This window comes from Pseudochaenichthys georgianus, chromosome 10 (assembly GCF_902827115.2).
Source record: "Pseudochaenichthys georgianus chromosome 10, fPseGeo1.2, whole genome shotgun sequence".
NCBI lineage: Eukaryota > Metazoa > Chordata > Actinopteri > Perciformes > Channichthyidae > Pseudochaenichthys > Pseudochaenichthys georgianus.
This window is the reverse complement of record NC_047512.1, coordinates 23,249,797-23,321,885: the sequence shown is the minus strand read 5'-3', so window position 1 is coordinate 23,321,885 and position 72,089 is coordinate 23,249,797. Positions and strand designations below refer to the sequence as shown.

At 41.0% G+C, this 72,089-nt stretch overlaps 3 protein-coding genes across 3 annotated transcripts; 1 reads left to right on the top strand and 2 right to left on the bottom strand.

Moving 5' to 3' along the window:
- The first annotated feature begins 31,471 nt into the window (after positions 1-31,471).
- LOC117453936 (rho GTPase-activating protein 24) lies at positions 31,472-34,291 on the top strand. The gene is made up of 2 exons (XM_034092969.2): positions 31,472-32,537; positions 33,402-34,291. The coding sequence occupies exons 1-2, from the start codon at positions 31,504-31,506 to the stop codon at positions 33,637-33,639; spliced, it is 1,272 nt and encodes a 423-aa protein (XP_033948860.1). The 5' UTR covers positions 31,472-31,503; the 3' UTR covers positions 33,640-34,291.
- A 121-nt stretch (positions 34,292-34,412) lies between these two features.
- Positions 34,413-50,796, bottom strand: mapk9 (mitogen-activated protein kinase 9). Its single transcript, XM_034092462.2, has 12 exons — positions 50,578-50,796; positions 45,099-45,245; positions 44,105-44,234; positions 43,349-43,407; positions 42,932-43,070; positions 42,160-42,325; positions 38,841-38,912; positions 37,662-37,844; positions 37,118-37,242; positions 36,793-36,856; positions 36,153-36,224; positions 34,413-36,000 (listed from the first exon to the last, which is right to left on the bottom strand). Exons 2-12 carry the CDS (start codon positions 45,212-45,214, stop codon positions 35,864-35,866), a joined length of 1,263 nt encoding a protein of 420 aa, XP_033948353.1. The 5' UTR covers positions 45,215-45,245; positions 50,578-50,796; the 3' UTR covers positions 34,413-35,863.
- A 1,949-nt stretch (positions 50,797-52,745) lies between these two features.
- Positions 52,746-70,593, bottom strand: gfpt2 (glutamine-fructose-6-phosphate transaminase 2). The gene is made up of 19 exons (XM_034092829.2): positions 70,450-70,593; positions 68,257-68,364; positions 66,914-67,021; positions 66,567-66,692; positions 66,047-66,105; positions 64,209-64,343; positions 62,892-62,953; positions 60,874-60,953; positions 59,028-59,145; positions 58,667-58,830; positions 57,990-58,085; positions 57,655-57,752; positions 57,426-57,546; positions 57,081-57,238; positions 56,794-56,908; positions 55,844-55,971; positions 55,133-55,300; positions 54,840-55,001; positions 52,746-52,872 (listed from the first exon to the last, which is right to left on the bottom strand). The coding sequence occupies exons 1-19, from the start codon at positions 70,454-70,456 to the stop codon at positions 52,828-52,830; spliced, it is 2,058 nt and encodes a 685-aa protein (XP_033948720.1). The 5' UTR covers positions 70,457-70,593; the 3' UTR covers positions 52,746-52,827.
- Between the last annotated feature and the right edge of the window lie 1,496 nt (positions 70,594-72,089).

Here is a 72,089-nt window from a genome sequence, read left to right as displayed (position 1 = left end):
ATTGTTTTAAGTGTCGGACCCCAGGAAGAGTAGCTTTTGTCGAGAGCAAAAGATAATTGGGATCCTTAATAAACATAAACATAAACACCAGCATAAACACTTTCGGCGCTCTCGACCAGCATCTGCCAGACGACATTCCAATTAATACGGTTTAATCATTTAATAAATACTACCTCAATAATTAGTATAAATTATGTAAAAATGTGCAAAGCCAAACTGTACTGTGCAATCACGCTAATAAAGTGCAAACTGTTCACTAAAGTGCTGAGTGACATTTCTGAGCAAAAGGGAAGTTGTTTCATAAAGTGCAAACCCACATGTGCTATATTACAAGGCCCGAAGCCGTCAGTCCATAGTAACAAAGTTACCTTCGTTACAATCCTCATGGCTGATTGCACTGAATTAAATGGTATGTCAAAAATGTTATGATTATAAAAGATTGAATGTCAATGAATATGGGTTTTATTGCTTCTTTTTTTAACGTGGTATCATTGAACCACATTGGTAAAGAATAAATGTCTGGTCTCATGTCACCCTCGAAGATAATTCTGAAAGTATTTCGCCTCCTCACAAAATTAAAATGTTCTCTTGATTTTCATGTCTTGTTCATAACCGCATCAACTGTATGTTGTTTCTTAGAGGTTGTTGTTGTGCACCTGGACCCCTTTTTTGCATAATTATCCTCCCCCAGTTTTCTTTGGTGCCCTCTATGTGGCTAACTTGATATCTGTGTATTGCTAATTGAGACCTCCCTGTTGGAAGCCAGACATGTGATGTGAGCAGACAAGAGATCAAGGCGAGAGGCTGGGCCGTCTGCAGTGATAATGAAGGGAGAACCAGGTGGACAAGTGTGACTGTCAGATTAGTCACGAGGGGCTGGATAATTGTACACACTCCGTCTCTTTTTGGCATGTACATGCACACACAAATACCCTCACACACATGCACAGCTGCACCCTGTCACATTTGACAGCAGTCCACCTATGTTGTTCCGCAGGTATGTGACATGTTTAATTATGGGTTGATAATGAACATTATTTCAGAAGCTCAGAAATAGCGAATGTTACAGCGTGAGGAGGACGCTTCACTGGTTTCACTCCCTACATCATCCTCCATAAAGAGTGCATCGCACAAACAAAAACACACACAGTATGCCTTCAAGCTACGGCTGACTATCAGGAGCCACAAATACATGAGAAATTTGGTGAGACACGATTTAAATCATTACAAAACGTTTGGTAGCACTTTCTATGAAGCCTATATTCACTATAAAGCATTATAATATGCTTATAGCATTTCACCTTATTGGTAATTATAGAAGATAATACAATTATTTTCATGTTTTTACATATTATGCCAATTAACATAATCATTTAGAAATGTATTAATTTTACGGCATTATAAAAAGATCCTAATGTGTTACAACCATGGAAATTATAAAACACAACGAGCCTTGCAATAAAATAAAAATCAGTGAGTGACCAGCAATTATGATGTTTTATGCTACAATATATGTCATGTCAAAATGCTTTCCAATGTGCAATGATTACAATTATAAAGGACTACGACTATATTTGAGTGTCTATAATTATATATAGTGTTAAAACTCATGTTTAAAAGTATGTTTATTATAATCCATTATAGACCTGGGTGTCACATGTACTGCTTTGAATGTACACAAAAACACAGTAGTGCTGCAGCCAAACCCGTAGAATAAAAATTGCTACTGTCACATTTATAAGATATTTTGAAAAAAAATAGAAGGCAGCACCACAATGTTCCTGTAATATTTCACCAGTAAAGCTGCTGCCCTGGAGGGGGTTTTTAGGGATTCAACAGTGACAGTAAAATAAAACACATTGTCAAAGGTGAGGGATTGTGGGTAATATTTTGAACATGAAATTCACCACAGAAAGCACATTTCTGGCTGCGCACATCCTGGAAGCCATCCTGATAGTTTCTAGTCAGCAGCATATGGATCACTAATTCTGACAGCAGGAGAAAAGCAGAAATGTGCACTCTGCGGGGGAAACACCTCAGCGTTTCAGAGTCACATCCATACAGATCCTACCTACACATGGAGGAGGGGAACAGGCATGGGGCCTGACAGCGGAAATCCAAATGCAGTATTGATTTAAATTCCTGCAATTTTGACAATGTTCATGTCCATACAAGCAAAAAAAATACTGCCCATTAAAGCCATTACTTCAGCAAAAGGATGTAGAAAGAGCCACTTATGTTGGTTATAGCTTGTCAACCATGACATGTGTGGCTGCCTTTACATTACCAGAGTATACGTAATCTGTGGATTATTATATAAAACTGGCTGCTGCTGCATGAAGATCACTGTCGCAGCGCTCCAAGTCATGGACAGCTGCGGAGAAATCTTCAGGGGCATCGAGTGGGAGTACGACTGTGATCCTTTGAGTACTGAACATTATGCAAAGCAAGAAACGATGAGAGCGCTGCACAGTATGACTCACAGACAGTGCTGTCTGAGTTCTGTGTGTATTCTTGAATGAATGTGTGTGTCATCTCCACCATGCCCCAACACATGCCCGCTACCCTGCTGTTCTTTTAGCTACAGGTGCACTCAAACTTTTCCAAAACACAACTTTAAGGTATTGTGTAAAGCTGCATTAGTTAGTCGATCAAAGCTGTTTGCAGCCATGGCCGTATCCACCATTGAGGTCACCGAGCTGTGTATTTAACAAAACTTGTGAAATAATTGCACTAAACGGGGTATTTTGTAATACTTCCATTTACTGCCGATGGGGGCGCCGCATAACTACGTAGCCTCGATTAAAGCAAACAGAAGAAGACGACACGTATCAACCATAGACTGTATATACAAACAAAGGTATCAACAAAGGAGTGATGAGGTATCTCGAGATCTGAGTCCAGCGGGCTGCTTGTGCTTCTGTTCTCCAGGGAGGAGAGCTCCAGAGGCTAAACTTTGGTTTAAATTGCGTGAATAAACTAGCTAGAGAGCTAAAGTTAATTACATTCATCCAATGTCAGAAGGATTACCTTTTAACACACGTTATAATTCTTTTCTTTCATTTCAATTTGAGTAAAACATTGAAGATATAACATTATTGTTTTCTTTTTACACTGACTCAGATATAATAACTTCAAAGCTCAGCGTTGGTAAGGAAGAGACAGGACAGGCAGAGAGAGAAAGTGATGGAAGTCAGGGAGGAAAGTTAGAGTCACACAAAAGAATGTACGCTTAATAACCATAACCCCATCTATCTATCTATAACTTAGTCTTCATTTACAATATAGACAATAGGCATACTTTTTAAACAACATACATATATTGCAGTTATGATGTCATAATAACATACAATTGTATAAAACACAATTTGCTTACATCTTTGTTCTCTTTTGAGAATCAAACAAAACAGATTAAAAAAAAGAAAATGCAAACAAACAAGTGAAATGAACTAAATTGCTGAATTGCTTTTAATTCACTGGCAGGAGCGACAAGTGAGGAGGAGCAAACAGTGAACAACGAGGGAGAGATTGAACAAAGAGAAAGAGTAGAGGACAGAGAGAGTAATGAACAGGAAGAAGACAGAGAGACTAAAGAAGATGGAAGAGAGGGTGCAGGTTATGGAAAGGAGAGAGACATGGAAAATGAATGTTGACAATGTTTGTGATCATTTTAGCCTCTTCTGCATGTCCAGATCATTAATAGTAACAATCAACTGATTCTTATGTATTACACTTTCAAAAATTATTTATGCTGACATTGTCAGCCCACTGACTTGGTTTGAAATCAATATATTATCCAATTTGTGACCCCCCACAGGACTTAAAAAGCACCTAACTAGATCATGAAAATCCCAAGAATCTCGGGGGGTATACCCCGAACCCCCCTAACATGTTTGGACCTCTGTATTGAGGAAATCCTGGATACGGCCCTGTTTGCAGCCTATCAAATAACTCTGGATTGGTGACAGATGAAAGGAGACTTTAAAAGACATCACGTTGGACTTTGAGAAAACTTGGATTTTTTTTTTTTCATGTTTTCTGACCGTTTTCCTGAATGTTTTATGGACCAAATGACCATTTCAACAAGTGAAGAATCGGCTTCAATTCAATGGAATTGTGAACATATTTTTTCATTGCAGCTGTTGTCTAATGTAGTGTCGCTGCTGCAGATCGAGTGAATCATACCCTTATTATAGCATAATTTATTCAAGGAGACAATTTCGGAGTATTTGAATCGCTCCCTCACCTCCTGCTCTCTATCTTGCCCTCACTCTTGAGTCTTCTGAGCACAGCCAGGCGCCATCCAGGCCTGCAGGACATTTCACTCCACACCCCTGGGGGTAATTCACAAAGACAGAATAATCATCAATTAGCAAATCCAATGTATACCAATTAGTGCAAGTTGGAGAGAGAGGGCAAATACAGGAGCAGCGCAAATAGTCTGATAGAGAGAGAGAGGTGGTGAGATAAGAGGAAGGGCAACAGGGGGGAGACAGCGGAGGGATTGAAAAGTGTGTGAGAAAGACTCATCTCATTATGTGTGATAATTAACCCACGTATGCCCTCTGCTCTATAATTACCAACATCCTTACTGGGATGAAAACATAGGCACCATGGACAATGCCACTGACAACGCTCAACACAAAGAAAGCACAACATGCGTCAGACACTATTCTGGGCTTCTTCCCATTTTCCTTGCTTTTCATAAGGCTTACTGCAATGAATGCACTCCAGATTGCATTAAGTAACAGCCCGTACATGATGCATTTAATACTATCTTGTAGCCCCAGAAACCTAATTCCTATCTGTGGGGAAAGCCATTCACGCAGTCGGCTCTCTTTCACCTTCCACACATTAAGAGTCTGTATTTGCCAGCCTCTCTTTCAGTGATGTCTCCTATGATTGCAGAAATGTGTTATCAGGCCGACTTGTTTTTGATAGTCCTTCCACGGGCCCTCTGCTGGGTTTCCTAGCAACAGGTTTTTGTGAGGGGCTGGCACAAGGGGGGATAGCAGTGTCCCCATCCTGATTACCCTCTAATTACTTTAATGGAAGTGAGGATCTCTGAGTATGAGCCTCCCACCAGCTCATAGGCTTTTTTGGATGCCCGTAAATTGGCAGCTATCAAAGAGGACGCCCATTAGCCATCTACTCTGTATCTTCCGCCCTGATTTAATGCAGCAGGGGCCACTTCAGCTGCCTTCTTTTCTGTATGCTTTTTTTCCTTTGTCAAATACAGCTGTGCAGTGAGATTGCATAATGGAGGCTCTATTCAAATAGTGGACAGTAACTAATTACGTTTACTGTAGTCCTGTACAATTTTGAGATAGATTTTGCACTGTTGTTTTTTTATGGTGTGCTACTTTATACTTCTGCGTCATTTTATAATGACATATTTTACCATTTACTTACTGCATTTATATGAAATTATTACAACAGGAGATTCACCCTTTAAAACATACACTGATATAGTGAATTTAGGAAAATACAATGTACTGAACATTTTATATGCAAGTGAAATAGTTTTTAGTTCGACTAAAATATTATGCTACATATGGTAAATTGTCCGAACTATACTGTATTTCAAACATATTATACTTTTGAAGGGGAAATCAATTTATTACTAACATTATTTAATGTGAACACATGATTTAAGTCTGAATTTCTGAATTAATTGAAGGAACACATTTTGAGATGTACACATGAAAAACACAACTAGTGTGTATGTGCTTGTGAAGGACAGCAGTGCATTCCTTCATAAGCACATACACACAACATATTCAGTCTGCTGTTGTGGGTCATATTGACGTTATTTATCTGACTTGTGTCTTAATGAGAAGACCTGGGATTCTTAGAAGGCACAAAATAAAAAGCATTGTTGTGAAGTGAGGAATATAAAAATAAACTGAAAAGATGGAGGAAGAAGACAAGGAGCAGAGGAGGATGAAAAAATAAGATTTTTTGCCAGGTACAAAGAGGTCCCAGAGAGGTTTAAAAACTGCATTTCTAAACGTGGGATGTGGGATGGATGTGTGTCTTTGTGTGTATATGGTTGTGTTTTCATACACATGTACAGTACTCCACCCGGTATTGTGTGGGCGAAGATGTGGAATACGCTGGAACAAGTTGTACAGCTATAAAAGATGTTCCTTCAGGCTAAATATTCACCTCACCCGCCCCACGCTCACTGTTTACTGCGGTGATAAAAACCCATCTCATATAAAAAGATTTTAACATAATGAAGCAGTGACATCCAAATAAATCACCTTCAGAGTGCCCAAGCATTTCCCTCTCAATGAATCGTTTTAATTTAGCATCTACATTTTGATCGGTTCATTAACATATTTTGTCATTGGACAAGATGGACCCAGTGATTGTGCTGCACATTGCTGGACCTTTCTAATGTCCGATGTCTGACAATCCCACCGTATAGCAGAATATATATAACCTTTATTTAACCAGGAAGTAGCATTGAGATTAAAACATTATAATTCAGACCTAGCCAAGACAGCATCAAACAAATTAACAAAGCAGCAGTATTCAGAAGTGTTTGTTAGTTAACGGCAGCTAGCAGTGACCGCTTCCTTTATTCTAAATCTAAAATGATATAAATAGTATCACGTTTAAGCCTGGCCTGCTGATCGTAAGAAAACCAATGACCAGAGTGGAACAGGCTTGTTTTGCCAGCCTTTGTACTAAGGAAGCCAATTTAAACTTAATTTGTGCAACCTAAGATTATGATTGCTTTGCAAAAATAAAATAAACTTCCGTGAGAAGTAAGCATACACACTTACTATTAAAATGGACATACCCTAAGGACATGGTTTGTAATGCAGATTAACTTATAGAAAAGGAAATTCCACTAAAAGTCTATGATCCTTCTTAGTTCACTGCATTGGTTCGTGTCATTTACTCAGCCTCCAGCGTTCACCCACCTCTCTGCAGTGAACACTACAACGAAAAGCAATGTGACATTCTCTTTTACAACTTTCCCTATTTGCCAGTAATTGCTGAGAACATCGCCGGTTACTTCCACGAACAGCATGTTTTAAAAGTTACAAAAAAGAGGAAAAGAAACATGCCACTTAAATGCTAAAGCTTCCTCTGATGGAGAATGAGCGTCGGGCTGTTGGTGAGTCAGAGTGTGTAGGCCGAGTGCAGGAGGAACAGAAAGGGGCGTCTATGTATAGAGCGTGTCTTTGCAGCCAGCTGAAGTCTCTGACAGCTTCAATACACACATGATTACACAACAGCATAGCTTTCATAGTTCTATAGAACATGTATATGTACGTGGATGAAACACAAAGGGTGATACTCCTCGCTCCGGGGATTTGTTTTCATGCCCACCTCATCACGGAACAATGAGTCTTTGAAGATGTTCTGACTGTTACCCACACACCCACACCAATCAGTCAGGGGGGCTTATCCAAAATACTATTTAAATACACTCATGCTGGCATGCCTGCGCTTTGAGAGTGGGGGATGGGGTGGTTGTGGAGTGGATTGCTGCCAAACTAAGTTTTGTTGTCTTTAACATTTAGCAATTACACTGAAGCATCTTATCTTTTGAGAGGGCTGATGGCTTTGTCTTCACACCACCCGACATTCACTGTATGTGCATGTATGAGCGAGCATGCGAGCACATATGTGAGCAAATATGTGAATATTTGTATCTGTGTGTTTGTCATTCCCAGCATCCTCCAGCTTTGTCTCAGTGCATCTCTCAGTGTGTAGAGAGAGTGTAAGAAGCGAGGTGTCAGATTCTCCAATGTTCCAGCCACACTTCTCTGATGATTGTTCACCACTTCCCCGGCTAACTGGGAGACAAATTGTTTTTTTTGTGGTGTTCACTGTGGCAGCGACTCAATTCGATTTGAGGCTGGAAAGACAGAGCTGGGGGATTACTCGCAGGAAATGTGTGTGTGTGTGTGCTAGCTGGTGTTTAAGTGTGTGTGTAGCCACTGAATCCCGTAGAGTGTGAACTAAGCAGTATCCTCTTGCTTACATTAATGAGTCAGCAGATTCACGTCTCTCGAAGGTCCCTCAGGTGAAAGGGGCAGAGGGAGCATTCCAAAAGGGCATCTTCCTATTTGACATTCAATTTATTGCATAACTACCTAACCTTCTGTGTCATTCGTGTTTTTCCTCTGGGAGATCAAACACCAGCGAGGAGGCGGATAATCTCTCCCTGCCTTATTAAGGAAATAAGACGATAATAAATGGGGATTATTTTTCAAACAACATTTTACTGGACAATTAGGTGCCTTTCTTTTTCTTTTCTTTTGATGCAAGTTTTTCTTTTGTCAACCAGATATACCAATATAATTAATTAGATCAATACTTAACTAGTAATGAAATGTGTTGTTAATGAGTGAGCCTGGTAAAGTGTCACCAGCGGCACCTCACATGTACCCAGATGGCCTGTGTGAATCTTTGCCAAGGCCTCAGCCTGCATTTATAAAAGAGCTTAGAGCAACAATCAGACTCATTATAATTCAAGTGCATTACGTTGCATTTACAAGGAGGATTATAGGGTTTGATAGTGGTGAGAGAGACTGATAAAAGATCCTCGCTGTGCTTAAGCAGGCAGCATGATCATACAGACCACAATGTCATTATTAAATCACGTTTTACTCCTTGTATGAATCGGCAAAATAAAAGGATGATGATTACGGATGATGTTGACTCAACCTGTGCAAAAACCATCATGAGGTAGAGACAGTGTGTGTGTGCCACCACTAAAGAAAGAGTTAAGGGGATAGTTATTACAATTTGTCCTGTGTTTGACATGCCTGCTTAAAGTAATCCCAAACTATAATGTAAACTCGTGGGTAGCGCTAGATTTAAAGCCTCTGGGAATAATTGAATGAAGGGGGCTGTATCGAATCATTTGAAGCTCTCTTTTCCCTGCATGTCTATTCTGTTTAATTTGTAGATAAAGATAACAAATATGATTATTGATATGTATTGTGTGATGTTAACATTTCCAATGACTGCAGAGCGCTGTAGTAAGTAAAATATAATTAAAAGTTTGTTTTATTGGAGAGATTTGATTCAATAGAAAAAATACTTAGTTAATTCAACCAAATGAATCACTGCATTCAAATGTATGATTCTGTCATAAGATATGATTAGACATTAGAAGTTTCATTTGAACATATCAAAAATGATTTACATTTACGTTAAAAATAATATTTGGTTCAGCATTCGAAATTAGTGGCCAATCCATCAGTCAGATATTTTACTAAATTAATGACACCACTGCTGCCGGTAGGCTACTAGAGAAATAATCAGCAGAATACCAAAAACAGCAAACTAAGCCCTCTGGGGACCATGCATGTCTGTAAAAGATGTCGTGAAACCCATTTGACAACACACTCTCACTCCATAATCGTCCAGGAGCGACGTTTGGTCAGTGTCCGTGGCGGGCAGTTGTGACTAGGGCTGTGGCGATACACTAATCTCACGATACGATACACGATATTCAGCCAACGATACGATATATATCACGATATTCAGCCAACGATACGATTCGATACGATTCGATATAATTCGATACACTTATATCATTTTCTGAAAGATTTTAAAGGGACAGTGGGATTTTGGTGACATCTTGTGAGTGTTCCATTGTCTTGGATTGAATTAATTCAACTGAAAACTGAAAGCATCAATTATACAATGTATGGCTCTGACAGAGCGTCTCCAGCTTGCAGACCCGTTCAAATCCAGTTTTGGACAGTCTGCCGTGGTTCCATCCCATTTCAAGTGCTGTTCGAGGCTCGGCGTAACCCTCGGAGCACACTCTCCAATCACAGAGCTTGAGGACTATCACGGGGTTTGTCAAACAGAGCACATGATGGTGTAGTCCAAACGATAGCTGGGGATTCTGGGTAGTGTAGTGTCTTCTGCCATCCTTTACTCCGAAAAAATATTTGTTTCTCCGAATCGAAGGGGAAAAATACAAAAGCATTGCACACAATTTAAACCAATCAATGTTGTGTAATTAACAAGGATAATCTGGTGTTTTTTAGTCGATGAGTAGTGCAGATATCACTGTAAAATCAATCGACAGTAAGGGGAATACTTACTTCCGGGTGTACAATTCTCCGTTATCCAATGAGAATGGACGTTCTCATTGCCTTTAAGGGCAGCCGACACAAACGAATGCCGTGCTTCCATGAGCGTCAAATCCCGCCGCAGATGGGAATACATTGCAATCAGTTGAAAGCTATTTGCGTCCCTTTATGAAGCTGAAGGAGCCTAGGAGCGTCACAACTGCACGCCACGGACACTGACCAAACGTCGCTCCTGGACGATTATGGAGTGAGAGTGTGTTGCATTTGAATATTGTTAAAATAGTCTGGAGTGACCTATGAAGTGAATACCATTGCCAGAGCCACACCAGGGCATATACCACACTTAGTTTTAATCTATGCTTTAGAGAGGATTTCCAAAGAGAACAAACTGTTGCTTACTGTAACTTACGTTTTTGTGATTTTACCAGAAGTCATTATGTTGCTTTATCTGCTACCTTGAATAGTTTAAGCTACATGAATAGTTGTCTCTATCTTGTCTCTCTCGGCCCCGACTGTGCACAGAGAAAGCCCGGGGGAAATGGCCTGTGAAAACAGCACGGCTCGCTCCGCTCTATCGCCGCTCTTCAGCTTGAACACACTCACACACTCTATCTCTCACTCGTTGTTTCGCTCCCTCTCTCTCTCTTACACAAGCAAATGAATTCCCGCTCCGGCGCTCCCACTGATCATAGCCATTCAGCTTCATCTGTCTTCATTGCAGGGGCTAGGGACGCAGAGTGGTGCTGTATTAGGGTGAGAGATGGCTCTGCGCTGTATTCAGCTCCCTACACGAGGTCCCACATCAGCAAAGTGGATAACTAGCCCCTGTCCCCTTGCTCTTCTGCTCAATCATGAAACCATTCCCATAAGTGGGTTCTAATTCACATGAAAAACAATGCTCATGTACAGCAGGATCCTCGGACAGACAGGCTTCCTTCTTAACGGACTAGACATTTGAGGAACAAGGCAAATAGTAACATCTTCACATTTGTGCACAGAAAAAACACATTATGGAGGAGTTGTTGCACACAAACTATTCATGTCCTCCTCCAACAATCTGGTTGAAGGAGGAAGTAAAGACACTTGTTATGGAGTGGAGGAGGCTTCATGCTCCACCAGCTTCACAAAAAACCTCCTGTTTGTTTGAGAGGGAGAGATTTATGGTCTGTGTTTTAGGCTGACTGTGCTCCTGTGTGATTTATAACATGGTCCCATGTAGAAGGGAGGAGAGAAGGAGAGAGAGAGAGAGAGAGAGAGAGAGAGAGAGAGAGAGAGAGAGAGAGAGAGAGAGAGAGAACAGGGTCAGCAGGTGACCACAGTCTGGCCAACGAAACAGGACGGCACTAATATAATCATGGCTAGCCAAAGAGAGAGGAAGTGCGAAGTGAAAACTGAGACTTCACTTTACTCTCATTTCCTCTGAACACATTAGAAACAGATTAGAAACTTATCTGCCAAACAATATTGCTGAGGTCCCCACATTTCCTGCACTATCACAAACTCGGAAAGTAGAATATTTGATGGCAAGAAAATGTAACAGACTGCAGACTTAGCAGGACACTTTGTTACAAACTGCAGAAAGTTACAGTGAGAGAAAGTAACAAACTCCAAATACATAGTGTAGAAACTGTACTGTATGTTTTTATAATTGTCTATACAGTACAGTAAGAAAATATTTCAAAAATGTTGTCTATAAAGTGTCTGATACTAATTTATTTATGTATTAATTGTCAATAAAAACATTTCCAACGTGATGTTTTTAAATGCCTTGTATTGTAATTCCAATACCCAAGAGATCTCTAGCGAGGCTGAAAACAGTTTTTCCTGGGATCTTTGCATAACAACATTTATTTAAGGATAAACTAATTATAAAAATAGTTGTCAATCTGCTAATCAATTCATATTTAAAGCTTATACCATATGCTATTTGCATCAAATTAGATAACAGACAATTCACATATTATATTCCTTCGTGTATATATCTCCTGAATAATAGTAAGGAATATGTATACTGTTTATGTTCCTCCTCTGCACCATTTGTCATCATCAGACTGTACTTCATTATGTTGACATATCCGGTGGGTGGGCAAACACGCATTCATGCACACATGGACCAAGATGCACTGCTGCAAATGACATAATCGCGATGACCATAACAATGAAATAGAATTAAATCAAATTACTTTTATTTGAGTCAACTATTGCATCATTGGGCCGCTGGATAGCTCAGTGGTTAGAGCTGGTGATGTCATCTACTGCATCTCCCCCTTTTTAACTTAAAATAAAAATAAAAACTATTGCATCATAAGTGGTCTTCAACTTGGACTTTGTCTTTTCTTCTTCTCTTCATCATATATATTTCAGGCTATTCTGTCTTATTTGTCAGAGCATTTTTTACCATGTCCTTCTACACTTGACTCGCTGAGCTTACATTTCTCACAGCATGGGGATCATTGTTTGTTATTCTCTGCCTATGTTTTTTGTGAGTGTTTATTATCTATATTTATTTATGTATTCAAACTGGAGTCTTTTTATTAACTAACTTCTGAGATGCCAGAGGTTTTACACATAAAGTCAGTCTACGGTGCAATACTACTCAGCCTGAACATTTGTATAATTTTCTCTGAGGGAATAAAGGAAAAATGTGCACGCATAATAAAAGGACGCCTGATAAATTGATGATGTTTTTTAAGCTTCTGCTGCAAACTCGGGGAAGGGAGTTAACATGGCATAGAGGAAGAGATGAAGACACAAAGATTAAGTCTTGTTATTCCCCAAAATGTATGTGGAGAATCATGGATATACTCCATGAGGGCTTAAATAAAGGGCCTTAAATATCCACTTAAGAAAGAGAAAAAGTGCAAAAATGTAATATGCCAAGCAAAGTGTTCAGACTATCTAAGAAAGAAATACATTTTCAAACTGATAGAGATACGAACAAACACAAACCATTACACCTCGTACACTATACTCTTCTATTGCTGGGGTGAATGTGTATTTCACACTAAATGTGTTCTGAACTAGTTAGACAGACCTTTAGTCAATTAGCCAGCTTTTAGAGTGGGAAGCTAAAAGTGCTTTGCCTGCAGGGAACAGCCTCTTTAGTCTTGTCATATAAATGAGAGGCAGCTTGGATCCGCCTCATTTATTCTCCATCAATGGAGTTTGGGCTTTTTAATTGAGCTGCTACAGCAATGCAGTGTCTGTCTAGTGTAGCATTACTATAGGGATGCTTGAGCTGACCAAAATAAAATGCCAATCCAATCTCAATCCATGACATTAGCATTATAAAAGCTAGCTGCAGGGGGGCCAGGCTATGGAAGTGCCAGTGTGACAGTTGGTGAATTAGGCCCCATTTACACGGGAACGCAAACGCAAGCGAAACGCAAACGAACCGAATTCGATATAAAAAAAGTCTTCCGTTCACACGGATACGGCTCAATAAACGTGTCCATTCACACGAGACCGCTCGACCCGCTGGAGACGCTCTAGTACATATGCCGGGCCTGTAAGTGGCGCTGTACTTCCGCCACAAAATACACCAAAAGCAGCGAAGAAGACCCCCGAGCATTGTTGCCATGGTTGCCTGGTTGCCCTTCTGTTTATTCTCCGTGGTGGATTTAGCAACATGTAGTTCATGTAATTCTCCATGTCCACTTGTTACAGATGGTTGTGGTAGAGGAGCTGTAGATTTTGCACTACAATCTGTAGCATGGTCAGTAGCAGTAGCGGTAGCTACTGACAGTAGCTACTGACCATGCTACAGCAGTGAGCAGCAGAGGTGGGGAGAGGCGGGGCTATAGCTTCATCGTTATCAGGAAATGATTGTATAGGGAGTACACACTGAGCCGTTTGGCCCCCCAGAGCGTTCTGTCCGCAGATCTATCCACCTTGGGACCCGTTATCGTTTTAGGGGTCCGTTTACGCGGTTCCGTTACGGCCTCGTGTGAACGAACGGGCTATACGAAAGAGAAAAGTAGCAGATACAACCCGTTTCATTTCCGTGTCATTGTGTGACATGTAGGTGTAAACAGCCCCAAAGTCAACACATCAGACACAACTTATAAACATGTTGTATGGTCCTCCAGTCAGGTGGATCCAATTAAAAATCTAGTTTTCTAAAAGCAACAGGCATTTATCAGAGAGGCTGCTTTGACTGATATGGCTGTATGCTATGGTGGTTGTACCAAATGGCCTCCAGAAGGTCTTACAAAAGGAATATACAATGACTTGGAAGATAAATGTAACTTAATGGTGCTGGGCAATATATCTTATTGCGCAATAATCTTATTATTGCGCAAGTGTTTTCCCACTTTTAAAGGCTGTCTTAAAGGTCTCCTATTATGCAATTTGTAGGCGTATATACTATGGGTCTCAGATATATAAAAATAGATCAAAAACATGTCTATGATGTGTTTTGCTCAAAAATACCAAACAGATCATGCATTTTAGACATCCCTCATATCCCTTTATTCCAGCCCTGTTTGAGAATGGCTGATTCTGGGTCCTTAGCTTGAAAAAAAAAAAGGGGAGGGGGAGCTTGTGCCTGCTCAGAATTCTACGAGATACAGCTAAATGCTGCCGTGATTAAATGCCATATCATGTTCCAAACCACATCAAGGATTATTTCTGAAACAGTATGGATCTCAAATGCTTTTTCTCTTGCGGGTTTACCACAAGGTGAGTTCCTTTTTTTATTTCCTGCTTTTTTACACATACTCTCTCCAGTACAGGTTAGCTCTGAGTGTTAGCGATGCTTGCTAATGTAAACAAAGACCATATTACGTCCAAAACAGGCATTGTTTCTGATAGGGCCGTGGGTCCACATCTCCAATAATACATCATATCGGCCTCAATTCTGGATCAGCTCCGTTGTACCCCCGTTTTTAGAGATTTGGGTACGGAGGAAAAGAAAGATATTTTTTCCCTGAAACACCGGGGACATACATTTATGTATAAAATACATCACAAAGTGCATTTTGCATGATAGGAGACCTTTAAAGTTGTATTTCCGAACCTTACCCGAGATATTCATAAAATATCTCACTGTGTTAATATTCTGTGAAAAGACTAATAGCCAACCCGACAATGTCATCGCAATATTGATTTAAGGTATTTGATCAAACATATTGTGACATCTGGTTCTCTCCATATATAGCTCAGCCCTGCGTCAAGTAATTTTTACGTATTCATCAGATTTCTTTTAGGGATAATCTTAACACACTGCCAGATTTATTTAAAGTGAATGATCCTTATATATTGCAACATATGTGGCCATTTATTCCTTCTCTACAACTGTTAGCCAATTAAAAAGTCAGTTGGTTGAATTACCAGACAGGAGCTCAGGCCAAGCCTCTCGTGTAAAAGTCAAAAGCTGTCTCCTACACTTCGTCCTCTCACACCTCCTCTGTGGGAACATCACAGTGCTTTACTTCACTTGTACTGAATGTTAAACATACATTCAATTTCCAAATAATTTTTTTAGCAATTCAGTTGTCTATGTTTGAGACGAGGGATACATCTTCAGATATGTGATTGTCGGGAAAGTTGTAGTGGTGATTAATGCTTCCCTGGCAGGGAGGGGGTGTGGGCGTGAAGACCGCTCGGGAGGAAGGAGAAGGGAAAATGGTAAAATGTGGGCGTACGGAAATACATCTGTGTAGAAAGACCCAAGAGGCCCTGTTACAGAGCCGGTCGATATCTTTAAGCATTACATTTTGATTGTGCTGCAAACACAGACAGATACAGGGTCGATACATGATGGACAGACACACACACACGCACGCACGCACGCACGCACGCACGCACGCACGCACGCACGCACGCACGCACGCACGCACGCACGCACGCACACACCACACACACACACACACACACACACACACACACACACACACACACACACACACACACACACACACACACACACACACACACACACACACACACACACACACACACCAGACAGCTTGAACCCATCGCTGTGGGTTAATTTACCCTGTTGCTGCTCATTATGCATTCATACCCACTTAATGGACGATTTGAAAGCATGTAACTTTTCCATAATCAATGTGTTATTATGTTGTTGTTTTTAAAGTAGGGTTTTCAAGACTTCAGACCGCCAATAAGCTTTACCAGAGGAAATGTTTTAAAGGTTATTGAGGGAAAATAGACAAAAACTCTAAGGAGAACTAAACGCATTTTGCTCCTCGCTTACCTCAGTCTGGGAGGTTAAAGGAGGCTGAGCGCGCTGAGGGCCAGAGAGACTGTGTCTGGGGGCTGAACCCAGATCCACATCTAGATCCAGGCCATTCCCACCCGTCTGGCTCTGGCTGTCCACCAGCACAAGTCAACGGCCCAGATACTGCTGGATGTGGTCTCATAGTTAAATAGCAAAAAGAAGAATCAATTTCTACAGTATCAAACTTTGTGTTGAGGCACAGTGTGATGCTCATATGTGGTGATATTTTAAATAGTGTACACACGGGGAAACGTTCACGTGCGTTTGTGTGTGTGTGTGTCTGTCTGACTTCCGCTAGGTATTGAAACTCGGCTGTGTCTCAGGGGTTACAGCAGATTGAGCCGTGAAGATTACCCAGAGAGCTGTGCGATGTGGTGTGCATGCGTCCCAGTTTCTGATGCATGAGTGCATACATTCACACTACGCTTTTGGGAGAGAGTTTTTGTTGTATTTATACCATGAACTGAGTGCCCCCTGACAAGTGCATTACACAAAACATTTAGGCTCACATATATATAGCCTATGTATATAATCACATCAAGAACCAGGCAAGTGAGGGAAACTAACAAAGGCATCTCTGCATATTGTGGAAACCTTCTCACAAGATGACAGAGCAACACGAGCCAAGCACAAAGTTTCACCAAACGTGACACAAGATATACCCAAGTACCTTGGGTACTTAATGTTGTGCCTTCAACTTTAAATGTATTTGTTCAAGAAGTTCATAACAATTACGTTTTCACACAAAACAGGTCACAAATAGTGTCATCAACATCTAGGAATATTAATTTTGTGTGCTTTAAGTTGGTTGCCGTTTATCAGGGTCTTACAAGTCCCTTAGTTCCAATTAGGTGGATCTTAATCTTGTGTCAGTCCAAGTTGAAGGTTTGAGGTAGGCTCATTCCTGTTTTTACACAACAGTTTCTCCTTGCACAAAGCAGTGTCAATAAAGAAATGGTTAAATGTGGGTGTAATTGTTTCTGAATTTGAGCAAATCCCCTTATCAATGATTAAAACATTGTGGAAATATTGCCTTGAACAGTGGAGACACTTGTAGGAAGATCTTTATGTCCAGCAATCCCAAATGGGTGTAAAGTGTGCGTAATTTCTTCCGGTGTCCACATAACTATGAGAATCACATACAGTTACGCAGCGTCCACATGGCGGCGTGCTTTGAAGCTTGCCGGCGGGCAATCACATGAATCTCCCGCCCCGGACACACAAGCACACGGTTTGATTGGCTACAGAGCTTGTACTGGCATATGATTTGATTGGCTGACGCTTCTGTCGAAGCTTCAAAAGTAGAACATTGCTCTACTTTTGAAGCGAGCAACGCGAAGCAACGGAACCACAATGCAGTTCGGCAAAGCATGACGTCACCTCATTCAAAGTGAATGGGCAGAAGCTTTGAAGCTTCAACGCACGCCGCCATGTGGATGGGCCGTTACAGTAATACAGTAGATTCTGGCTTAGCTTTTACCACTATCTTTTGTTTCTCAATGTAGAGGATTTCATTCATTGCTTCTTCTAACATCCTGAAAAAAAGACTGGCCATCCTTAGATTTAATTAAATAAGTAATCACTGCTATAGTCGTAAAGCTTATTATTTATCCAAGATAAGACAGTCATTATTTGTATTGGCATTCGACATATTACAGCTGAGCCTCAGCCATAGAAAAGCTGCCAGAGCTCATCCAAAGTGCAGATTATGAATGCTGAAATGAGAACTATGGCTATATCTTGGTTAAAATGATAAGGTAATAAACCTTCCATGCACTGTTGCTAATACCAATTGAGCTCAAAATGTGATTATAAAAAAGCCTTCACTACCATGTTGCAGTTTTCCAGAAAAACTAATAAAGAATCTCTCCATAAAAGAAATACCTGGGTCAGGATGAAGCCAATGACACAGATAGTTTGAAAAGGGGGGAGGACTTCATTTCTATATAATAATGCCATTGAGGTCTTCTGTGGGATAGTGCTCAGATAGTGCAGTACTCCATGCTCTGACTGATGGCCGATCTCATGCATACTGAATACGATTCTATACAGAGAGTTAACGAGTGACCGGCAACAGGGAAATAGCCAAGAGGAACGTAATGACTGACATGTTCGGAAGTAGGTCAGGAGATATTTTCTACATCGTGTTTTCACGCAGCTGAGTGCCATCTATCCACCTCCTCCTGTTCCTTTCCAATCTGCAGCTTTTAAAGCCATCTCTTCCTCCCCCATCTCTCCCACTCCCTCACCGTTTCCTTCACTGCCAGTTCATTGTTACCTAACTCTCCCTGCCTCCATGTCCTTCCATCTCTCAGAAAATCCCTTTAACAGAGTGAGGACCTTTTCCTCTCCTCCTCCAGGCATCTATTTGGTGCAGTTAATGGATAGTTCAGAAATGACTACCGGCAGCGGGGGGAGAGAGAGGAAGGAGGAGGGCCTGCGTGGGCTCCTCTTTTGTCTGTAAAATACTATGGATAGGAGACAGGCCAAATCACATCACAGCCCTTTAGAAAAGCTCTGGACACATTTTCATACTGCGCACATACCGAGATATGCTCTATTGAATTTGGTTCATTGAATATAAGAGCTATGAATCTTGGTTTAAGAAGCCTCGGAGTCTAAAATGATCGCTCATTCAAGCAAGGTTTACCTTTAGAGAGGAGGCACTAGCCTTTCTAATGTGACAGGAACCTTTAGAGGGACCTGGCCCACATACTGCTTTCCACTCTTTCTGGCCTTCTTCAATAGGCCAATTTAGATTATTATTTTTCAGACTTTGTAGCCTTTCTCCCCTCTGCCCCTCTTCCTCCTCTTTCTCTCTTCCATCATTACTTTGTCTGCGCTATCATGGTTGGCTTGTTGCACCCTCAACTCCTTGCCTGACTCGATGTGGATCTAATGGATAAATAATGACTACACATCTCATCTTTAACTGCTGGCTGATCAGGCTAAGAAGTCTGTGTAATCTTTCTCTGGATCCTAATTGATTTCCCGAATAAAAGGCCTAATAAGATCCAGGGGAATAGTCATTAGGGTGTGTGAGACTGGGTGTCCGTGCCTCTCCTGTAATGAGGCCTCTTACGAAACAGTGAAAGAAATGTCATTAACCAAGGTAAGAAGATACCTCTGCGAACATGTGACAAAACAGGCCGAGCTGGTGTTGTGCAGAAAGAAAGAATGTGGGAAACAATGAGAAGCTCAAGTTCAAATGACGCCTAAAGCTAATACAGCAATCACTGTTTGCTCTGACAGACATGTTCAAGGATAAAAAGGAACGGCTCAGTGCCTTTAGAAAGTCGCAAGAATAAAACACACTAAGTACATATTATATGATGAGTAATAATACATTTATCATAACAGAATCCATGTGAATTTATTATTTTAAAAAGCTTCAGATATTTAATCTTTTAGCCAGCAAAAGGTGGGATTGACTTGGTGATTACCATTACTCCATTACTCCAGTAGAAGGGTAAATTGAGGGGTGGAAAAAAGAAAAATCCGAATGAGATGGAAAAAAGATCGAAAACAACTACTGCTCAAAACACTAAATCCAAACCCACTCACTCCTCCGGCACAGAAACCATCTGTGTGTGCATAGAGAAGGTAACTCTGAACTTAACTCTGTCAGGCTCATGTCTTTGTTTTAAAGGAACTTTTCTCAAACTAAATGAGTCCCACAGGTAAGAAACATGATGTCAGAAGAGCACGTTTTTAGAAGAGGAAATGTAAGCGAACATTGGAATAACCAACTACTTTTTCCAACGTTAATGAGTAATACATTTTTGCTTAACGAACTTGACAAGTCATACTGTTTACATGTAGAAAAAGCATCTCTTCACACTTCAAGTTGTCCCTAAGCTGAAGATGCCTGAGCTCTAACTGAATCTCATTTACTGCGTATCAAAACTGAGGTTTTACCATAGACTGTATATATAATGGTTTTACATGCAGTGCTTTCACCAAGGCAAAATAAAATAAGTAAGCTGCAAACTGAATTTGTTTGAAATGTCAGTGCTTTTGATAGACACCATAGGCACCATGAAATACAAAGGAAATAAGAAAACTTGTTCACAGCTGCATGAAAATGTAACAAAGTGTAAACACTGCAAGTGCATAAACAGTTTGCTATGAAAAGGCTTTGTTTCACATACCATACTTATAGAGGGGAATAGGCTTTTTTTAACAAAATACATTAGGATATAGTTGGGGAAAAGGGTCTGAATAATCACATTTATGATGTCTGCTTCTTTTTGGGAGTGAGACAAAGTTATGGACAGAGGAATACAGGGAAACCATAGCAAAAGAGGAAAAGAGCTTGCGGGACAAATGTGACATTAGAGCGTCTTAAATGTCATTGATCAAGGCTGTTATGGCTGTAATTGTCAGGGTGCGTGGAAAGGATCGCGGAAAAGGTAGGACCCATATGCAGACGTGAGAAACATGGAGGAAGAGCGGAGAGACAACCAAGAAGTGTGACGTGAAGGGAGGACAAACAAACAATGAACCGACAGGGGAACACAGGAAGAGACAAGACTAAATACAGGGAGGGGTAATCAAGGAACAAGAAACAGCTGGGTAAAGGAGGGAGAAACACAAGGGCAACAGGTGAACACAATCAGACAATTAGACACACCAGGGAAACTAACGACAGGGAGGAAAACACAGGGAGAAGGACCAGACAAGAAACAAGGAGGAAAACATGAAACAGGGAGAAGAGAACAGCAAAATAAACCCAAACCTAGACATACAAAACTAAAAACGTGACATAACATACAAATCGTGACAGTAAGAGAGCAGGGTAAATGATGTGGCCTTGTAACCATAAAGCATGTTAAAATGTGTCATAAATCAATATGAAGAGGTGGAATAGCATAGATCAGATATGAGTGCCCTCGTGTCATTCGTCAATTTTACTGAACATTGTTTTTTTATTCTAAAAATAGATGTCTTGCTTCCGAGAGATTCTAAAATCCTCCTTCATATGGAGAAGCTAAGTACTGACCTCCTATTTCTCCCCGTCCCTAAAGCAAATAGAAAGAATATTTCAATTGTTCAGCCTGACACATTTCCTGATGGGAACCAAATCTGAAAAATCTTCAAAAAAGCCTGGACGAGAAAAAGAAGAAATTGGGAGGACAGAGCAGCCTCTCTCGAGTGCATTCGAGAGAGGCAGAGAGATAGACACATAGCGGGGACGAGAGGGAAAGCATTATATTCAATAATTTGATCTTATATGATACTCTGTAAGCTTGAATGAGCCTATTTCCTGTCATTGTGTGAGGGCATTTAAGGAGTGTCTGATGAATGTGGGCTCATGCAGCAGCAGGTATATTAACAGCCTCTTCCTAATAAATCTCCGCTATACGGCACTCATAACCACATCTTGTAGAAGATAAGACTCTTTCTATTCATACCTGTTATTTGCCCATGGAAGGATTCATAATGGTTTGAATCGTGTGTGACAGATGGAGTATTGGCCTTCTTATTGTGTGCCATAAAACGCTTCTGTATCCTTCACAGGGATTTGAATGACTATCCAGAGAAGGAAGCAAACGATTGCTCTGTGAATCTTTTATTATTGTCATTTGTAGCACAGGTCTCCACTGAGCCTGAATTAAAGAGCAAGCAATCTTTCTATATATAGCAAATGTCTGTGCCTGCAGGGCTGCAAGTGGTAGGTGTGCAGAACCACGCACAGAAGTAGACGGTTGACTGAGTGATCATCAGCCCTCCCCTTGAGGAAGACAGCTGTGTAAAATAGAGACACAGAGCATGTGCCTCTGGCTCTCCTTAGTGTTGCTTTCCAGTGTCTCCTTTAGTTAACCACTGTCTCTCTGTACTTGACTTACAGTAACAGTGGTGCAGACACATAAGAAAACAAGACAGCTAGGGATAACAACCAGCAGCCAGCATTGGAGGAAAAATAAGTGCCTGCTTTGTGTCAGCTTTACTGTTGCACCTACTTTTGATCAGGAAGCAAATATTTGTTCAATTCAGTGTCCGGGCAATGAGCAAATGACTTTTTAGAGTAATGTGCCAGGAATGTGGATGCACTTCCTTTAAGGGTTCCTTTAAGTTTCAATGCTATTGCAACATTAATATTCAGCTCAGGTAGTGAATTCATCTATAAGTCCGACAATGAATAACATGAGGTGTAGACATCACTACTATTTGGCTGTAGGGGGCTGGTCCCGTTCAAGTCCAGTTTTGGATAGTCTGCCGTGGTTGCGTTCCATTTCAAAGTGCTGTTTGACGCTCGGCGTAACCTTGGCGCACTGCCACTCCAACATCCAATCACAGAGCTTGAAGATTAATCAAGGGGTTTGTCAAGCAAAAGGACTGTAGTCCCAAACAATAGCTGAGGATTATGGGTAGTGTAGTGTCTTCGGTCATCCTAAACTCCGAAATGTTTTTTGGATTTCATATCGCATAAACACCATATCCCAACGTGCATTGCGGCTAAAACATCCAATCACCGAGCTTAAACCATAGCTGAGGATCTTGGGTAATCAGTTCAGTGGGTGTGTATCGCAATAGAGTGGCGAAGTTATGCCCATCTACTTCCGGTCCATGGGACCTTATTTCGGAAAAATAATGCATTGAAGTCAATGGAGAGAGAGAACGTACCTTTCGATCCCGTTTGAATTGTGCCATGAATTACACATATGATGGTTGTCAATCTTAAAAAATAATTTCCATGTCAAAAAAGTCACAGTTTGTCGTAAAACTGTTGAAATATAAGACTATGAAAAATACACAACTAGAAAGACTATAAATCCCAGAGTCGCGTAAGTGATGTGACAATTGTTTTCCTCCACTAAGAGATAGCTAAGATAAGATAACTTTAACAAGATGCCTGTGTGCTTAGTATCCAGGTTGTTATCATACCAGCAATGGGTCTTGCTCGTTCTTTCGCTTCCCGTCTGATGAAAGGACCAGGAGTGGCTGGATCAAGTTAGCTACCTAGCTAGTAGCTAGCACGTTAGTTAGCATTACAGCCTTGTCATTTGTATTAGCCTTAATATGAAGTAACATTAAGTAACCCAAAATGTTAAACAGTAATAGTAGTCATATTTCATATTATTGGGTGGTTTTGGCGCAGTGGTTAGAGCGTTGATCAGCAGATCAAGGGGCGTTGATGAACTCCGTTTCGAAACCCGCCTCGGCCGCCACTGCGTCAGGCCGTTGTGTCCTTGTGCAAGACACTCTACCCTAATTTGCTTGACATTTACATGTCTAATATGTGTAATATGTAATTGTAAAGCGCTTTGAGCACCTGTAAAAAATTAATAAAAAAAATGTAAGTTTATAGTTTTGGCCAACATTTACAGTAGCCTATATTGCTTATACAAAAATGGCACTCAACAAGTGAATTGCTGAGACATCAGAAGGGTTGAGCATTTAAACTGTTTGAAACATGTTATAAGTAAAGTTATCTTGAAAGGTCCAAATTAAGTTTGTGTATGAAGCTATTATACATCTACATTTTCAGGTGACATTTTTTACTTTACCGGTGGTTGTATCCCACATATATCAGAGGGATGATTAATAACATTTCAGGTATATTCTACTTCCAAATAACATTTAAAAATAAGTTACAAATAAATATCTCAGCCTTTACTTTTTAACAGTTAGAAATAATAGACACAACTACACAAAAGAGCCAATTTGTAATAGATTACAGATATTTAGATAACATATATTATTGCTTTGAGAAATGTGTGAGATAAAGCATCAGTGCCTCTGAGAGACTCTGAAGTAATGAAAGTGGTGCAGAGCTCTGGTCCGTTGACAGTGTAAACAGCACACAAACGGCCGTCCTCACTGTCCTCAGAGGGGGATGGGAGCCTGGCAGCTCTGGCAACTGAAGCACATCTACAGTACACACAAACACACCAGTACAAATACAATCATCACCCGTGGAGTCATTGGTTTCCAGCTCTCTGTTAAAACCCCCCTGTAGTAAGTAAAAGCAGAGCCATCACTGAGATGTTGAGTACCTCTATAAAAATAATGCGGTCTCCCTGCATCCCTTTATAAAGCCACACCGACTGAGATCTCATAAATACACATATTCCTGTTTATCTGGAATAACAGCCCTCTGTTCGGCTCTCTCTGTGCAGATCAGCTGTATAAATAAATATGAGCCGTTACTTTCTATGAGGGGAGGGACTCAGGGTATGATGTCTTACACATGCTGCATGAAGGCCTGGCAACCTGCACGGTGCATGCACACACTGCTGCATCAGCACTTTCTCTCTCTTACACACAGGTACTCAGGACAGATCAAGAATAATGTGCTCTTAAGAAATGGAATTCCTTTACCTGAAGGCATGTTTGCTGTGAGTTGTGTGTTTGAGAATAGGTAGGTGTCAGCTCATACATGCAAACCTCCCTGCTGACCTTTGACCCTCACATTGGCTGTTCCCATCATCCCATTGTTTACTCTCCCAGACCCAATCAGCCGCCCCAGGATCGTCTCCCACGGCGACCGCAGGGCTGGTCAATGAGCCGAGCTATCTTGGTGCTCTGTGCAAACTGGACCTGTTTCAAATGTGTGCTCAGCCTCAGCCACACACACTCTGGGCCTGGGAGCTAACACTGTGAGCCCACATCGTCCTGTTAAACTGAGAAACTGTCTGCCTCTGTTTGCCCATTAGCCGCCAGCCAGAAGGTCGAACATGTCCTTACTCCTCACAAGGGCATGGAGAGCTGATCTGCAGCTCCTGAGGTGCATTACATTGGTTCCCAAGTTTAATGGATTAAAAATGTTCAAGCTGCTGTTTTTATTGATTTGCATTCCCTTCATTCCGATAATATGTCTATCTTTCTCCTTGTTCCATTGCTCCCTGTTGCCCTTCTGTTCATATAAAGAATGTTCTATACATTGTTCTGTCCTGCCTTTCTATAGAATTTATTTTCGGCTCAAATCCATCAATCTGTGGGAGATGAGTTGTAGCCTCTTGACTACGGGTTTGCAGGCCTTCGCAGTGTTCCTCGCTGACATCCTCTCTATTTCCAGCAACTCTTTACTTCTTCTTCCTCCCTTGCTATCTCATCTCCACACTCTCCATATCTGTTCTTCAGTCTGTTCTGCCGCCTCCTGCTCCACCTCCCACTGACAGACAGACTATCACATATTCAGAGACTTCAAACATGCTCCTTCCCAGAGTGCTCCTTGGAAGAGAGCTCTAGAACAACCCTGAATAAGTCATCAAATCAGCTGTGTTTTTCTTTTTTACCTCCTATCTCCTGGTCCGTTCGCGGTTTTCTCTCCACTCGCACAAGTATTTTCAGCTCCTTTTGGTTCACCTATTTACCTCTCCCTTCAGTCGTTCCATATCTTACTTTTATCGTGCTTAGTCTGTCTCATTGTCTGTTCATCACTCCTCTGCATCCATCCAAAAATATTGCTTTACACATATCTTCTGCCCACCCAGGAATCTGACAGGATACTCCAATAACATCCTGGCTCCAAAGGGATTTCCACTGAAATTGTCTTTCCCTTTATTATTTCATTTACAGCTCGAGAAGAGTGAACATCTGTCTTGACATACATCAGGACGACAGCTGTGGCGATTGAATATATACATACAACACATGCAGTTGCTCGGGGCTGCAGCCAGTAGGAAATTCAGGTTGGTTGTCGAAGGTGTTGCTGCTCTCCCATCCTGTCCACTCTAAAATAAGTTGTTCCCATGGTAACTCTGCCAGGTCTGTTAATTGACTGTCAAAATGTGTGATTCTCCAGGATGAGGAAAAATCCTGCAAACAACTGTATAGCATGGAATTAATAGGCAGGTAATGATATTCACTCTTCTTTTTCTGACTCACCTTTACTCACCGCTGGGTCACCAGACCCACCGTTCACCCACACACTAACATCCTTTTCCCCTCTCTCTCCAAGTGAGGTTCTTACCCTCACTTGGTAAGAACTCTGCCCGTCCTACCACCTGTCCTCTGGACCCTATCCCCTCAAACCTCCTTCAGACTATCGCTCCTGATATTCTACCATTTCTCTCCCATTTAATCAACACTTCTCTAACTTCTGGTCACTTTCCAAACACTCTCAAGGAGGCAAGAGTAAACCCTCTCCTAAAGAAACCCACTCTCAACCCGTCCGATGTTATAAACTACAGGCCTGTCTCTCTCCTCCCGTTCCTGTCTAAAACACTTGAACGCACTGTCTTTAAACAACTCTCCTGTTATCTCCATCAGAACAACCTTCTGGATCTGCACCAGTCTGGTTTCAAGGCAGGTCACTCAACAGAAACTGCCATCCTTGCTGTCACTGAGGAACTGCACACTGCTAAAGCAGCCTCCCTCTCCTCTGTCATCATCCTGTTGGACCTGTCTGCTGCATTCGACACGGTGAACCATCAGATCCTCCTTCACACTCTCCAAGAACTTGGAGTTTCAGGCTCTGCATTTTCCCTCCTCACCTCATACCTCAAAGACCGTACCTACAGGGTAACTTGGAGAGGGTCCGAATCCGACCCTTGTCAATTAACTACAGGGGTCCCTCAGGGCTCTATTCTTGGTCCCCTCCTCTTCTCCCTGTACACAAACTCGCTCGGATCAGTCATTAGCCCGCATGGTTTTTCATACCACTGCTACGCTGACGACACCTTGACCTAACAATCAACATCGGCACCCCTATTGTTTCCCCGACTCAGACTGCAGGGAATCTGGGTGTGACCCTAGATAACAAACTGTCCTTCACTGCAAACATCGCTGCTACAATCCGCTGTCCCCACCTGACCCAGAAAGCGATGCAGGTTCTGGCCCAGGCTCTCGTCATCTCACGCCTAGACTACTGCAACTCCCTCCTGGCTGGTCTACCTGCATGTGCCATCCGACCTCTGCAGCTCATCCAGAATGCAGCGGCTCGCCTGGTCTTCAACCTTCCTAAATTCTCCCACACCACTCCGCTCCTCCGCTCACTCCACTGGCTTCCGATAACTGCTAGAATTCACTTCAAGACACTGGTACTTGCATACCATGCTGCGAATGTATCTGGCCCTTCCTACATCCAGGACATGGTTAAACCGTACACCCCAGCGCGTGCACTACGCTCTGCATCAGCCAAACGATTCGCTGCACCCTCGCTGCGAGGGGGACCCAAGTTCCCATCAGCAAAAACACGTGGGTTTGCTATCCTGGCTCCAAAATGGTGGAATGAGCTCCCCATTGACATCAGGACAGCAGATAGCTTGCACATCTTCCGGCGCAGACTGAAAACTCATCTCTTTCGACTCCACTTCGAGCGATATCATAGAATTATTAACAAAGCACTTATATACCAATAAAGGACTGGCTTATCTAAAGTCAGTTGAGTAGCACTTGAAATGTTTTAGCTCTATGAAACCTGATGTACTTATATGATTCTGTTTTCTTCAAGTTTGTATTTTGTTGGTCGAACGCACTTATTGTAAGTCGCTTTGGATAAAAGAGCCAGCTAAATGCAATGTAATGTAATGTAATCGCATCGCACATCTGCCACCAGAGATGACAGTAACAGTTAATGAAAATGTTAATCATATAAGCTATAATGAAATTGTATAGCCTGTGTACCCTCACACAGGAGTAAAAATGTGCAGAGGGCTTTAATTGAGAGTGTGTATAGTGGATAGATGTCTTAAAAAAGCAATATAATCCAATTTAGCATAGCAGCAACATAACCTATCCACACATGGATGGCAGTGACGCACATCTCCTCTGTATACATCTATGTGGGATTGTTTGAGAGAGCAGGAGTGTGTTTGCATGTGAGTGAGAGCCTCGTGTTGCCCGAAGACATCTTGTCCTTGTTCTCAAATAATCCACAGCGTGGAATGATACCTTGAGAAAGGTTTAAAATGGATAAGGCACAGATGCTTCCTGACAAAAATACTTTTCAAAAGGGTCTGATTTAAACTCTGGACATCAGAAAGAAAGTATAAGCGCCAACTTAATAACTCTTTAAGTTACGCTTTAATTACCATTCTCGCATCAGAAAGAAAGGCAGCTACACATCAATGATACATTACATCCTGAGTCATTCTGTAATGAAAATAAATAAATAATAAACATCAGCAATATTCTAATTATCTGGACAATGTATATCAAATACATTTTGATTATGATTTGTAAACTAAAAACAAAGGCAGATATCTGCTGTTTGTTGATGAAGAAGCTCCAAAACACTTACTAATGGACCGACTGTTTCCCCTTACATGTGGTGGAATAATATTAAGTAACAAAATTGAGCTTAAGTGGAGTATATGAAAAATCTACTGAATAGCTTTTCACCACTGAAGGAAACTCAGATTAGAATAAACCAAACAAAAAAATGTAATTGCTCCCCACCGTCTAGCGACACTAATAGCAGCATTAAAGTCTGACTCGGTGACGCTGGGCTTTGTTTCCTTCAGTGTGAGCTTCTGAACCATGGCAGTCTCGATACAACAACAGTAAACAGCACAGAGATTGTATATAATCTGCTCAGGTAGCACTGCAGCTTTAAAGCACACACACACAGACAGGTTGGGGATCAGAGGAACGAGAGGCAGGGATGTTAATCTCTCCAAAACACACCTGCATGCAAGAGAATACACCGTCGCATTACAAACACAAACTGCCTGCTTTTTCCTTATCTCTCCTTGACGCTCCATGTTGCTGCCTATCTGCTCCACTCCTTGTCACTCCTTGTCACTCCTATACACATTCACATTCACACATACCCCTGATTTGTCTTAGTTGTATGCCCAGTGATGAATAAGTATCCTGGCCTATTATATTGCTCATGTTTCTCTATAACCACAAAGCTGGCTGTGTATTACACTTGGAAGCCTCTTCTAAAGCAGACCCTGTCTCTTGTTAACAAGGGCCCTCCTCAATTACTCTCCATCGAGACACTTGCTAAAATAGCCACAGTGCCCTTCCTCCCCCCGATCCGCTCCTCCTCTTCCTTCATCCATCCACCTTTATTATTTAGAACCATGGGGATCTGTGTTGCCATGGATGCTGTCGTCATGGCTACAAACAACTACGCACTGTACAGGAAGTGGAGAAGGACGAAAGAAAAAGGAAAGAGTTCAAGGCGATGAGAGGGCTTGAAGGAAGCTTAACCTCTGCACTGTGGCCATCAAGCTGTGATAAGTCGCGGGGGTCAGGGCGGGGGGGTTAAGTCGGAGGGGTCGTCCATCATGTTCAATGACAGATGGAGGTCAGGGTGAAGCATGAGCCAGATTAAAGCATGTGTGTGGGGTTCCTGCTGGTTGTTTTCTTCATGTCTCACAAGGGACATCTCAGAGCTGGTCTAACCTTCATCACTTTCCGAGTATTCAGAGAGCGTCTTGCATTCATTCATGACATGAGTAAACTCTGCCCACATTTCAAATCTCCAATGTGTGTGTACCAACAGATAAAAGGTTCTCCTCTGTCTGCACAGCCTTGAAGGACGCAGGGTGATTTACATAGAGACGATAAGAGTGGAGTTTTATCAGTGTTGACGGATAACTGACGGTTTAATGCGGCCGTGCTGAAATGAGTTTGCAGGCGCGGCCTTGATTTGTGAAGCATTGCAGTGACACTCCAAGGATCCTGTGGAACGCTTTATTCTCAGCAATATTGAGCAAAAGTGGTGTGAAATTGAAGCACACAGAGGCAGCATGTGGTTAGTGGTTGAACAAAAGTTTGAGAGACGTCACTTCCTCTCTGCAGCCGTTAAACTGGAGGGGATTTAAGGACAAAGCATCTGTATGGGGGCTTCCTCTGTCAAAAGGAACTGCCTTTGATAGTAGTTCCTCCATGGCATCTCACTAATGAGGGAGTTCTTCCCTGGGCTGTTGATCAATAGTGGATCAATTGGGCTCATTTGATTTTTATAAGGCTCCAAAAATTAGCTCGATATGATTCAAACATGGACCAAGCAGGATTTAGATTAAAACAGAATCATGCAATTGAAGAAATGCATTGGAGGCAAACAAAATTACTATGATGTTAGCTATAAGTTACAGTGTGAGCACCACATAAAAACATTCTTACCTAAATACTATAGGTCTGAATCATCATCCTTTTCCTCAAAACATTTTTTATGATTTCAAGGTACACCACCCATTTACAGTAGGCATTTCATAATGTTGTCTATAGCTCCACCTTGTGGTTTTAAGTCACAGTGACAAGAAACTTTTTTGAGGATTTTTGTGATTTTGTGTCCGTCTTCTTTTTCCCTCTTGCTCTCTTTGTCTGTAATACACAGCTTTATCTTTTAAATAATTTCTGTCCTTCATTTGCACCACTAAAGGACACAGAAAACACCTGACACAAGTCTCCTCTCTATCATGTGGGTTCAATCCACAACCTCCATGATTTCATAATGCATGTTTTTGTCTCCTGTTGTTGACAGCATTTCACCGGTTTAGTGGTGAGCGTCCCTCAAAGTGATACATGCACTGCAGCAGATTATGCGGGGTGAACTTTGTGTAGTACAAAGACTTGGCTGTGAACTCATCCTACAGTGTGAATGTAGACAGGATGCACTAAAACTGAGAAGAAAAATCAATGAGCCAGCTAAGGTAATGGGGCCATGAGAAGCAGTATACAAGTCAGAGTAATCACAGTAAGCACTGCAGCATTCCTTTCAATGTAAAAGATTATATATCAGGTCCTCAAGTCTAAAACGTCTGTGTTTTGACAAATATTGAGTCCAGATTATTGGGTTCATTGTGTGTGCTTCTCACTTTGTGCCAATGGCCACTGTCTATTTCTGTGGTTCCAGTTATATGGGACTGTCTTTAGGAATGAGCCAGACTCTATTACACCCTGAGCCCTCCCTCAGAAGCTCTGCTAAAGTAACAGCTGATGTCACTCCTGCTTAAAGACACACACACACACACACACACACACACACACACACACACACACACACACACACACACACACACACACGCACGCACGCACGCACGCACGCACGCACACACGCACGCACGCACACACACGCACACACACACACACACGCACGCATGCACACGCACAAGCACACGCACACGCACACACACACACACACACACACACACACACACACACACACACACACACACACACACACACACACACACAACACACACACACACACAGCCAAGGGAGGTCTCTTACACCTTCCTCTCCCCACGACATCAGCACTTGGCACAGAGGAGGCTCTGGATGCCAGGTTGCAGCAGAGAGAGAGAGAGAGAGAGAGAGAGAGAGTTCAAAGACCCTCAGCACCCACATGTGCCTGGGTGGATCATGGAGCTGCACTGTCTTCCTACTGAGACCCCAACCACAGCCAGCTCCTGCTCCACGGACCCCTTGTACGACAACTGCCCACCTTTTGCCCAGCGAGGGAGCAAAAGGGCAAAGGCAATGGAGAGCAGGGTTGTGTGCCCGGCTGTAACCAGACTCTCAGGCCCCTGCTGCTCTCCACCTTGTCCGGCCCCAGCTGTGGCTGAGGGTCCCTCACTGCTCAGTGGGGGAAGAGAAGCTGGCGCCTGGCCAGATCACAGCTACTGCAGCTGGAGAGGAGCTTTGGGAAGACAGGGCTGTGAAGCAGAGCGGGGTCCCATCATAAACAGAGCCAGAGAAGATCAGGGAGGACGCTCGGGAGTTGAGGAGAGAGCTCATCAGAACCAGAGCCCAAATCCATCGCAGAGCGAGGAGCACGGGAGCGCTCTCTCTGTGTACGATAACCTCCCTGAAGCTGTCACCCCCGACAGCCTCCAAGACGTCTTTGAGATGGAAACAAGCTTCCAGGAGCAGATGTACCAGGCGTGGCTCCCTGAGCACTTCCAGGGACTGATGGACGGCGAGGGAGTGAGTGAAGGCAAGAGCGCCTGGTCCTCCTGTGAGATCATCCTCGCTGACAATAACCAGGACCAGAACCCAGGCGAAGACAAAAAGCATGATCAGGAGCCAGAGCTGGACTCTGGATCCTGTGGATTTCAGCGGGGGGACCTGATGCTGCAGCTCCAGATGTCCCCCCCTCAACAGCGTCTTACAGCAACTTCCCCTCAGCTACCCCAGTCTGAGAGCCAGGTTCTGTGGCCCTCAGCTGAAACCCAGCAGCCATCCTGGTCTCCCAGGGTGCCCCCCCCTGTACCCCTGGCAGACCCCTCCGCCAGCGCCCTCCGCAGCATTCTCACTGGTCTCCAACAGCAAATAGTCCGACAGAGGGAGGAGTACGAGGCACGAATACTCAGGTAACGTTCATTTCTTTTTTCTTCTCCATTTCAAACAAAGCAAACATAATATGGATAAGTTACACCGTGACAAATGACATGTCCTGAATGTAATGTGCTTTTGGCTTTAGTATCACACTTTCAGTTCACTGACTTGAGATGTTCCCAGTTCTTGGTGTATTGCTGTGGAGGGTGACATAATGTTCCCAGGCCCAGAAATCGTGTGTGTCCACTCAGCTGTGTTGCTCAGTTGACCTCGAGCTTCACCCTGTATCCTGTTTAGTTTGAAGCACACCAACAACTGCTTTTAGTTCACATGAACATTTCCCATCATTGAAAGTACTAAGATTATTACTAACTAAGTCCTTACAACTTCATTATTTTATCCACTTTTGTGTTTGCAGTGTACTGTGGACATTTCTACATATCACACTTCGATGTGTCATATAATGTTGCACTGACCTAAGACAGTGAGGCCTCCTGTTGGTAAATAGCGGTTTGGTTTTACGTTTAAGAAAAGCACATCCTGTGTGGTTGACATATAGAAACAGCTCATGGCATTGGAAAGAGAGCTAATTTAAGGGGCCATGCTGCTGACCTAGACACAACACATACCTCATTTATTACTGATATAGATAGAGCAAGTCTCAGTGTAAGGTCACTGGTACTGGTTGGCAAGGACAAGAGGAACATGGCAATACTTATAGTAAAACATAAGCCACCTGTTCTACCAACCATCAAGAATCAGGCCTATTAAAAAAAACTATCAACACACATGTTAGATTGACTCAAAAATACACTGCTGGCCATTGCTAGAAACCTAACATAGATCTCAGTCTTTCATTCACCCTAATGCAGCCCTCTTCTTTGTGTATTTACCATCAGCTTAGAGCAGAGAAATGAAGAGCTGCAGGTCGAGGTGGTTCGGTTGAAAACAAACCTCTCACAGCAGCGACACTGGTACCAGGCCGTCGAGGATAAGATCACTGAGTCTGAAAGGATCCGGGCCGCCGCAGAACAACGCAACGCCACTCTGCAGAAGGAGATGGAGCAGTTCTTCGACACCTTCGGAGAGCTCAACAATGAGGCCAAGAAGACAGAGTATATCGTCAAAAGCTTTTGAAAAGAGAATATATGGAATTAAATGTATTGTGTGTGATGACATTAACTGTATGTGAGAAGGACAAGACTGGTTAGTCTTTAAACTCTAGTAAGTATCATGTAAAGTAGCTTGTCACTATCAAAGCCAAATACTTCCGTCTCTAATTGCGAATGGTGAGAAGTGGTCTGCAGTTATTTCTTCATTGAGAATAGACAACACATCACTGAAAGAATAATCACTGATGTCCACTTTATTTGTTACGTAAGGGCAAAGATGTTGGCCGGGGGATTATATTGTGGTCATTGCAATCAGACATCTCTGACAATGAAAGGAGAAATAAACAAAACTAAAATGTGAGCTGCACAGTGTATACAATGAAAATGTGTTTTCTTTTAAAACATGGTGAACAATGTTCTGATCACTGTAAAGCTCAATCCTTATCTGATAAGATTTGTGGGGGTAAATCAGCCGCTCCTCACGTCATTAAAGGTACGACTGAAAGAATAAGGTCATAGTTATTTTAAAAGGAAAATATGACGTACAATAATAAAGTCCTCTGCGTCTCCATAGTGTCAAAATTCTGCATCACCCTGTGCAATGAGTTCTGCAGAAAGCAGCTCCAGTCCATTTCCACCATCATCATCACCACCACCACCACCACCACCACCACCACCACCACCACCACCACCACCACCACCATCATCATCATCATCATCATCATCATCATCATCATCATCATCATCATCATCATCATCATCATCATCATCATCATCATCATCATCATCATCATCATCGAGTTTCCATCATGAACCCTTAAGTCCAGATTTTTATTCAGTCTCATTTTAAACTTCCACGTGTCTTTTTGTAGAGGGGTCAACTTCCTCCACAGACGTTTACCTTACAACCAGGCGCCTGCTGTTTTTAAAGCAGATAATGAAGGAGATAATTGCAGTACATTTATATAACACACGCACTCGCTTACAAGGCAATGAAAATACAACATCTGCATCAAACAGGCATTCAGAACATCGAGGTACTGGAAGTAAAATAAATGAACGGATTATTTCTTTATAACAAGAACTACGGTATCTTATTGGCATCTCTAATGCCTTCATGCAAGTTAAACACCATTATTTGTGTTTTACTGCCTACAGGTGTTCTAAATGAAGTCTGATTCACGATGAGTTTTGGGACTGCTCCAGTACTGATGGAATGGTCTAGAAAAGGAGCAGCCGATGCGTTGATTTGTGAATGAAATGTTTCGACAAGAGGCTGATTTTACACGGGGCCACGGCGTGACTGTGTGCAACATTTGGCAAGAACACAAAAATAAATACAACATGTATCTTTTTGCCTCTCCAACATTTACAAGATTATGATTTTGATATACATTGTTAGTCGGTACCTTATGTCCAATGGGGGTGCAATATATAGTGCTACAGATATGTTGAATTCGTAACAAATGAGCACACCTTATCTATAGGTAATGAAAGGGTTTACAGTCACTATATGAGTGCCAGAGCGGGACGTATTTAAAAACAGAAAATAATATCAGGACACAAAAATGTAACACTGCAATCCCAGCTTTCCCTAGCTGTCAGGAGGAAGAGTTTAAAATCCACACCACTCAAGGCAATTACTCAAAAACAAAGTGTGGAAAGCACCGCTGTGGAGAGGATCGACCCAACTCTGGATGAGTGTTTGATCCTCAGATGGACATTGGTGCGATCGACTTATGGTGAGTTTTTGTTCATATAGGCTTATCATGCATGAGAGCAGCTGTGGTCTATGTTCAATGCGTCTATGCTCTAATTTGATAACCTCTGGTCTCAATGTAATATTTGCTAAAAAAATAAAACTATTAAAATACAGGCATACAGAACAAACAACAATCTCCCACCTACTCCTGGGAACCCGCAAATCAATCTGGATGCATGTATACTTGACGAAGGTAAACAATATCCACAAAGAAGACCAACCTTTGACCCAACAGATAGAATATAAAGCTCTCTATTCAGAACGAATAGACAGACTTTGACCTCCTGGCAGAAGTCCAAAACAAAGTTTGATATTGAAAAGAGCAACAACATCCACTAGGTGACACACACAGAAAGAAAATAGAAAAATAGACCTATTCTTCGAGGTTACAGAGGAGAAAAGAAAGAAGAAAAAGTGAAGAGAAGAAATGAAGGCGGTAGTTGATTGATATTTGTAAATTGTAAATGGGAGGACCGAGGCGATGTGTTCACTGACTCTCGTCCAGCGCTCCCGTCAGCGTGTCGATGCTGCTGCTGTCCGTGTCCGACGCCAGGGTGTGCTCCGTGGACATGGACGAGATGTCGTTGGCTGATGAAGACTGGGAGGCGGACCCTGACACCACATCTGAATCACACACACGATGGAGAGAACCAGAATATCGTTTAGGTCATTATACCAATAATATATAGAGTTAAAACAGTAAGAAATAGTGGGTTGGACACGTGACCACTAACATATTATTGCATCTAATGAATAAAGATGGAGCATGGGTGTACCTGAGCAGTCTTCTTTCATCAGTCCATTCTTGTTCCTCTCTTCCCAATCTATCACCTCTTCATAAATGAGTTCTGTGGAAAAGCAGAAAAAGTTACGTGTCGTCAGTGTGTGCTCAGATGAGATTTCTTCGAGCTGATGGATTCACCTCAGTTAATTAACACATATTTGGCCAATAATACACTATTTCTAATGTTCTGCATCTGAAAGGCTGCATGTGTTAATTAACTGAGGTGAATCCATCAGCTCGAAGAAATCTCATCAACTGCTGTTAATTGGTCTTGTTTTTTATTATTATTTACTTACACATGTTTTTTTAGGATGATTGGTCAGAGTCTTGTAACACAAACAAAGATGATTTTTTTCATGTGTAGAGAATATCTACGCATAAATAGGTAGATATGGAAGAAACATGATTCTTAATAGGGTTAAGAGTTTCCTGTATCTTTTGTATCTGTATCTCCACCGAGGGGAGTCTGACGGAGACACGCAGCTCTGCATGTGCGCTGGGTCTATCACTACAAACATTGTAAGGCCCTACAACAAGTGAGTCTCGCAGGAGAAATGGCACCCAAGAATCAGAACATGAATGAAGTTTGGCTGCACTGCAGATAGATGGCCCTAGAGGGCAGTGGCTCCCACCTTTCCAATGCTCGATGGAGTGCTCTCTCTCTTCCAGCTGCTTATCTGAAATCTGGGGAGGAGGCTGTGAAACAAAGAGAGAAACATTTATCAGCCCACACACACACACACACACACACACACACACACACACACACACACACACACACACACACACACACACACACACACACACACACACACACACACACACACACACACACACACACACACACACACACACACACACACACACACACACACACACACACACACACACACACACACACACACACACACACACACACAGAGCTGAAGTGAACCGACACCAGCACAGTTTCCTCACCGCGTCGGCCTCTCCGGGGTCGTACCACACGTGGATGTAGGGGTGATTGAGGGCTTCTTCTACGGAGACGCGGCATTCAGGATCAACGACCAGCATTTTGGAGAGCAGGTCCCGTGCTTGACCTGCTGTTATGGCAACAGAGGAAGGGCAGTGTTACTATGGAAACAGGCCCATGACATGATTTAATTTAACAGTCTTTATGATAACTGATTACTTCCCCTTGCAGAGTTGGGTAACATCTCCGGGAATGTCAAGATGTGTTCTTTGTTTGGCTGATCTTACTCTAAATGCCACAGAGTAGGGCAGAACAACTGTTGACCTGCATGGTCACTCTCTGAACTTGTTGTATAAGAGATCCCGTTTTCTACCTCTATGTCTGTAATTTAGTTGGAAACTGTCTGGTCACATCAATATATTGCAGACAAATATCTCTGACTAAAAAGGTAAAAAAAACATGAAGCTGGACAATTCTCTGAAACATCTATGCAGGGGAACGACAACTATATGCATTTAAAGTACAACAATTATTTTGGATAATTCTTACTCTTTATTTTATCATGTTCTGAGTCAGAGGGAAAGGCCCAGTCCGGGAAAAGCTTGTCTAAGCTGACTCCAGGATACTGCGGTTTGTTCATCACATAATTCCTCACGGTCTCCATCAGCCGGTTCATAAACTCCAGGCTGGGCGTGCCCAGAACCTCGATCACCTTATTCCACTGGTCGATGTCTGCACAGCACACTCGTTAGGGACAACTCAGCATCATTATGGGCTAGTACATGTGTCAGCAAATGAGAGGAACATTTGATACGGCACAGAACCCAGAGAGAAATACATGAAATGAAAGCACTTTGCGTAATCTGAAAACATTATACAGACAAGACAAATATGTGGAGCTGTGAGGCTATACTGAGCCACAGTGCATATTTGAGCAAGGTGCTAACAATAGCTTGAATCAAAATGACAATGTCTGCGTTTTAATGTTAATCTGGAATAATACTTACCACATTCACCATCTTTAGTTTAACATGTTAAAATGCTTACACAAATCCCAAACTACAGTTGAGCTTGATGGGAATTGTAGTTTTGCAGATATTTGGTCATGAACCAAATAATTTTGGAAAATAAAAACCTGAGAGTGCTACTACAGTTAGTACAACTATGCTGAAGGAAACATGAATGTATACGCTAATAGCAATATATACGATTTATTAAAAAACCTGGACCTGCTCGGCTGACTAACAATTGCAGTAAAAGCCATTATTTCCCCTGGTGAAAAGCAATCTATCCTCGGATCGCACTGTGTCCTTCATCTTTTCTCAGCTATTCAGGTGAAAATGGACAGAGGCACTGAAACGAGCTGGTGAGGGAAGAGGTGCCAAACCCATTAGAAACAGAGAAACGGCCAATAAAAATGCAAATGATTTGAATTGGTTCAATTTAATTTCCGCTATCAATTAAGGGGATTATAGCTTCCCGAAAAACAGCTCTACAGATGTATAATCTTTGAAGAGGGCAGGAAACACACAAAGCTCTAATTGGGCTGTGCTGGAAAACAATTAACAGATTGTGTTTAGAGGGCGAAAAATGCAAAATGTCTTGCCGCTCAAGTGTGCTGTTAGAAAAATAAGACGAGATGAATGAAATACTTTGTGTTAAGAAAAGGTTTGATGGAGGGTGTTGATAGATGACAACAACAGAGAGGATAAGAGCAATGAAGGATACGATCTGTTCCCTGGAAGATGACGCTGCCCTTCACCATCTCTCCCATGATGCACCCCACTGACCAGATGTCCACTGGGAATAGAGAAACATAACAACACACATGCAGAACATAATTGTAACATTTATAACATAATATCAAACACATAATAAAGTATAATGCGTGTGAAATAAACAGTAGAACAACTCTTCAGATGTTGCCAGCTGAGCAACATGCTCCATGGTTTGAATTTGAATGGCAAACAAATACAGTGGGGCAAAAAAGTATTTAGTCAGCCACCAATTGTGCAAGTTCTCCCACTTAAAAAGATGAGAGAGGCCTGTAATTTTCAGCCTAGGTACACTTCAACTCAAAATGAGAAAAAGAAAATCCAGAAAATCACATTGTCTGATTTTTAAAGAATTTATTTGCAAATTATGTTGGAAAATAAGTATTTGGTCAATAACAAAAGTTCATCTCAATACTTTGTTATATACCCTTTGTTGGCAATGACAGAGGTCAAACGTTTTCTGTAAGTCTTCACAAGGTTTTCACACACTGTTGCTGGTATTTTGGCCCATTCCTCCATGCAGATCTCCTCGAGCAGTGATGTTTTGGGGCTGTCGCTGCGCAACACGGACTTTCAACTCCCTCCAAAGATTTTCTATGGGGTTGAGATCTGGAGACTGGCTAGGCCACTCCAGGACCAGGTCAGTCGTCCTGGTCCCTTTGCAGAAAAACAGGCCCAAAGCATGATGTTTCCACCCCCATGTTTCACAGTAGGTATGGTGTTCTTTGGATGCAACTCAGCATTCTTTCTCCTCCAAACACGTCTAGTTGAGTTTTTACCAAAAAGTTCTATTTTGGTTTCATCTGACCATATGACATTCTCCCAATCCTCTTCTGGATCATCTAAATGCTCTCTAGCAAACTTCAGACGGGCCTGGACATGTACTGGCTTAAGCAGGGGGACACGTCTGGCACTGCAGGATTTGAGTCCCTGGCGGCGTAGTGTGTTACTGATGGTAGCCTTTGTTCCTTCGGTCCCAGCTCTCTGCAGGTCATTGACTCGGTCCCCCCGTGTGGTTCTTGTGATCATTTTGACCCCACGGGGTGAGATCTTGCGTGGAGCCCCAGATCGAGGGAGATTATCAGTGGTCTTGTATGTCTTCCATTTTCTAATAATTGCTCCCACAGTTGATTTCTTCACACCAAGCTGCTTACCTATTGCAGATTCAGTCTTCCCAGCCTGGTGCAGGTCTACAATTTTGTTTCTGGCTCTTTGGTCTTGGCCATAGTGGAGTTTGGAGTGTGACTGTTTGAGGTTGTGGACAGGTGTCTTTTATACTGATAACGAGTTCAAACAAGTGCCATTAATACAGTTAACAAGTGGAGGACAGAGGAGGCTCTTAAAGAAGAAGTTACAGGTCTGTGAGAGCCAGACATCTTGTTTGTTTGTTGGTGACCAAATACTTATTTTACCGAGGAATTTACCAATTAATTCATTAAAAATCCTACAATGTGATTTCCTGGATTCTTTCCCCCCATTCTGTCTCTCATAGTTGAAGTGTACCTAGGCTGAAAATTACAGGCCTCTCATCTTTTTAAGTGGGAGAACTTGCACAATTGGTGGCTGACTAAATACTTTTTTGCCCCACTGTATATGCAGAACAGTAGCTGAGGTCTCATTGGTCCATTCTGTAGCCGAGCCATGGCCTGATGCTTTCATCATATTCATCTGAAGGCTGTCTCCTCTCTCTCTGGCCTTCCAGGCTTTTCTCCTCTCCCCTGCTGCTCTGCTTATCAGTCTACACAGCTGTTGCTCTCTTCATCACTTCTCCTGTGTGTGTGCTCAGCAGAGTAGCATGTAAGTAGTTTCTTTTATCTGGGTTGGCTGTTAGCTAAAGCGTGCACGCGTGGAAAATAACCATTAACTTCTCTCTTCCCTCTATTTTCACCTTTACTGAAGCTGAACGGTCTGTGTGCTCCTTAAACGTCTCCAGATCATACAAACCACTCCAGGTCAAATCCTCAAACACAATGCATACATGTCTTACACTGTTCATTGTGTTTAACAGGGTAGGTACACTTTAGACTAGGAACAACTGTTTTTCTGTTAGGCCAGTCCAACGAAAGCTACAAAAAAGTATTTTGACCACTTCCTGGTTCAAATCCTAGCATTAGATCATTGTTATTGCATCACCTTGTAGTTAAGCTAGTTAAACAATACTTTCATCTCAACCCTGTTTGTTGACAAATTATTATTTATATTTAAATGTGCTAATTTGTTAAAAAATAAAAATCGATATAAAAGTGTGATGCCTTTAGAGGTCAGAGCCTCTGAAAATGTGCAACATCTGGTAACAATAGCTTAAGCCAATTATGATATATATTAAGGGTTTATTTTATATCGACCCAAAAAGCAACAACAAAAATAAATCCTTTCTACGAGTGTTCAGGCCCCCTGTGGTGCTTTGACCTCTAATAACCAGCTGTAGCCGACTGATAGTGGATCAAAGTCTTTTCACTGTGCATTTTTTATTCTGAACTGCCAGCATCTTCTGTTCAAACAAATTTCCTTACGGGAACAATAAAGTATATCGTATCGTAACAATCAGGTCTGTTGGACAAACGATGTAAATCAAATCAAATCAAATCAAATTTTATTTCTATAGCACATTTAAAAACGATTTTCGGTCAAGCCAAAGTGCTGCACATGCAGATAATAAATAACACATTACTACCGATGTAAACAGAAGACAATAAATTACAACAGCAAATATAAAAATCAAAGTAATGTTGTTAGTATTCTTTAATAAACCTCTGCATTATCTTCTGTGATATTAAACCACTCTATATGTAATGTTAGAATGATCAATCAATAATGATGGCTCTTTGTTGTCAGAGCTTTCAGCGTCACCTTGAAATCAGGACCACTGACTCAGTGGTTATTTTCAAAAAAGCACTCAAAAACATCTGTTTGTCAAGGCCTTCAGCCTCAGTTAACTCTTTCTTATTACTTTCTTTATTTTGTTTATTTGTCTTCTTATTTTCTCGTCCCTGTTGTGTGACTGTCTTTCCCTTTCGCCCCCCGTACAACCCTTTTCTTAATGTAAATTGTCCTTGGGTTTCATGAAAGGTTAATACAAGTTATTATTATAAACATTTATAAAACTCTTTGAGGTATTTTAAGTGTTTAAAAAAAAAAAAATCAAGAGTTCCTGGGAAGGTTCACATTGGGTCAAAGGTATTGTAATGGGACGGATAATGTTGTCTGAGGATTGGTTTAGAAATATAATAGATTTACTTCCTTTTTAAAGAAGGGCTCCTTGATGTCCTTACCATTCTCCTTATACTTCATGCCCAGAATGACCTCGGGGGCGCGGTAGTATCTGGTCACCACGTAGGGCGTCATCATGAAGTTAGTGCAGGCCGTCCGAGCCAGGCCGAAGTCCAGGATCTTTAAAGTGCAGTCCGACTTCACCACAATGTTACTGGGCTTCAGGTCCTGAGGGGAGAGAAGATCTTTAAAGCCTTTGAGATATTTTCCATACTGTTGGTATCTGTAAAAAGATTAGTCTGGCTGCCAGTTTTTTTTGAGAAACTATTTGCATGTAAACATCAGAATCAAAGACGCGATCCTTTGCTGGTAAACACTCTTAAACAAACAAATGTTAAAATGTCACTTGCCGATAAATATTTAAGACTAGATACTTAATTTAAATGGCTGATTGATAGAATGATTAACACCAGCAGATAATCTGATGTGCATTGGTTTGTACAGATGGTGGAATATGTACTATTAAAAGCAATGTTTCTGTACATTTTTAATAATACAAATTCAATAATAATTTGAAACGCAGCTTTGTCTCCTTCATGTCTCAACCGGTCATATTTACTATTAAGCTTAACCAAACGCACTTGACGTTAATTCGCCAACACTGGAAATAACATTCCACAAGTAGTATAACAGCCTACTAATAATATGAGTGTAATCTTTGTCTGTAACTGTGTAGAGGTTTAAAAGTCAAATCTGTGCAGCATTTAAAATGGATGGCTTCAAAGTTGTCTGATCAACATTTAGCCCACAGCACAATCCCTCTGGTGCTGGTACCCTGTGGATGATGCCGGCAGAGTGCAGGTGTCTGATGCCACACAGGATCTGGTAGAGCAGGTAGGACATCCTCTCATGGTCCAGGTCCATGTGGATCACCTGGCAGAGGCTGGCATCCATCAACTCCATCACCAGATACCTAAGAGCCCGGGAAGGAAAGAAAAAGTGAAGCAGGGATACAAAACGGCAGAATGGTAGACAAGGGAAACAAATGACAAGAGACTATATGAGGGAAAATAAAAAAGAGGCAGTAGAGAATAATTCATAAAGAAACAGACACATTGAAGGAACTAAAGCAAAGATACCAACGCTCCAGTAGAGGTCCACTGGTATCGAGGGATGCTAGTTAAATGCTAGCCGTTGCTATGATTCCTATAGAAAGATTGGTGCAGACAAAAACATCATGGGGCAACTCACAGGTCCTGGAACTCCTCCAGGGACTTCTGAGGCGTGAACACATTGATTAGACGGATGATCTGCAAGCAGAGGGACAGGCCATTACTCCTCTCTGTTTCTCTCCTCCACTGCGGGGAGCTAGCCAACTGAGAGCGCACCAGTGGGTTTGTCTGGATTTTCTGATTCCGGGCAAGAAATGACATCCAAATAGCAGCAAGCTGACCCTCTCTACTTCTTAAGTTTGTACATTATTTCTCAGTACAAAGGACAATTCAAGTCTTTATCCTGCCAGTCATATTCAAGGACAACTGTAAATCACGTCAGCTGAATAAAGTTATCAGGAAAATAATTCCTAATTCAGAAGTGTTTTTTACACAATACATGAACAGATGTGAGGATCAGGATGTAAGCTACATTATCATTTGACTGTCAGCTGTTTTTATCTGCCCTGAACAGCTCATTAAATAAAAAACACCATATCATCATACCAGACATAAAGAACATACTCCATGGGGAAGTAAAAAGAACTGACGTTAAAAGATGGTTTTCAAGTCTGTATTTTCAATTCTCCGGTGCTCATATGAACATCAAATCAACTTTGCAATATGTTTTTGCACAGAGCGAGGACTGGGCACACATTAGGGAAGGATCTCTTATGGCTAGAATCAACAGCATGTTTGATCAGATCAAGCTGTTTTAATGTACATTTGAACACATTAATATGCTGTTAATATGGACTATAAAAATACAAAGAAGTACAATAAATCTAAGTCTTACATTTTTGTGATTGACACATTTGAGCAGCACCAGCTCCCTGTAGGCCCGCTTGGCATGGGTCTGGTTCTGGAAAGGCCGGCAGAGCTTCTTCACTGCCACCGGAATACCCAGGTCTGTGTCTAGAGCCGAGCTGGTCACACATTGTGTAGAGGACAGACAGAGGAAAGGTTAGCAGGGAACTAAATGAATGCCTCCTGCAAAGCAAAGCTGTTTTTTGACTTATTTGTAACAAGAGAAGAATACTAGCTACCTGTTCCTTGTCATTTATGTTTCAAACAAGGTAAAAGAGATACAATAATAGTTTTTCTCTGTGCACATTGAACACCAAAAAAGGCCTACGCAAAGTAACAAAGGCAGTTTATCAAATCCCCAGAGACTACGGGCTGTGATGTTTATTAGAACCACAATGTCAAAACTGTAACCTTGCAAGTGTCCAAAATGAAAACGGGCATCCACAATGTGCTCAAGCCTACAATAGGATGTATGTGTTTCTTACAAAACCCTCTGTTTTAGTGGTACCAGAGGACAGGTCAGTGGGCTGCCAAAGTTATTAGTATTATTTCTGTAATAGACAGACTATTATGGAAATGTGTTAGCTTTCTTGGCACCTTGTCATAAACCAACAATTAAGACCTGACTGTGGTTCAAATCCAGAGTTCAAAGATTCACCAATGGAAATATATTTTTTTAATTAAACAATATCTTAATTTCCACTGTGACAATAACCAGTTGTCATAAGTCGACCAGTCCTTTAACCCAAACCCACAGAAGATGATTTTATATTCTAATGGACGTCCATATTAACGATACCAAAATCTGTTTGTCTGAATTTTGGAAAAAGTAGAAATGATGCACAAGACATCCAAAATATTTCCATTTAAGTACATTATGCAGCCAAAACTATAAATGATTACCTAAATATGTTGCTCAGTAACACAACACTGAGGGCTGGTTGCACCACCACTAAGATGTTAATAAAAGGTCAGCCTCTCACCATACGATGCCCTGGGCCCCGGAGCCGATGGCGCGGAGCTGCTCGTAGCGCTTGAGCACAGTGAAGGTGGAGTCCCCCACCTGGACGCTGTAGAACTGACCGTCCGCCTCACTCATCCTGCCGAACAGTCAGGACCACCAGCACTGTCTAATGGGGGGGGGCATCAAAACACATAGAGGGGAAACATCAGATTAACAGCCACACAGAAGGAGTGACTTTAAGCTAAAACAGTCATTTGTCTCTGAATAATTGCGCAGAATACGTTTTAGCACAGTTCTGAGTGTGGAGAGGTAATTATACAAAATGATCTGGAAACCTTCTTATCCCCTGAACCACTCAAATGATACACAGAGGACGGCAGGGCCTAATATGGTCCCATCTGTCAGAACCTGGCATCACTTCCTCCATTTTCAGCCCAGTCCTAAAGCCAAGCAACCTATCCGCCCTCAGTTTGCTCATCTGACAACGCTGACAGAGGATTGGAGCTGAAGCCGAGGCTGGTAATGTTTTGGTGTGTGTCGTTGAGAACAGAGGCAGCTGACAGCTTGGTGTAACCGAGGCTCTCGCTGCCATGTCTAAACTCATGCTGACACACTCAGTAAACACAACACACACACTGATTCAAGCAGCATTAGGACAGGCATGTTTTTATTGTTCTTCGATATGCATTCAGCGTCACAAGTGTTTGTACAGTCTGATGGGCACATGCTAACGTGTGTTTATCAAAAAAGAATATCAACGTTAACATTGATTCCTTAAGGCAGGAAGTGGAGGAGTATTATTCTTGGCCATGGTTTGTGTGCGTTTGTGTGGGCGCGGGCACATAAATGGTGTAGCTATGCAACAGCAAGCAGTCACGGCTGTGAGCTATTCCCTCAGGAAACAGCCACAGGTTCATGGAGAATGATATTTTAGCCTTGCCTGCGACGAAACAAACACTCGCACTTAACATTATTATCATTGGTATTATTAAGGGTGGCTGTAATGACTGGTGAATAAATAATCATAAAAGTATTACATGTTTTACTTTAACTCTTTTATTCTGATTTTAATATTTTATGAAGCAAATAATCATACTAATTGTTTCCTGTCTCATACACCTTTTCCATAAATGGATACGTTTATGTCATTTATTTTATACAGTTCCAGGATTCAGAGTTTTTTTTAAATAAATCATATTTATTCTGTACATTATTGTAATTCCACTGTGTTGTATATATAAATGAATGCAATATAGATAGGAAGAAAACAACGTTAAAAATACTTTGTTTCGTTGGGGTATTTCCCACCGTGTTTATGACTTCATTTGTTTGTGCCATATAATCCCACGGAGTGTCTGGTTGTCATCTTGAGTTTTTCTTTTGTTTATTTCTTATGTTCGTTTGTTCTGAATGGTTTGTTTCTCCAAGCCCAGGATTTTAAATCCCTCATGAACACGCCATTGTGTCTTTTGTCTATGTTGCTTCAGAAATAAACCAAGGCTGAAGTCGAATAGTCCATTTAGCTTAGGAACCTTCCTAAAGGAGTGAAATGACCCGGAAGTCCCTCAGTGGCAGCCATGATAAGTGCCGTTCGAATACTCTAGAATGATGAGAATGATAGGAAAAGAGGTTTCAAACTTCCTGTATAACCTCCTTTAGCTTAGGAACCACTGGACCTCTCTAACCGACAGGAGAAGCGAAAATGCTGCCCCACAATGCCTTGCAGCCGCAGCATTTGCCGTCACTCAACAGTCGGCCGTTCACGGAAAAAAACGATTATGACGGAGAAATTATATCATGAAAGTTACGGTGCTTATTAAGCTTTTTAAAACATAGGTGGTAAGTTGCCAAAGTGCTTTGTTTTGAACGTTCATCAGTATTATAATCAAAGAGAGAAATATGAACCTTAGTTTTTACTGAAATGATCAAATAAAGTCAACATTTCAGTCTTCACTGAGCTGTGTGGGGTTTGTTCAACTTTTAAAAGATGTTTGAATGGTGATATACACAGTGATAGATGTTAAGGACTAACGTTTATAATAAATACATCTGTATTGATTTTAAGATCTTTAGTTCATACAATCATACGTATTGGGATCATTTGTATTAATGTGGACCGGAGGGAGAGGGTGACGAGCAGTTTCACTTTCCTTTTTTATTTCAATTCCAACTTTGGTCCTGAAGAATATGTTTCTCTGTTGTCCACGTTCATAAAGCAAAGCAGCAGCATCAGAGCACGGTGCAGAGTCTCTAGATGAGTTTACAGTAGTCCCTCGTTCTTATTAAACATCCATGTTGTCGTCCGCTGTATAGAAAATTGTGGTTTCCATAGTTTCCCCACAGCAGCAGACGCACACAATGACGTCCGCTGGCGCATCATAAACACGTCGGATAGTGAAAGTGCATTCGGATTCTCTAAAGTATCGCAGTCTCTTCTCCTAAGTCCTTTTAAATTCTCCTATCCACTATCCCTTAACCCCGTGACGTTTCACTCAGAGGTCAAGGAATAGACGATAGGGTTAGAACTTAGGAGCTGATTTTTAAACTATCCGACTGCAGCCCAACACCGAAAAGAAAAATGGCTTCAGATCAGATCGAGTGTTGGTTTTCTGTCCGTCAGGGATCCCTCCTCTGTTGCTCTCCCTGGGGTTTCTCCCATGTTCCCTTTAAACTGTGGGTTTTCTCTGGAAGTGTTTCCTTGTACGATGTGAGGGTCTAAGGACAGAGGGTGTCGTTTTTCTCACTGATATTCTGACCAATCTGTGTTGTTGTATTTGCTGTAAAGTGTCTCTACTGTAGGCTATTTTTATTATATGTACAGCACTTTGGCTCGACCAAAAATCGTTTATAAATGTGCTATATAAATAAAACTTGATTTGATTTGATTTTGCAACCACACCATTACTCAGATGAAAAATGCATCCTTCTCATCTCTATCTTCTTTCTTCCTCTGCCTCCCCGGCGTTTTCTCCTCCTTCTGACATACGACCAGCTGGCTCTCACTACACCTAAGGGGAGTGCTGCAAATCTCTTTCATTGCTCTCAATCTTTCCGGTTCCTTGTTGTTATTTTATGCTTCTGAGATTCCCTCACTTCTGTACTCCTTCTCCCATCCTCCCTCTGGCCTCAATTAAAGATAGTGGGGTACTGACAGATACGTACAATATATTTTTGATGAACATTTTATTTCATAGCTGAGCTTTTTGGGGCAGTAGACAACATGCCAAGGCTCTGGCTGTGCTAAATTATAATATAAAGTAAGTTTTCCTTGACACAGATTCCCCACAGCACTTGAACACCTTGTGCATTAAATATCCTGCGAAACCTTTCCCTTCAGCTTGGACGATGCCATGGCTAAAAGTGGCATTCTGATATTTTTCTTCAGTATCTTTCTGCCTAATGTTTCAAGCTGCAGAACACTATAAAGAGGGCATTCATCATCACCAAAAGCCATTTTAGCTGCAGCAGCCACAGTGTGCAATCCTTCACTTACCGCCAAGCACGGCACGACTAGGCTAAATGTAGAGTTGACTCAGCATAGATATATAGACACTGACAGGGGACAACTGAAGTGAGGTGAACATGGCATGTAAGCTTATGCAGCCAGACAGCCAGCAGATGAAACCTGTTATAGCTCTGGCCAGCAGCCATTGAGGAATTTGTTCAAATTCAAAAGGGGAGTGAGTGATTGGAGATGAAAGGGAAATCAAGGCCTTTGCAGGTAGATTAAGAAGATTTACAGACAGAAAGAATAAACAAGCCAAACTATTATATCCATGACATATTTAGCAGAGGTGTGATCATAGCAGTACAATCACTAGAGAAATACATTAATGAAAAAACGTATCATTAAAAATGTAATCCTTCTCCATGCTGGGGTCCGTAAACAGTCTCGAACATTCAGACATCGGATACACCTGGAAGGCTGAATGAAGCTCACGTGTCATTTATTGTATACAAGTGTCCTTTGTGACCTTTACAATAATCAGTCTTATAACACTTAACGACAAACAAGAGACAGGGTGGATTCAGAGGATGTACATGTATGGCTATATAGACAATATTGTTTTTACTGATGAGAAGTGTTCGCCATCCAATTGCTAAACAATGCAATCCTTGCAGATTTCTTCAATTCTCAAGGTTTTCTTTTATGATTTAGAATGATATGAATGTGAAGATGGCAGGCAAGCATTTCCCTTTTCTTTGATCCTTCAAATATATAGTAGAACATCCATAACATTCATCTGTTTTCAACTTATTTATATTAATATTCCAATTACTTGTATATCGACTATTTTGCACTATTTCTATTATATTCTATTGTCTTGCACTATTTTATCTGTTTTATTTTGTTGCACTGTTGGAGGAGCCTGTGACCTAAGATTGTCATAACTACACTGTAGCTATGCACAAATGACAATAAAAGCCTTGAATCTTGAGTAAGGCATGATTTGTTTCCCTATTTGGATGTTTCTCTTATGAAGGAGTTGATGAGAGAAGTGACCCTCACCATCCTCAGCCCAGCTCACCATGACTACTGTCCAGCTCAGTCCAGTGAGCCTTGGGGTGTGATGTGGCCTTGGCGCTCAGTTGGGAGCTGGATGGGAGTCAGTGAGCTGGCTATGATTTTAGATTAGCATGGCTTGAAGACTCGGCATCTCATCCTCATGTGGCAGGGTTACAACACACACAGGGGCGGGTACATCTACAGCCATGCTGCTGCTGCTGCTGCACAAGAGAGGTCTGCTGAGTGCAAGACCAGTCTCTCAAAGAGGATGCTAAATATGAAGGGATGGGAAATGTATGTCAGTATCACATGTGTTGCTGTCAAATCAATCTTGTAATCCTTTCATGTGTTTGTACTCTGTGTATGATCCCCCCTTCGGCCCAAAATGTGCTTTGACATGCTTCAGATTTTTGACACATTATTTCTGTGCCTGATTTGTTGACAGGCTGAAACTTGCCTATGACATACCATGGAAAATTAGAAATATGGCTCATGCCTAAGACAATAACTCACCTATTTCATGGCAACTATGGTATTGGTCACATAACTTGGCCTATATAAATGTCATTCATTTGAATGAATGTAGTTAAATCACCCCAGGTCTATTGGTAAGCTATACTGCCAACCTTGTGTTATTACAGCATAACCCAGGTTTAAAACGGAGAATTTCAAAAATATCCACACGCAGCACGCCTACTCTAAAATACACACCGACACACACACAAAGGTATGAAGTCACCGTGTTTGACACACCGCAGCACAGCTGGCACTCTGTGGTTTCACACAGCCAGGAATGATCGGTTCACACAACCCTATTCAAACCAGCATAAACACCGGTTAAAATCAAGGTGCCTTTGGTCGGTTACAAAGTTACCGAGGCCTACATTCCCCGGGTTTTCACTTCTCTCGGAGGCAATGCGGTAGTCGGGCCGGGCTGGACCAAGAGCTCTGACGGACCAGAGGACAGCGGAGGAGGCGGCAGCAGACCTACCTTCTCCCTTCGCCGCTCCCAGGGCACTCCCATGCATCGAAAACACAGACAAAACCCTCTCTCCGTCCTTCAGACACAACCTAGACCCGGAAAAGTTTAGGAAAAGGGACTGTCACGACAGATAGAGCCTCCCCCGGTTCCCAGCTAACTCCAGCGGCAGCAGCACGGAGGGACGGTGCGGAGGAAGGCGACGCCACAACAAGCACCGAGCGAGCATGCGGGTGACGTCATCGCGCATTTATTTACGTGGGTGCAAACTTCTTTTTTTTCTCCTCGAAAACTTTGTGGAAAAGAACTTTTTGGACCGGATGTTATCGATAACATGTCGTCATTATCGGTGGTGTAACAAGTAATCAGATCATGTTCATGAGTTAGGTTAAAACTCAATCACAGTCAAGTCCTGCATTCATAATGGTATTGTGGAACAGTCAATAGTCTGATTATTACACTAACATGTAGTTTATTCTACTCATGTATGCCTCATTATGTATAATTTAAGATGCTGTATATGAGATGTAAAAATCAGATCTTAAAATATGTAACTTTGGCTAAATGTGTAGTGAAAAGTACTTCAAAAGTATGCACTCATAGTTGAATGTCACCAATGTATTGATGCACAATTAAAGGCATTCTAAATACTATAATTAGTAACTCACTATCCAGAAGTTGTAAAAGAGAAGAAGAGATCTTAAAATACACATATTTCTGTAAACTTTCATCTCTGTCGGGCTGAATCACTTTATTTAAATGAATAAGAATTGACATTGTATGCTTATGTTGGAGTAATAATATCACCACAATATGATATTACTTGAAAGAAGAAATACTGGGTCAAGGAAAAAAGACAAAACAGTGGCAGACTTTGAAAATAATCCTTTACCTTTTTATGAAATGCCTGCTTTTCTCTTTAAAACATACCATAGAAAATACAATTACAGTGAAAGATATAAACACTTTCTTAAGCCCATATAAAATATAAATCAGAAAAATACAGAATATTACAATAATTATAAGCCCATTCAAACAAAAGGATTATTAAAGGTCAAGGTATAATTTATTTGCTGATGAAAGTTTAAATTATTTTCAGGTTTGTCTACAGAGATGTTCCAACCTATGATGAAAATGAGTTGGTCATAACAAAAGGTTAATGTTGTACCTTGAACTGACTTTGGAACTGGAAATCCTTTTACACTGAATAAACGAACATACAATATATATATTTTAAAAATATAATAAACAAAATGGAGCAGAAACATAATAAAATAATCAAGTATAATGTGAAAGTCAGATTGATATGGAATTTTCTTCTAAGAGTATCTGTTAACAATATTGCAATTATGGGATAATGGCTCAAAGGCACAGTTTTGGCATAAATGTGCAGTAAAATATTTATATATGAAAAACAGATTTTTATAATTTAAAAAACTCACTGGAATAAAAATGTTTAATACCTTCATTTCCCATTACGTAAAGAGAGGTAAGTTACCACCGATAGACATTAGAAATTCTTAAACAAAAAGAGAATAAACCACGTCAAGCATGATTGTGTTCATGCATAATGCACATTTGGTCCTCATATTGCACAACTGGAAACACTTCAATATACCATATTATTGTTCTGCTCAGATGCAGAAAGTGTTTTTGACTCATCTCGAGATAACAAAAAGGCACAGCATGATGGTTGCCTTGGGTGTGTGAATGTTGTTTTCATAGATTGTTCTGTGAGACGTCAATGGCACTAGTGCATCCTCAGCAGTGTCTTGGTCTGACTTCACATTACTCTTCTTTTAAAAATCATTACACACACACACACACACACACACACACACACACACACACACACACACACACACACACACACACACACACACACACACACACACACACACACACACACACACACACACACACACACACACACACACACACACACACACACACACACACACACACACACACACACACACACACACACACACACACACACACACACACACACACACACACACACACACACACACACACACACACACACACACACACACACACACACACACACACACACACACACACACACACACACACACACACACACACACACACACACACACACACACACACACACACACACACACACACACACACACACACACACACACACACACACACACACACACACACACACACACACACACACACACACACACACACACACCTCCGTTCCGCTCTCCTGTGATTTGTGAACTGTAATTATTCCACAGTCACAGATTTGGCCAAGTTTCGGGGAAAGTCAACCTGCAAAAATAGAAAGCAGTTTGTTAGAGCTGATAACACCGTGATTGTGTTGAATCACATTACGTGCTGTTGCTGATTATTAACTAGAAAACATAAAGTTATCTTTTACGTTAAACGTCCCCTATTATACTGTTTTTCATCAATATATTATAGTTCTCAGATATATACAAAGCATATCTCTGAAGGGTTTGGCTCAAAATACCAAACACATCATGCATTGTAGCATCCCATAAACCCCTCTGTTTCAGGCCTGTTTCAAAAGTGCTGATTCTGTGTCTGTTACTTTAGATGAAAATAAGGAGCCACTCCCCACGCCCCTCTGAGAGATATTTGGTTAAAAAGAACACTATGGTGCTCTGGGAGGAGATGCAGGTGATAAGGTAAAACGTTATGACATCATAAAGTGGCCAAAATCTGACCAGCTCATTTTCAGAGAGGTTTTTATATATATGGATCAAGACAGAAAGTGAGCGAATCTTTTTTCCTGAAACGTTCATCATCTCTTTACACAGGGGCACATGTTTATGTATAAAAGACATGGAAAAGTGGATTTTGCATCATAGGTGACCTTTAAAAGAAATTGACAAGCTAGAAAAGGTGGGGAACAAATTATGGTACAAAGGACAGATAAGCACTCCTAAAGAAAGAGATAAATTATAAAAACACAATGTAAATATTGATGTCTGAGTCAAAGGCAAGTTCTTGTCCTCGTGATAAGAACTGATTACACATGTCAACTGTGTAAACTAGGGCTGTACCCGAATATCCGAATATTCGTTCGTTGGAGTACTATTCGGGTTTCAATTTCGTTATTCGGATATTAGTTTTTTTTCGGCAGCCGCGCTGCACTGAAATATCCAATATCAACGTAAGAGCTTGGGGTGCTAACACTTAACCATAAACGTTATCGTTTACTTTCTCCGTCTTTATATGACATGTAGAATTTTAGATATGACTTTTCTCCGTTAATCTCCGTCACGTTGTTTCCATAGCAATAACAACTTCCTGTCAACAGCGCTAACTCTCCTTCAAAATAAAAGCATGTCCATACAAAATAGGAAGTCAAGCCAAATTACACTCAAGAGTCAGACATATACAACTGCAACGAAAGTAACAAACACAATGCAATATCCTTTTCAATTTCATAAAACACAAATTGGGTTACATTAACAAATAACTATAAAACAACAATAGGCTACTGTAGAATAACAAAATGAATGCTGTAAATGCTGTAAATAAACTACATATACAAATACACGTGTTGAAGCGGTTCGCTGCTGATTACGCACCCGACCCCCCCCCCCCCCCCCCCCCCGCGCGGGCCGAATATTCGCTGCTGATTACTACCGAATATCCGGAGCCCGAAAAATGGTATTCGGGATAGCCCTAGTGTAAACTACGTCAAGACATTATCCCAAATGATGAGAGCAATGAAAGCTGAGAACGAGATTATCAGAATGTAAAACCAAACCTTCCATACATTTTAAAACAAAGACAAATCCAGCCATGGTAACAAACCTGGCATAACAATGTATACTCTGATATTCATAATTATTGCTAAATTAACAACATAAATCTGAAGAACACCTCATGTATCTGAACTACAGAGTTATCAAAGCCATTTGCAAATCAATAAAACAGAAGCACTTTTACAAAAAAGTCCTACATCTTTCATGTGCAATTATATATCATCGCTGTAATTTTCACTGCATGGTATTGACATGTTACTAGTGACTGACCTTTTCAAAATTCACATGATAATGAACTAATTTGTCATTGTTTGTTTGATGATCCTTCATTTCTGGGGCTCAATTCAGTGATCACATTAGCATACAAACAATACGCTAGATAAAAAGCAACACTTTATTACTCAAAACTAATGTTAAAGCAAGTTAAGGTGACTATTTTTCAAATTCAGCGTGATTTTTTATGTAAAGCTTGAATAGAAAATTGTGTTGACTACTTACGTCATATCCTCGCAGCACGGCCAGGTGGAAGGACAGGAGCTGCAGGGGTATGACGGTGAGGATGCCCTGCAGACAGTCCACAGTTTGAGGCAACTCGAGGGTGTGGTAGGCATTCTTACAAATATCAGTGTCGTCCTTGCAGCAAAGGATGATGGGCCGACCCTGATGGAGAGAGAGTCAAGGTCAAGAACGTCAGTCAACTAATTTAGCTACCTTCAAAGCACTCAGAACAGTGAAATGTGTGTGCTTCAGTGCTTACGGGTTACAGTAATATGCGTTTGATCAGGACCTACCGATCTGGCAGTGACTTGTTCCAGAGCGTTCTGGCACTTTGTGTAGCAGGAGTCTTTCATTATGATCATGATGACCGGCATGTCTTTGTCGATAAGTGCCAGAGGGCCGTGCTTCAGCTCCCCGGCCAGGATGCCCTCCGAGTGCATGTAGGTGATCTCCTTGATTTTCTGCATGAGAGTGAAAAGAACAAAACTATTTTAGAATGATATCCTGAACAATAACATACAGACACTTCAACTCTGCTATGCAATGCTGGAAAGGAACTAAGTACCATATTTGACTATTCTGACATATTTGTACTTTATGCTTCTACATCTCAACATTTCAGGGGCAAATATTGTACTGTTTACATCACAACATGTATTTAACGTTCAATAGTTACTTCTTACAATACATTAAATGCTTGTATGCTATGATTAAGTACTGTACTACCCAACGTATTTTATTAGTACCTCAAATTGGAACATTTACAATCTACAATAATAGAATGCCATTCTGCATACTGAGTAAATCTAGCTGATAACACTTGTGTAACTCTACTTAAGAAACATTTGAAATGTAGTGTTTTCAACTGTAATGGAGAATTTAAAAATAATTGATCTAAGTACTTCCAACAACTCTGCTGATGTGTAATCTGAGGTTTCTACTTTGCTTCATTATGTTAGTATCGGTAACTGCAGTATTTGTCTCCTGTGGCATTCTCAACTCACCAGTGCCCCTTCGAGGCAGGTGGCGTAGTGGTAACCTCGGCCCATGACCAGAAGAGACTTCTGCTGATACAGTTCGTCAGCGATGGCCTTGATCTTCTTATCTAGAGCCAACACCTGCTTTATCAGGTCTGGAGGATTATGATGGGGAGATGGAAGTGTTATGGTAACAGGGAGATTAAGAGGACATGTTTTAAACAAACAATGCAGCATTTTATTAGCTTGATTTGTCAGTGGTGGTCAAACATGGTTCATCATCTGTCTGTCTGCATTTCAAGTTCATAATACACATATCATGTTAATTATGCAACAACTAAGTACCATATTTTACAATTCTGACATGTTTGTACTTTATACATCTACATTTCAACATTTCAGGGGCAAATATTGGACTGTTTACTTCACAACATGTATTTAACACTAATAGTTACTAGTTACTTCTAACAACAAATTAAATGCTTGTATGATACGATTAAGTACTGTACTAATCAACCCAGTATTTTGTAAAAGTACCTCAAATTGGCAGATTTACAAACTACTATAACAAAATGACATTCTGCATACTGAGTACTTAGTTTGAGTACATTTAACTGATAACACTTTTGTAAGTTAAGTAAAGTTACACAGTGTAACTCTACTTAATAAACATTTTAAATGTAGTATTTACATCATCTGTCTATCTGCAATTCAAGTTCATAATACACATATCATGTTAATAATCCAACACCTCTTTTAACATTAATATGTTGTTATCTATTCAGACTCTCTCTCTCGCCTCTCTACTCTCGGATTTTGAGGGCGATATTATTTTTGAAAGTTACAAGATAAAAATGGTATTACCGCCCCAATTCTTTAAATAGATATTGCAATGCCATTGTTATGATGAATTCTTTGTTGTGACATGTTGACACTGTGTAGGCTTTGCGACATTAACATATTTCTTTGGGACTGACCGGGTAGCATCTTGAGGCCGTTGATGATGTCCAGTCTTCGCTGCTGGAGGGAGAGCCTGTCCTCGCTCATCATCAGACCAAACATGACGAGGGCCACAAACTGACTGGTGTAGGCCTGAATCACAGACACAACAGACACACATTCAACCCCAAGTCATGCTGAACATTGTGGCATATATAATAAATAACACGGAAATGTGTATATAATGCAGCATTTAAAGAGAGTTGTTGTTGCCAGATTCTGACAAAGGTTTCATAAACCAATGGGATGCATGTATAAATTATACCTTGGTGCTAGCCACTCCTATCTCCGGCCCAGCATTGATGTGGACTCCACAGTCTGTTTCTCTACAAATGGAGCTGCCCACAGTGTTGGTTACACCGACTGTCAGAGCACCTTGACCCTTGCAGTATCGAAGTGCCATCAGGGTGTCTGCTGTCTCTCCTAAAGGAGCAGAGGGAATAAATACAGAAATGCTTTTAATGCAGAATTACAGAACTACAATGCCACTGTTTGGTTAACACACAAACAGATGAGGGAGTTGTCAATCGATTTCAAATGACAAGACAGTTTCATGGTCAGATTTGTCTTAGAAACAAAGTGACAGACATACAAATATTTTTATTTTTACCTGACTGGCTGATGAAGAAGCAAACGTCGTCTCTAAAGACTGGCGTGTTGCGGTCCAGGAAGTCGCTTGCCAGCTCCACCATGACAGACAGCTCCGTCAGCTCCTCCAGGATCTGTCTTGTCTGAAATCATCATCATATAATCATCATGCATCATCTTATTTTTTGTTGAACTTTTATTAGTGAATGATCGTTGTCACGCTTATCATCATTTTAGATTGTTCTACTCACAGCCACAGCAGCGTGGAAGCTAGTGCCGCAGCCAATCACAATGAGCCGCCTGCAGCGTTTTATTTCTTTCAGGTGATCCGTCAGCCCACCGAGGATCACTGGGGAAATGGATGGAAAGTTACATTAGTAAAATGTAAATAAGGGAAAATATATGCTTCACTCTCTGGTTACCCTCTTTCAAAGGATTCCACGTTCAAAGACCAATAAGAAGAAGGATATACTGCAGATCCTGCATCCTGAATGAGTGCCTGCCAATATTGATAAAAGGGATCTGGGACCTGTACATTTATTATGTTTACAAAAAGGCAGGGCGGGATGGCAAGATCTCTAGTCACCTGTGTTGGTGTCGAAACAAATCCGTCCTCTCATTGTGTTGAAGACTGACTCTGGCTGCTCAAAGATCTCCTTCTGCATGAAGGCATCAAAGTTACCTGCAAAAAAGGAGCACATATGTAATTCAAATGATCTGGTCCCTACTCATTGTGACATAATGAGGGCATGCAGAATGTCCCCAAGAGATAAGACAGAAAACAGAGGCACATGGGAGGGTCTTTGCTGTTTTCCCTCTCAGCCAGCAGAGGGCGAGCAAGTATTGGTCTACAAATTAGACCGGGTCAGTAGCACTGCATGCATGTTGTCAGAGTACTGGAAGTAGAGAAAGTACTTTTCTGTATAAAAAAATAATTGTTTTGTGTTTCTGCAGCGTTGGAGTGAACTGTCACTAATCTAATCTAATCTAATCTTTCCCACCCTGTGTTATCAGGAAAGGTTATAAAATGTTGTGTCTCAGTTTTCTTGACGCAGGCTCGACGAGGCTGAAGGTATTGGGTTGTTTAGATTAGATAACCAAGATGAGGCGCACACCTCCTGGTTTGACCATGTTTCCTGGGTATGATTGCAGTTGGAAGGATAGTTTCTTTAGGCTAAACAGTGTTTCGACACGTCTGTTTCCTGTTATAAATGCATTCATTCACTCATGCAATCATTCAAGTCTTTGTGTCCGTTGTCTGACCTTTCATGATCTGTTGCAGCTCCATCTGCAGGGTCTGGATTGCCCTCACCGGGTTCTCATTGACCTTCCGTTTCAACCTGTGGATGGATAGTTTCCCGTCGGAGACCACCGCCATGTCATCATCCTCCAGGTACAACACCTTGTTGGTGTGCTCAATGATGGCACTGTGACGAGAGAGAGAAGACCAATACATGAAGATGTCCTTTAGTCTAGTGATTATAAAGGGTCCTGAACTATCTTTCGTCATAAATACTGTATAGATATGGAAGAGAGAGACATGTGAGAATACACAACATATTATAATCACATGACAGATAAGAATTCAATGATTTGACTAATTGCATCAATATTAGTATCCCACCTGGCGTCAGAGGCAAAGTAATACTCCACAGCTCGGCCATCTCCCACTGAGTCGATGTCGCTGGAGCAGTCAGCACGATTATGGCTGTTCTTCTCCTGGACTCCCTCCTTGAAGAGAGCTACAAGGTCAAAAGACAGAGGTCAGAGGTTGCACAGTGAATTTGAGTGACTAAAACAATCAAGATGTGCTCATCACTTGAATTCCTTCTCTCAACTATAAGTAGGTTTGTCATGTCGTGAAATACAAAAAAGAGAAGAAAAGAGTAATGCTCTAATAGATGCGCTAATTTAATATGTTGTTTAAACAACTTCACTTTTTAAATAAGATTCGTAGTGAAATCAGTAATCATGTTAACTGAAGAATGTGGGACAAATACAATTGAAAGGTTTTTCCACCATTAAAAGGACACACCCCCCTTGGACGTTGTGCTCAGACTCTCACTTGAACCCTCAAGCTATATTGAGTAGATAAGACAGTGAGGACACAGTTCCACTCCAGCTTAAACTCAAGACTCAACAACAAAACAAGCAGGTTGTTGCAAATGTATAATTTTGTTATAATTGTTGACAGATTATTTTTGTAACAAGCCTATCTGAGAGATTACAAGGGAAACTCTGTCTTTAACTCTCTTCATTTCTGCTAACTCTAGGATTGAAACGACATTCTTTATGCAGTATCCTCATGAGTTTTGAAAGGACCACTACACAAACAAATTACTATCAACCTTTAAGGGAAATTGATTTCTAAGAAGGTTTTTAAACATAATTATTGCACAATGAATAACAGAGCTACAAAACATCTTGTACTACTTTCTAAGTTAGCCAAACGCGTCACTTGTGGTGTTTGTCAGCATACTCCCTGAAAAAAAAAGTAAGAACAAATAAACTATACGCAGTCTTTCAAGGAGAAGGAAACGAGAAAAATCTCCCTTGATAGGATACATGTTTTGACGCTACTGTACAACGCTTCTTTCTGCAGACCTGTATAAATCTGAAGTTTTCATAAAAAGAACAAAACAAACTGACACGTCTCTCTGCAGCCAAAGCCTGATGTAACTCTCCATTTGGGCAATAAAGCAACACCACTGCCCAAAGCTATTAAAAACACGTCAATGAGCCACACTGTTGAACCGGGATGTTCCTTCTTTACAATAAACACGGGCAGCGTAGTTTATTTGGAGTCGATTCCACATGCACCGTCCAGCTGGCTGAAAATAGTCCCCTACTAACATTTACTCCTCTTTGAGGTGACTCTAAACAACACTGCCCAGCTGTTTTAGGAAATTGTTAACTCTCTTTAAAAAATAAATGAAAATAATCACCAATTTCAAGACCAACAACTTCAGTAAGAATAAATGGGGCTGTGAGTTGAAAGGCAGCAGTCAGACAGTGTTGAGAAATAGCACAATGTGTTTTGAAATGTGTCTTTGCCTGCTTTATCCTTTTAAAAACCAGACAATGTGAAAAGTGAATAAAGCAATGGTTTCTCTAAGTTTTCAATCATATGAAGTGATACATTTAAGAATGGTGATAACGTTATTCAGTTGTTTAAAAAAGGTTCCTTTTCGATGTAGTATTTCACAACTTCCTGTATGAGTGGTCGGTCTGGATTTAAGTCTATATGTTCTAATTATACTTATTTGATGTGTAAGAAAATGTGTTTATTTCCAAATGTACTAAACCGATAATTATAGACAATTTAATTTGTTATTAAATGAAGTATGCTGATACATTTAGAAAACTCTCTCTACAGTATGTTTCTACCTATGTCTGTGTGTGAGCATTCAGAGATGTAGGGTGCATTGTAAGTGGATAAAAAGACAAATGGAGACAGGAACAGAGCTCACCATTGTTGTACTGGATGGGGATGTCTTCAGTCGACAGCTCATACTCGCTTCGCACACCAATGAGTAACGGACTTCCTCTCCTGTCAGGACGAGAATGAGGCAGGCGAAGATAGGTAGAGATGGAGAGTGGGAGAAAGAAGATGATTAGGGTTTTGCACATTCAGCACAACATCAGATACATACACTGTTGCATGGTGCTTTGTAAAAGTATGAATGACTTTAACCCGGACTTCCTATTGTGCTTTATTATTCAAACAAAACTGCTCCTCTTGATCACTACTGTTTTACCCTGATCCCTGACTTTGTCTTCCTTGTTACAGCCTTAGTTTTTGATCTTTCTTTACTCAATCCTAGGTTGGGTTTGTCCCAGTCTCAGACATCCCCCTACTTATTCCGGATCTCTTCTAAACATCCTAATCCCACACATAAAACAGGTAAACTGATCCTCAGTTCATCTCTATCCTCTTGAATTTGCTCACATTTCCTGGACAGTCACTATACTTCCTCATTGACTCCATGTGGGCTTCTCCTATTGGCTGTGGAGGCAGAGGTGTGACCAAATGGATTTAACAGGTGAAGGAGGGGGGCGTGACAAGACTAACTATGAAATAGATGAAACCCACTAACACACTTATAATTGTGACCACAGTTCAAACAGTACATCTTAACAACCCTCTTCATGGCGAGTAACTTATGACACAAATCCTTGAGAGACCCTGTCCAAAGAGCCTCTCCTTGTTTCTTGTCTTTCTCCGTCTGGACCTCTCTATGATTTCTGCTTGGCTGTTCTCTGGGGCACGGCAACGCTGACGCAAGACCGTCGGTTGTTTGAATGGGTGTGGGGCTTGAATAGGGAAGGCTTGCAAACAGAAACATGTGGTCGCTATCCAATACAATATATTTCACCCTTAGGGAGGGAGTGACGGAAAGAAGAGACGCTGTGGGATGAAAGAAAAATAAAGGAGTAAGAGAAAAACAGGTGGAAAGAAAGAGAAAGGATGAACAATACATAGAGAGTTAAAGGAAGAGAAGCTGAGAAGAAGAGAGTGAAAGTTTTACAGGAAGATTAACGACAAAGGGTGGGGTGGTGACTAGCATCACTAGATAATTACAAACATTCCCTCATCCCTCCGTCCTGGGAGACAAAGCTGACTATTCAACATTTTAACCGCACAACTGCATTGTGTTAGCCAAAGCTGTGCAATACACTGATATCTTTGCTTCAGAAACTACAGGCAAACAATAGACAGAGGAGATGCCAAAGTGTACTAAGCTGCAGGTGGGCCAAATAGCAGGTATCGGCACTGCTAGGCAACCTGCCCGCAGAAAACACGAGACCCACTTTCATCCTGTTGCCCTCTTTCCACTCTCACTCCCGCGCCCCAGCGATCTGCCTTTCCCCTGATCCATGACTGCCCACTGAACCAGGAAAGGTATAAAGTAATACAAAAATGATGTGAAGTGATTAACTATGAGTCTTTGTGGCAGGGTCATTTCCCGGCAGCAGAAACAGGAAACTCTTGAATCTCTCCGTTAATGAGTCACAGAGAGAAGCCTGCGTAGAGGCAGCAGTCCAGAGGCCAGAGGCCCAGGAGGGAGTTAAACCTCAGCTCGGCTGCCTGACTCTGCCTGGGTCTTAAGATGCAGATTGTACTGACACATGCAGGCAGACGGGAACTAACACACATTCACACACAGAAAACATTTCTACTGTCCATAATTAAGCAACACAGGTCCACGTTCATAAACTAATCCCATGAAATGGATGTTGGCAAAGATAAGCCACAATGACTGAAACAAAATCTCCCACAATTCAAAATTGGGATTGCTTCAGAGTTGCAATAACAAGAATGACTCCTCTCCCATGAGTCTGGCTCTTTGAACACACACTGGACCAAATTGTTAAAAAGTAAGTGTAAGTGTGTGTGTGTGTGTGTGTGTGTGTGTGTGTGTGTGTGTGTGTGTGTGTGTGTGTGTGTGTGTGTGTGTGTGTGTGTGTGTGTGTGTGTGGTACCAACCTGGTGCAAACTGCCTCTCTGGGGAAATGACGGCTTTTAAACACCAGAGCGAAGGCCCCCTCCTGAGACAGAAAGAGGCAGAGGAAACACAGCAGAGTTTACATTAGCTTCATGAAACGCTGAAATACACCAACGCTGAAGAGCATGAAGAGAAACAGTTCTAAATATTAAAACAATGTAAAGTTAGTTGTGTTTTTCTGTTAACTTTGACTTTGAAGAGATACATTTTCGGGACACAAATAAATGTTTCTTTAGACAATGTGGGGTTTGGCAGTGGTTTTGGGGGTGGGGGGCGTGAGTGTGGTAAGTGGTGGTGTACAGGGGGGGGTGATTTGTATTAATCGAAATAAGACCTCTGTTGTTTAACATCAGCTATGTTTCGAAAGCAGTAACTGCAATGCTGCCTGCGGGGGTTTGGAGCAGAATTGGCTCAGCGTGTGTGCGGTGTTGAAATGGGGGGGGGGGGATAAGACGGGGAATGAGGGGGAGGGGGTCGCGGTGCTGACGCTGTTGGTGGGTCGAACTGTCTGGTTCCCATTAGTTCAAATCCAAAATGGCTGATTTGGCCTCCTCTGTCCTACTGAGGAGAGAGAACCAACTCCGACCAAAAGTGTGAAGCTCTGGAGCATGAAAGTCACACGATGGAAAAGAGAGGCTCGCTCCATCTCACCCAAAAAACATCTGTCTCTATAAGTGATGATGTCACTCGAGGTGACGTTGCTCGTGATGCTGTTACGGCGGTTGCTATAGAGACTGTTTTTGTGATGGTGTGCAGCGGTTTACTGGACAAGAAATTCAAGTTTACATTGTAAAATGAGTCAATTAGTTTGTGTTCGTGTGTATATGGTCGGGTGTGTCCTGGCAGTAGTGGAAGAAGTACTCAGATCCTTTAATTAAGTAAAGTAGAAATACCATCATCCAACAATGGTCTCTTACAGATATATGTGTTAAATGTTACTTTAGTAAAAGTACAGAAGTATTGTCATGAACATGCACTTAAGTATCAAAATTAAAAGTTCTTATGAAGCAGGATTGCCCCTTTAAAAAGGTTGTTGATTCTGTTTTTATCACTTAAGAAAAGTATGTATGCCAAAAGTGTACTTAAGTGCACGTTTAGAATCAAATTGAGTTACACCCCTTCACTGCTGAGTGGCAGAAGAACACACTAGCAAACCTTGATATCTTGAAGTGACTTAACAACAAAAAAAGATTAGCATGCTAAATAGAAACTGTGCTTCTGAAAAGGGGAACACATGTTTGCGTGGCTTGGTAGCAGTCAGTGTTATGGTTATGAGTTGCTATGTGTGAGTTACTCACCAGCTGCTGAATGACCCTCTCTACAAGGGTGGAGAACCCGATGTCCTCATTCTCTCTGTTGTCGTAAACATATTTGATCAATTTCGGGATCACCTCTGTGTCCGTCTCCGACTCAAACTCATATCCTTTGTTGATCTGAGGAAAGTACAGATTATTTTAAATTACACAAAAACATAAATATACAGTCAGTCAAATTCCATCTGAATCTTTCATTGTTGTCACTTGTTATGGTGTAGGCCTGGATATAAAGAAACTATCAAACATCAATAATAGCTTAGAGTTTTAATGAGGAGATCCATACCTTTACATTCTGATGGAAAACTGATATTTTGTTCGAACTACAAAAATGTTGGCTTAGCATCCTAGTCACACTTGTGTTGGTGTCTGTTAGGATTGTTGTCTGCAAACTAGCTACTTCAATTTGTGGAAATGTTCTCAATTGACCAGTTGAGAGCATTTCCAAGAACTTTCATCAATATTTGATTTGCTAAATTAATTATATCTCATTTGTAATGTCAGCAACAAAGCTATTCTATTTTAAGAAGATTTGTTCAGCTATTAATAACTCAATTGTTTCTGCCCATCAACAAAAGTATTGCTAGGCAACATCATTGTGTTTATTCAACCAGGTTTGACTTTTATAATGTGGCATCGAGTCAATACTTAATGAATTATTAATACTGAATACAGTTGTCTCAGCTGACATCTGGGGTTATTTAAAACAAAACAAGGATGTTTTATAGATCAGCTGAATACAAATAGTTGATAATATACAGCCACACATACTTGTCTAACCTGTACACAGACCAACACCCCAAACATTGATGGTATAATATTGTTAAAACTTTAATGACACTGCATTGTTTTGACAAAAGAAATTCCTGATGATTCCCTTTCATGCATGAATTATGAAAGCCTCAGTCAGGATTTTTTTACCAAGTGTTATTATTGCTCTTGGTGCTTGAAAAACAAGATTTGAACTTTTTTTTTTAATCTAGTTTTTTCAAAGAGATTTTTATATGTCCACTCAGGTGGACAGTATGCGTTCAGGGTTTGAACTGAAGAGATGTACATTTTGAAAAAATGATAAATAAAGATGTGCAAACTTAAAATTACATTATAATAACATAAGTATATTGATTTACGGCCCAAATAGATATTGCAGATGAAGTATTTTCAAGAATAACCAGGGCCAGGGGCCAATTTGAGGCCCCACGCACAGTTATTTGATGAGTGCTAGTGGAGCCTCGCAGCGCCACCCTAATTGCGCCACATAAGCGCATAGGTGCGCCTCAGATGAGGCCCCCCTCCGCAAGGTGTGGCCCCCTCCACAAGGTGAGGCCCCACATAGTCTGCATGATCTGCCTGTAGGGAGGGATGGCCCTGGGAACAACAGCAGCAGTACCAGTATGAATTGTAGTTCAAATATAGCCAGTGATGCATGACGTCCACTGTAGTGGACAGGTGGTTAATCATGATTTCCTGCAAACATAACATCAATACTTTGATCATTTATGAATTATATGATTCCTTAGTTGTTACTTGATGTCACCACTTTTTTTATACCTGCAGGGGACGCTTTCCATAAAAGGGTTGGCAGGATATAGATGGGTGACTTGGTCCATGTGGCTTTCTGTCGTCCATCTTGATTTAGAGACATGTATCATGCACATACACTGACTTGGCACTGAGTAGCAGTGTATGGGATGATGCTATAGGGTCCTATGTAGTGGCTGATTGTGCAACTATGCAAAAAAACAATGCATATACAAGAAAACACCTTTTGAATAGCTGTCCACTGTAGTGACCTCTATGCATGAAAGGGTTGAGTAACTTACCAGGTAGGCCTTCAGCTCTTTGTAGTTGGTGATGATGCCGTTGTGGATGACGACAAACTCTAAGAAAAGTAAGTGAGAGAACAGTTCAGCAAAAGGTGTGACAGGGCAAAGACCGGTAAAGTGACAGTTGGACAACCTCGGATGATAAGTTACATGACATGTAAACAAAAGTTGATCTATGACAAATACAATGCATCTGTTAACCCCACAGATATGCAAACACAAGTTAATAGTGCTTCGCCTTTATTTTAATATTCACTGACTCTTTGGACTTCAATAAGAACACATACCATGATCCAAAGTCAAAATACATTATTGACATCTATGATAAAAAGATGGGTGTAGCCATCATTAAAACATACATCGTTTGAGGGTTTGTTTAATTAACGTTTCTAGCATCTTGGCCTTTAGTTTGAATGATCAGTCAAGATGTATACGCTAGTATTACTGGATGCCAATCAAGTGATTCAAAACGTGATCTGTATGTAAGCATGCATGAAAGTACATTATATCATATTACCGTTTTCCTTGTCAGAACGATGAGGGTGGCTGTTAACCTCGCTCGGCTCGCCGTGTGTGGCCCAGCGAGTGTGAGCGATGCCAAAGTGTGTGAACAGCTTCTCATCCAGGTCAAGTAAGTCGTTCTCTGAACAAACAAAACACAACACATCCCTTCACTGACATGAACAGACTGCAGTGCCCTTCAATGACAGAAAAATGCAAAGCAAGATATTCAAAGTAGGGGGAACGTAGTATTTCAAAACCCTTTTTAAAATGGTACGCAGATAATATTATGGGTATATCAAATTGGAAATACTGAGCAAACACATTTCATGAGAAATCTGAATCAAAGGTGAATGAACCCACTGCAAAGCTCTTCATCCAGGGCCTTCACCTTCCCCGTCTTCTTGATCAAGCAGATGGTGTTTTGGTTGTGGTCATTGCCTGTCTTCTTTGGGCCATCCACAGCAACACCTGCAAACAGACAGGAGGGGGGTTTAGTTGATTCATAGTGGGGTAAGAAAAGCACTTCAAAGTGTACTCACGTGTGATTTCACGTGAAAGCTAATGCTTTTATAGAAAGGGGATAGATAGGTTATGAATAGTGAGACAGGATTTAACATGGTAGTAAGTGGTATTACTTATTGTGCTTTTAAATTGGGGTTTTCTATTGTTGTATATTGTTTTTGAATCGTGTATGACAGTTTTTCAGTGTGTGGCTATAAGTATGGTTTTATTGTCCCTATCGGTTTTGTCTAAATGTATTTATGCTGCTTTTTATATATTTATTGATGTACATCCCTTTGGTCAACTCTGTTGTTTTTAAATGTGCTATATCAATAAAGTTGGATTGGATTGTGAGCGTGTGTCTGTGTGCGTGCTGCCATAATATTAAGTTGAACCTAATATAACCTAATAATATTGCTTTCAACTAACCTCATACAGTTATGTGAAATCTGTTGACATATCTAAATAAAGTAAACGTTTCAGTTTTTTCAGTGTGTGTGTATGATGTGATTCTAACAGCCATGAAAGGAGCTTTAGTTATGCGGCATCATTTTAAACAAATAAGATGAACAAACACAAGGTGTGGATGTGTTTGAACACAATCAAATGTCCAGGTGGCAGGAGGCTCGGGGTGTTTCTCAAGGTCGAGGAGGCTTGCTGGTTGCGCACACAGTGATTCTGTGCCACTCGATGATGTAGTATGCTTAAAATAGTGGCTCTGGAGCAGCTTTACTCGACATTGAGAAACGGCCTCTGAGTTAGATGTTACTGAAGATTTCTAAGGAGTAGTGGTAGCTAAAATATTTTATACCAAAAGTTTCTAAGACACTTCACCTGTTGTACCTGTTTTGCTACCTTTCTTTCAAGATCATTAGGATTGTGTATTTGCATGAAATGTAGAAATATGTGAAGTAGAATCTGATTCAAATAATCAATGTGTGCTTCTTTCCTCTCAGTGTTCATCAAGTATATGAGACTATATTTTGTTACTGCTATAGTAACGTGAATAGTGTTTACTCCAAATCATTACAGGCAGATTGTGCTTCTGAATTAGCAAAGATTTCATTTTTTTAAGACATGACACACAGTTGCTACCAAGGAGTACTGTCTATAAGCTTTTGTGCATGCGTGTGTGTGTGTGTGTGTGTGTGTGTGTGTGTGTGTGTGTGTGTGTGGCAACACGGCTCAGCCGAGTGTCTTACCTGCTGAATCGTACCCTCTGTACTCCAGTCTCTGCAGTCCCTTCACCAGCGTCTCAAATATCTCCTTTCTGGTGCGAGGCACTTGGTAATTCAGGTAGGCAAAGATCCCTTTGAGAGAGGGAGAAAGAGAGACAGAACTTAAACCCTCTGAAGCCATGTAGGCAGAGTTTACAGGGCTGCAAACAACGGCATCTTTTGAGTTAATTATAAAGACATTTAGGGTAAATTCACAATGTATTTGGGTCATTCTACAGAAAAGGTGGAATCTGGGTGATACAAATCTGCTGAAATATATTCCTTCTAAAAACATCTAAAACCTGTTAAATAGCAATAACTAACTCTTAACTTGATGAATCCACAACAAGTAGAGCTTAAAATATTTTTATTATTTTTATACTTTATACAAAGCTTATTTGTATAGGAATGTCACTGGTGTTACGTGTTACCAGGAAGAAGAGTAACACCAGTGGCAATTTGGAGAAAACACTACCATTTTAACAAAATGGCTGCCATGTGTCAGACCAAATGTGGCTTCAGTCAATATCAAAATCGTTTAACTCTTCAATACAATACATTTTGCCATTCAAATGTTCACCCCTAGCGCTATGCAATGAGTAACACTAATGACAGACTTGAAAGACGCATGTACAATTTGAAGATAAAATGACACCTTTAACAAACAAAGTAAGAAGTATCTGACTTTCCTTATGTCTTTGTCCACTGCACTGCCTCAAATGATCTCTTGTTACAGGAGGCACTTCAGAGTCAGTACATTATTTCAAAAATAAAAGCGTTTTGTGTAGCAGTAACACCAATGACGTAATTTTGGGTGACTGACATTTATTTGATATTATTAATAATAATTTGCGTTTTTTTACCATTTCAGTGTTATATTTAATGCTTTTAATGTTATGTAAATTTGATTTATTTATTGAAAAAAAAAAAATCTTTTCAATTAAAACTATAGGCTCCACTCCATGTATGATAAAAGTGACAAGGCATTTCCTTGAACTTGGCATTTTAAATAAATTGCAATTTACGTATAAAACCATTTTTTATTTAGTACCATTGCAAAGACAATCTCTATTTATTCAACATATATAATGAATGTGAGTATTAGGTCAACGTCATGTATGTTGGTGTCTGCAAAAGTAAGTGACAGCACTTCCACCTTTTCTGTAGAATGACCCATTTATCTGAACAAAAAGCTGCAATAAGTTGTGAGATGACACCAATATCCACTAAGATAAGATTTAGGAAAAACACTGCTGATCAAGGATTCCAGCTGTGTTACTTTTTATAGTCAATATGTATTCACCAAAAACGTTTAAGCTTGGGAAGGACAAGAACTTGCTGCATAGGGGAAGCATAAATGGCATCTCATTATATTGAATTACATGAGTTAGTCAAGCTGATGCATCAATATATTCAATGAAACAACTGTGTCCACAGCATGACAAGTGTGTGCGTGTGTGTGCGTGTGTGTGTGTGTGTGTGTGTGTGTGTGTGTGTGTGTGTGTGTGTGTGTGTGTGTGTGTGTGTGTGTGTGTGTGTGTGTGTGTGTGTGTGTGTGTGTGTGTGTGTGTGTGTGTGTGTCAGGGAATGTTCCGGGCAGCTCTGCTCCTTCAGCACACAGCTGCCATTGACGGCCGTACATTGCGCGCAGTGTTGGAGCAGCCAGGTAGGCAGGCTGCTGTTCACTCCCTCAGCCTTGGCCTCTTCCTTGCAGATCAGGGGAGGGCGACGTGCTGTTAAAGATTTACTTTTGGCTGTAAACTGCTGGAAAGTATATCCAAGTGTGCAATACCGCTGATGGTTCGATTTAAGGTTCTGGAGGCTGGATGTAAACCGCTGTTCAGTAAAGCCACACTTCTGTGCGTTTGACAGTAACTAGAATGACCTGCTTGTCAAAAATACTGACACGTCGCAGCTGCGTTCTGAAAAACCCACACGTGAATAAACAGCTAGAGCACATATCCCGCTAGTTCAGCTCGGAAATTGTTTTAAAAGATTATGATAAACACAAGAGAACAGTTGTATCATATGATAACGTTGGGAATTCCTCGCTTTTAACGCATTGCATCGGTCTAACTTGGCAGAGCAGGAGACTGTCAGGAAATGTTGGTGTGTAAAGAATTTCAAAGTCACTTCCAACAAGTTTTCTATAAAGTCGATTAAAAAAAGGACACTTACCACACATGACTCAAACTTTGGTTTCGTTGCTGGACAACTTTATGTGAGAAAAGGACTTGTAGTTTCCCGATGTAATGATGCTTCTGCCTCTGCCGTGTTAAATCCAGAGTTAGTGCACTCCCGACTCAGTTCATTTAAATGGTGTTTGCGGCCCCGCCTCCTTTGACAACTCCCTCTTCTGTCAGGGCCGTGGCTGCTGAACAGGTATTCACAAACCTCACCTGTCACATACTATTGGGGCCTATTAACTATTGATGACGATACCCCTGTTTACGTCAACTGTATTCAAATGCACTTTCAATGGGGTGCATCCCATTTTACATCCCTCAGCCACAGCTTTATTAAAATAATGAGTTTGATTGCCAATCAATACTTTTTATAAACGTTTGATAAAGGTTTGGTCCAACCCCTTAGTAAATTAATGGGAAATCACATTCTAAATGAAAGGCATCTTAAAGATGAGGGACAGCTATTTATTTGTAATGTTATTATAGTCTTTTTAAAATAGTTCTCTATCTATGTATTTTTATTTTATGTATGCACCACGACACCAAGTCAAATTCCTCGTACGTGTCAACCTACCTGGTAATAAACCCGTTTCTGATGCTGATCTTCTTTGTATATACTTTACATGTGTGACTGTTAACTCAGTTATCTTTGATTTCCCTAAACATATTTCTGGCAAACTTGTTGAGCCCGCTTGCTTCATGTTTCTTTTAAGAAATGATCTGAATAAAAGTAACTATTGATGTTTTAAATCTGGTGAATACATATAGCAGTATAATATTTCTTTAGGAATGTAATAAATGTATTACAGACTAGAGTAAGGAATCTATTTATATCCTTGTATTGTTGCTAAGTTACATGTAAGTGTGCATGGAATGTGTGTGTAAGTAATAACAAAGAAGGAACTAAGAGCTTATTGACAAAAGTTCCTGAATAACTGCATCCAGGGGAGTTGAATGCACATTTGGTGGCTTATGAGTACGGTGTGCATTGTCAGGTGAGTTTGTCATTTTCCACTAATTCTGTGAGAAACAACTTAGACACAGGTACCCCCCCCCCCCCTGTAGCAGTCCAGTACTTTGCATGGTTCCATCTCCCATGAGGAGGTTATTGGTTTGCTATGTACACAGTGCTTAATTCACCTACTAATTAATTGGGTGTTATTCAGGAAGGACTTTTTATTTTAGCTACTGATCTTTTTTGTGTATCAGTTTGTGCACTACCTAACCTCTGAGGAGCCGCTCAGTTCTAGAAGTGAAGTGAGAAACTTAAAAGAGGGAATATGTCGGAACATGAACTAACTATTGTGTAAATATTAGATTTTCCAAAGAATCTGCAGATATGGTTAGATGCCAGATAATTCAGTTTATGACTTTCACATATTTCCACCTATGGATGATTTGATGCCGGGGGAAATTTGATACAACTATCAAACTACAACTTATTCCCTCTAAAAGCCTAAAAGTCTCCTGGACTCTGGAACACGGGTTTCTTTAATAGGCTGTGCAGTTTGATTAAAAGCTCACATCTTATTAAAATATCTGTTTCTATTGAGTATTGAAAGAATACCAGTTTTATAATCCAAAGTGTCAGGTTCACCTATGACATGTAACAGCAGCAATAACATATATCAA

Excerpts from the sequence above, each read along its gene's own strand:
- LOC117453936 (XM_034092969.2), top strand. The coding sequence starts at position 31,504 with ATGCCAGGTTGCAGCAGAGAGAGAGAGAGAGAGAGAGAGAGAGAGTTC. Across the intron at positions 32,538-33,401 it reads TACGAGGCACGAATACTCAG|CTTAGAGCAGAGAAATGAAG; the intron begins GTAACGTTCATT and ends ATTTACCATCAG.
- mapk9 (XM_034092462.2), bottom strand. The coding sequence starts at position 45,214 with ATGAGTGAGGCGGACGGTCAGTTCTACAGCGTCCAGGTGGGGGACTCC. Across the intron at positions 43,408-44,104 it reads AATGTGTCAATCACAAAAAT|ATCATCCGTCTAATCAATGT; the intron begins GTAAGACTTAGA and ends CTCTGCTTGCAG. Across the intron at positions 36,225-36,792 it reads CTCCATCGAGCATTGGAAAG|AACTCATTTATGAAGAGGTG; the intron begins GTGGGAGCCACT and ends GCTTTTCCACAG.
- gfpt2 (XM_034092829.2), bottom strand. Across the intron at positions 67,022-68,256 it reads CAGAGGGTACGATTCAGCAG|GTGTTGCTGTGGATGGCCCA; the intron begins GTAAGACACTCG and ends GTCTGTTTGCAG. Across the intron at positions 62,954-64,208 it reads AGAGGGTCATTCAGCAGCTG|GAGGGGGCCTTCGCTCTGGT; the intron begins GTGAGTAACTCA and ends TTTCTGTCTCAG.